This window comes from Thunnus albacares, chromosome 18 (assembly GCF_914725855.1).
Source record: "Thunnus albacares chromosome 18, fThuAlb1.1, whole genome shotgun sequence".
NCBI classification, from domain to species: Eukaryota; Metazoa; Chordata; class Actinopteri; order Scombriformes; family Scombridae; genus Thunnus; species Thunnus albacares.
Genome location: NC_058123.1, coordinates 27,745,381 through 27,817,469, shown reverse-complemented (window position 1 = coordinate 27,817,469; position 72,089 = coordinate 27,745,381). Strand labels below are relative to the sequence as shown.

General features: G+C 39.3%; 4 protein-coding genes across 4 annotated transcripts in view; 2 read left to right on the top strand and 2 right to left on the bottom strand.

Annotated features, from left to right (window-relative positions):
• The window catches only part of LOC122968687 (LIM domain transcription factor LMO4.1-like), an 18,645-nt gene extending 5,844 nt beyond the window's left edge, over nucleotides 1-12,801 (bottom strand). Inside the window, exons 1-2 of the mRNA XM_044334089.1 lie at nucleotides 12,480-12,801; nucleotides 4,398-4,645 (exon numbers count right to left, since the gene is read on the bottom strand). Coding sequence (XP_044190024.1) covers nucleotides 4,398-4,639 — 242 coding nt within the window. The 5' untranslated portion in view covers nucleotides 4,640-4,645; nucleotides 12,480-12,801. The remainder of the gene's footprint in view (nucleotides 1-4,397; nucleotides 4,646-12,479) is intronic.
• Nucleotides 12,802-16,957: 4,156 nt separating this feature from the next.
• On the top strand, nucleotides 16,958-37,531 carry lrsam1 (leucine rich repeat and sterile alpha motif containing 1). Its single transcript, XM_044333896.1, has 25 exons — nucleotides 16,958-17,316; nucleotides 20,721-20,919; nucleotides 21,144-21,200; nucleotides 21,732-21,776; nucleotides 21,940-22,017; nucleotides 23,173-23,241; nucleotides 23,337-23,421; nucleotides 23,520-23,641; nucleotides 23,745-23,835; nucleotides 25,647-25,756; nucleotides 25,907-25,936; nucleotides 26,990-27,112; nucleotides 27,681-27,820; nucleotides 27,941-27,985; nucleotides 28,825-28,895; nucleotides 29,162-29,261; nucleotides 29,400-29,487; nucleotides 29,591-29,665; nucleotides 30,954-31,034; nucleotides 31,943-32,038; nucleotides 33,057-33,155; nucleotides 33,240-33,371; nucleotides 33,945-34,011; nucleotides 34,711-34,907; nucleotides 35,495-37,531. The coding sequence occupies exons 2-25, from the start codon at nucleotides 20,848-20,850 to the stop codon at nucleotides 35,615-35,617; spliced, it is 2,196 nt and encodes a 731-aa protein (XP_044189831.1). The 5' UTR covers nucleotides 16,958-17,316; nucleotides 20,721-20,847; the 3' UTR covers nucleotides 35,618-37,531.
• Nucleotides 37,532-39,462: 1,931 nt separating this feature from the next.
• Nucleotides 39,463-51,230, top strand: ndor1 (NADPH dependent diflavin oxidoreductase 1). The gene is made up of 16 exons (XM_044333456.1): nucleotides 39,463-39,705; nucleotides 39,827-39,975; nucleotides 40,954-41,093; nucleotides 41,184-41,261; nucleotides 41,425-41,522; nucleotides 41,620-41,718; nucleotides 43,095-43,196; nucleotides 43,333-43,536; nucleotides 44,001-44,128; nucleotides 45,239-45,450; nucleotides 45,695-45,802; nucleotides 45,961-46,075; nucleotides 47,187-47,333; nucleotides 47,449-47,567; nucleotides 47,828-47,922; nucleotides 48,972-51,230. The coding sequence occupies exons 3-16, from the start codon at nucleotides 40,959-40,961 to the stop codon at nucleotides 49,114-49,116; spliced, it is 1,785 nt and encodes a 594-aa protein (XP_044189391.1). The 5' UTR covers nucleotides 39,463-39,705; nucleotides 39,827-39,975; nucleotides 40,954-40,958; the 3' UTR covers nucleotides 49,117-51,230.
• A 1,677-nt stretch (nucleotides 51,231-52,907) lies between these two features.
• On the bottom strand, nucleotides 52,908-59,177 carry ntmt1 (N-terminal Xaa-Pro-Lys N-methyltransferase 1). The gene is made up of 4 exons (XM_044333457.1): nucleotides 59,056-59,177; nucleotides 56,777-56,936; nucleotides 55,421-55,673; nucleotides 52,908-53,755 (listed from the first exon to the last, which is right to left on the bottom strand). The coding sequence occupies exons 2-4, from the start codon at nucleotides 56,933-56,935 to the stop codon at nucleotides 53,499-53,501; spliced, it is 669 nt and encodes a 222-aa protein (XP_044189392.1). The 5' UTR covers nucleotide 56,936; nucleotides 59,056-59,177; the 3' UTR covers nucleotides 52,908-53,498.
• Nucleotides 59,178-72,089: the final 12,912 nt, after the last annotated feature.

The following is a 72,089-nucleotide window of genomic DNA, read 5'->3' as shown; positions in this document are numbered from 1 at the left end:
TATCCAATTAAAGATATAAATCTACAACGTTTTCTTCTTAGTCCAGCGGCCCATACCTTCAGCATTTCTTGCTGCAATAACCGAGTACACGTCTCACTCTGTAAATGCTCAGTTTTTGTAAGAGGAGCTTCTAATTTAAGCTAGACATATATTGGTGGAATCTGCCTCTGGCTGATCAGTTCTCTAAATTTGATTATCTGCTTTGGCACAAAGCCAGACTGGTTTCAGAATCAAGTCATTTTGTGCTCAGCTGATGAAAGAGAGCTCAGTCTCCTGATAGTGAGTGTTAAGTAGCTGTACAGGTGGAGATGCTGAGTTCTTCTGGTGTCTGTCCCCTTGCAGGTAACCTAACCAAAAGAAAGACTAAGGGACTAGACTAGAGAAGACTAAAGGCACCATCTCCCAAACTCTAGATGACAAGTGTTGCTGTTACTGCAGCCCCATGCACACCACTTCAACATGTGGAGAAATCCAAAGCTTGATTGGAGTGCTGTGTTTATTTACAGTTCCTAAGCTATGATTGGAAAACTGCTGTTTGGGGGAGGGGTTCACTGTCTTTTTATACTACTATGAGGGACACCAAGGTCAAGTTTTTTTTAAAAGTTTGACCCACAGTGGGGTTTTATTTTAAACACTACTTCATGCTTTGAATAAAAAAAACCAAACCAAACATTGTAACACTCTTTGCTTGGTGTGCACTTTGTGGTGACGGGTTAGGGTCAGGGTCAGGGTCAGGGTCAGGGTCAGGGTTAGGGTCAGGGTTAGGGTCAGGGTTAAGGGTAAGGGTTAGGGTTAAGGGTAAGGGTTAGGGTTAGGGCGGACATCATCATTGCATGAAAGAACACAGCTCCCACATTCATTTCAATGGGCCCACTACAAAAAGAAATGCAGGGTTGTCTGGCAAAAAGTTGAACCTGGCTCAGTTTTCCTGCAACACTGACCGCTCAAGCACATGTTCCTGGTAGATGAGTTTGTAATGTAAACAGCATTGAGCCTTCGGCATAAACTAACTTGGCATTGGTTTCTTGTTGGGTTGAAAGTTGCAAAGCTTTTCTATTGTATTATGTGTTGTTCCAAAAGCTCATCATTTCTGTGGGATTTTAATTTCACCGCTGTAAGCCATGGTTCATGTGTTGCCATAGCAACCTCAGCCACAAAGGATTTGTTGTTGTGTGGCACCTTGAAGTCATGTGTATTATTTACATGGTCCTCATTTCATTTGCATCTATCAGAAAACGCTCTGACCGTTCTGGCATCTGGATTTTGGTGATGAAAGTCAAAATAAACTCTGTTAATTTTTAAGTCATTAATGTTGTTGCTTATTTCCTGATGTTTTGTCCGGTGCATCATACAGTATGGAGAAAAAAAAAAAGCACATTTCTTGATCAAATTTCCTGGAGTTTCAAGCAACAGCCCCGAACCAAAGAGAAGTTTAACAAATGCTGACAAAAAAAAAAAAGTCAGAACACAAGCAGTCTGCTATGCGTTGTTTGAATATAGCAGCACATGGCAGCAGTCAGTCCTTCTCTATCAGGGCTGGAAACATGTCAGCACCTGACCTGCAGCAGGTTGAAGTCATCATTACAACCTCTTGTGAAACTGATGCACTGTGACACTTACTTGACCAGTTTGGGTACTCTCTCACTCTTTCTCTCTCTCTCTCTTTCTCTCTTTCAATGACTGCACTGAGTAATGAATTTTTTATCTTAATCCAAACAGTCATTTAATGAGTACGCCTGAGAGGATCCCTGTTCTCCTTAATTAACCCACACACACACACACGCACACACACCTCCCCGGGCTCAGTTACATCTCATCCTGCTTTACTGGCATGAAGGGTGACAACCTGAAGACCTGACAAGAACCAGGCCTTAGGGCAGCACTTCGTAGTTCACCTCAGTTCAGGATGGTGTTCCCACCTATTTTCCTATGAGAGTGTCTGTGCAAAAATTTGATTGATTGTCTCTATCAGTCTGTCAGGTCCAAAGAACGCTCGGATAATAAACGAGTGTTGTGTTTTCAGCATGTCAGAGGCTGTGCCTGTAACTTTGATTTTGTCCAGGAGGCAGCCGTGCTGGCTACTAAGCAGGGATGCCACGGTGAGGTAATTTTTCCACCACTTAATAAACTCTTAACAACACCGCTGAAACTGGTTACACCAGACATTTTACAAGATAAGATATATACGTTGATGACACTCAATATCTGTAGAGTGCTTACTTTGATCTTTAACGTTAGATCTTTTGATCTTCACCTTACATACTGAGGACAGGCTCAACCAGCGGGTAACACTGACTATAACCCTACTACATAGCTCACTATAGGCCTTTCTATACACATTTATGAGCTCTGTATTTGCAATACTGCCATATAAATGAATAAATCAATGCTAAGTGAGAAACCCTGGGCTGCTGTAATGCTTAAGTGAACTGCCCTTTGGAAGTTCTGCATGCATCCGTTTAGCTTCAGTTCATTTAAATGAGATGTTTTCCTCTGCTGGTTTGAGGCTGCATAAAGTAATAATTACAAGACCTTAATCATTGATCATCAGAAGTGAAGCCTCTGTACGTTCTTCAGCATACACAGTTCCAGTATTTTGTAGTAGCTGTGCTGACAGTTTTTGTGTTTTTCAGCATATTGAAAACCTGTTTGCAGCTCATTTATGATCACTGTGGTAACAGATACTCTGCAGCTGCATGCAGTTCTTATTTTGTATCTTTATACCCCAAATGTGTATTAGCAGAAGTAAAACTGTCGTAGCATCCCGTCTCCTGCTTCAGACATCAGAAATATTTCTATATCTATGAAGAGACAAAGTGAGTAAGAGATGAAATGCATCGTTAAACATTATTTTCGTGTCTATTCAATCGTAAATGAGCTGCAAATGTGTTTTTCATATGCATGTAAGACAAAACAAAAAAAAAACTAGACTGTGGCAGAGCGATTGCATACAAAATCAATGGAAAAACATCGGATTGACATGAAGATGAAGATGCATCCGCGTGAGTTGAAAATGTGTCAACTTAAGCTAAATTTGCGCATATCCTGGAGCTTAATGAATCTGCTTCATAAACATACAGAGATGAAAGGAAAAACTTGAGAGACTGGAGGGAAATAACAGAAAGACAAGAGTCTCTGGGGAGTTGTGAGTTCAGTCAGCGGCTGAGCCAAACACAAAGACACAGGTACTCCTACAGACCTGGTCAGTGCGTCCGTTGCTAGCTAGCTTATAGCTAACACTGTTTGGGCCAAATGACGTGAAGTAAAAAAATTTGCTTGGCTTTCTGGCTGAACATTGGAAATGTGTGTGCGGAAGAACAAACTGCTTAAAAACACTCTGCTTATGAAATGATTCCAGGACACTCAAACTGAGTTATATCCGGTGGACATGAGTGGGGAAAGATGGCAGACAGGAGAAAAGGGTCATTTGAGAGATGCTCCGCTTATGTATCAGTTGGACATTAACACACTGCCTACACTGGAAACTGATGGTCTTCAACAGCCATGACGGAGCCAGAACACATGGCAACCACATCCAGTGCACACTGAGGTCCAACCAGTTTTTCTGGACTATAGCGTTTTTTGGCTTTCCTGAGAATTTCCTCAGGGTCCTTTCAGAGCCAGATTTTTATCATGTCTGATTGTTCCTGGTCATTTTCGGTTTGGATGAGAAGCTAAACTTCTGGGTATATCACAAGTACAACAGAACACTGCAATAGCACATGATTATTAATCAGAAGCATTTTGATACGCACCTGAATAAACATCATTTTACTGGTGGACTAAATGTGGAATTTATTCAATACATGGCATGACTATGCTGTGTATCTTATTGCAGATCGCAGTGTAATTTGAGTGTACAGTAAGAGCTTTATTTATTTCATGAGAGAGGTCTTGAAAGCCACTGTATTATTACTGGCCTGATATACAAAGTCTGCTGTGTCTCACTTCCTCCTCAGCAGGCCTTGAGCTGTGGCTTTCCACATCCAGCCCTGTGTTTGCCCCGGAGACGTGGGCACCCACAAAATCCCCATCTGTGTTACAACCAATCCGCCTCACAGACACTAACACACTGGAACACTGTCTACAAAGAGCGAAACACAGGCACGAGCTCACACACAAATATATTTGTATTCTCTATAGCATTTTTAGCACGACCTTCATACTTTTACTCTCCCGATGATGCATTCATTTTTGATTCTCTCCTCCCCTGCTCTGTTTGTCCTTGTCAGACGACTAAAAAAAATGATTTCACAAGAAAAAAAAAAGTTCCTCAACTTCACTATGTGTTTGATGTGCCTCCATCAAGAGAGAGTGTATCATGAGTGTGTCTCATGTTGAGGCAGATTGTGCTCTAGTTGTCAGTGCCATCTGATCAGTCCATCAGCTGGGCTCACCTGATGTAATCGTTCTTGCAGAGGATCATGCCTCCTTTGCTGTAGCAGGTGCTGCTGTACTCGCCCAGCTGAGCGTGGCAGCAGGAGCATTTGAGGCAGCGCGTGTGCCAGTACTGTTCCATAGAGAAGAGCAGGAAGCGGTCTGCAATCCGACCTCCACATCCTGCACACGACCTGCCCGCTGTCCCCCCGCCACTGCCCATCACTGCCACTGTGGGCGCTTCCACCCTGCTGTTCACCATAGCAACCTGAGGACAGAGCAAGAGGTAGAGGAGACATAAGAGCGCTGGTGAATGACCGATGATTGAGGCAGGACAGTGGAAATGTTCAGGAAAATATTTAGTGCAAACGGTTAAATAGGTGGCGTCCTATCAGAGGCTAATTACCTGCTGTACATTTCAACTTACACTAGTTCTGCTCAAGCACTCATAGCTCTCTCCTTTTTTAGTGACTTTCTCACTAATCCCACAGTTGTTTACATCCTTTTCAGATCTGCTAGTTACTCTACCTTAGCAGTTTAGCTTAGCAGTTAGCGATGGCTTCTCTCACTTCCTCTCACTCTCCTGCTCTCTCTTGCTCAGTGTGTCTTATATTTAGCTGTTCCTCTGCCTCCTTTAGTGATAATGGTACATGTAATAAATGTAGTTTATATGCCATGTTGGACGCAAAGTGCAGCTCTGCACCATGGAAACCCAGTCGTTAGCTGCTGTAGTTGGCTAGCCCCCGGTAGCTGTAGCGAGCCGACCCAGTGTAGACCTGCTAGTTACTTAGCTTAGCAGTTACCGATGGCTTCTCTCTCTCCCTCTCAGCTTAATTATATCAAACATTTGTTACATTTCTATTTAGGATAATTATATCCAGATAATTATTGTTATTGTTATATCGTCCAGACCTATGATAATGTAAAGCAGAGAAAAGCAGTAAATCTTCTCTTTGAAGAAAGTGGAACCAAAGAGTGTTTGACATGTTTTTCTTGAGAATGGGAAAAAGTTATTTATTTATTTAGATGATTTAGATCAGGGTGAGAAAAAACAATCAAGAGGCCTTCAGCGAATCAAAACTCTTAAACAGAGACAGGACCTACAGCCAATCAAATCATTTAAAACAAAATGACAAGAACCATTATGTCTCATACCACATATAGAGATTTATTCTCACCGTAATGATGGCTGTGATTGTCTAATCACCATCAGATGTGTTAGTAGGGTGTGGCCTTCATAACATACCAGTTCCTGTGTCTTACTATTATTGTTGATCTTGAAGAAGGCCCGAGGGCCGAAACGTCATCTAAATAAAGGAGAAATGCATGTGGAGCCAGACTGACACTTTTTTCCTCCTCTCAGGTCTACTTCCAGTGATCAGCACCTCACTACAACCCTCGGTGTGTGTTACTTTTCCACTATATGATGTGTTTTGCTAACACTTCAATGTGAATAGATTTCTTTCAGGAAACACTTTAGAAGGGAACTTTATATTTAATCCAACAGTTAATCAAAGTTTATCCTCAGTAAATCCGTTCCAAGCGGTACAACAGAGTCGCTGTTTTACACCGAATAAGTTCAAAGACGTGTCCGGCTCCAACAAAACCACACACAATCTTTTAACATGATAACATGTCCCGAGAGGAAGTGAAATAGTAGAAGTAAAGCCGCTGTAGCTATTGGTGGAAATGTTACACATGTGCCATCAGACAACATCTACTGTATTTCTCCTGTTCTCATTTTTCCATTACAAAACTGAACTGATTTCATGCACAGCTGGGAATAATATTGCTTTGAATCACACTACAGCCATAGCAGTGTGTGCTACTCAGCAATGAGTCAGCAACACTGCCTCTTCAGCCGCTTCCATGATTTATAATTAGCGCCAACAACAACATAAAATAATTGCAGGGCTAGATTTCATTTTCCAAATGAGCAACAGCAGCACAGTTTGTCCTCTAGAGCGTCTAATTTCAGCAAGGGCATGTTTAGCTTTACAACTACCCTTCCCACAAGATTATTTGAGTTTGCAGCAGCTGGTCCTCTGCAGTGGAGCAGGCTGCCCTCAATACCCTCATTTTCTAGAGTAGACACCTGGCTCTAATCAGCCAGAGGAACACCATGTTAAGAAGCCCAAGGCTACATTCAAAACCACAAAACAGCCTCATGCACTGGGACCAAACCTTCCTATTAGTGACGGCTTATTCATGAATGAGCCGCTCTTTTGAAAGCCCATTCATTTAATTCATAAGTAAAACTTTAAAATTTGACCACTTTAATCCTCATTAGCCTTCAATTCTCTTTTTAGAGGCTGCAAATAACTTTATGGTGCCCTTTCCAACTTTTACAGTGCTTATATACAACACCACAGAGATCTAGTTATTCCTTTACATAGTATCCAGCTTTCTGATAGTGAATCTTTTTCTTTATTATTATTCCTAGTATGATGTAGTGCTACATGTCTCCACTGTTTTTGTCTTTCCTGACCTCAGTGGGTCTTTAATAAATGAATGAATCTTTTAATCGTTGAAATGTGTCCAACTTTTGCAGAACATTGTCAAGATCCATGTGTGCCTTTGAATTTTTTGACATCCCAATAACTCAGTGTCCTTTTTGTAGCGACTGAATTGCCTCAGCTGTTAGAAGTGAACCCAGTTTAGATCATTTACTGCTATGCTCCATTTGCTTCTGTCATCTGATCATCAGTAATGGAAGATTGGAACGACAGTAAAATTAACCCGCTGCGATACTGAAGTCAGACTTTCACTTTTATTTCACCTGATAGATGATCCATTTATCATCATATTTTTTGTTTTCCTGACTATAAATATACCATGGTGTGCTGTTTTTTTTGTTGTTTTTTTTTTATCAGAGCACTCCAGCCTTAAAACATAAAACAGGACACCCTAAAAACTCAATCATAACAAGATACTAATGTTAGAGCCAGACAGATAAATCAGCCAGGCCAATATTGGTGTATGTGTCGGCTAATCAGTGTCAAGAAACTGGAGTACAGACACACCTAATTAAGTTTAAGGTTATTTAGAAACACTGTCTGTATTTTAAGTTTGTCCACAGAGATAACTGACAAGTATTTCAACTGTAAAATTCTTTAAAAAAATAATTTAATTGATCATTTACATTTTACTGACAGCCAATATATTATCAGATTTTTTAAAACTCCAAAAAAATCTATCAGCATCAGTCTGAAAAATCTGTTTTCATGTACACACAGGTCATGTCCACTATGCAAACGCCTATGAAATCCACTTCAGACATGAATTTTCCAATTACATGAGTCGACACTAACTATGTGAAGACACCATAAACTACTGACCAGAGCATTTTGGAAAATTGAGGGCTACAAAGGATAACCATGTCCCCCAAAATTCATGCAAAATGGCAGAACTTTTTGACTGTATTTGAATGACCTTTTAAAATGGGACAACCTTGTCACCCTGTTGGGAATAGAAGTGTGAACCCAATGTGCTTCAAGTTGGGAACCACCAGTTGATTCAGTGACACTTAGTCAAATCTGTGTATCCATTAAAAAACAACATGTGATCATTTTATAGGAAGATATGAAAGAACATTACAAGTAACATAACTACTTCCAACAACTAATGATTAGGCTGATCCACTGATCCAATCTACTGAATCAGTATCTGCACTGATACGTGAGTTTATTAAGTGGATTAAGTGCGAGCCAGACGTCACTGAACCACTTTAAATACAGTTTGCTTGTTTTGTGTCAGTGTCATTATAAAGTTCTTTGGTCGAGTTGATGTCTAACCCAGGTCAGGAGGATATGGTAAAGATTTAACTGAAGCTGATGCATCACAACAATACAAACTCAGTGTCATGTTAGCTTATGATCCCAGTAAGTTCCCTGCAGTGAGGTTTACAGATTAGCTACTTGGCATCAGCAGCACATGAGTTTAGGTATCGGAATTAGGACATAAACAGCTGGATCGGTGCGTCCCTGATGGATTGAAATGGAAGAGAACGTGACTTGACGTATCAGTGATGGATTGCTGGACTCAGATAGTCACACTCAGTACCAGCATATTCATTACATTTAATTGTTGCAATTGGGAGTTAAACACTGCACCAGTTGCTGAATTGATCTAAAGTCTCAACCTGCCGTTGCCAACAAAATTTTAAGCAATTAATGTAAGTGTTTATAACGTAGCATGAATGTAAGACTTTACTAGATTCAGACTGAGAACACAGGATGTCTATGTGACCCTGTGTCTCAATGGACTTGCTGTTTTTTCCTCCTTCTATTTCCTGTCTTCAGTGCCAGATTCCTCTGGGCGGCACATCACCAGCCGTGAAATCAATTAGCGGGCCGAGTCTGCATAATACAAAAGCTTCCACCCTGTGAAATAGTGAGAGCAAATAAAACAGCTCAGGCACCAAAATGACGACCTCTTCTACCTTGCAGTTTGTCATATGGTTTACTTATTACCAGTGTCTACATGAATACAAACACTTGCTCTGGATATTCTGCAGCTGATCGCTGGTGGAACCAGGCAGACTGCCCCATGCCTAAACACATCATGACAAAGTGCATAAGGTTCGGCCAAAGAGGATAAGACGTTCAGTAAATGAATCTTCAATCTTTTAAACGTAAACACGACTTCACTAACAGTAAAATCTCAAACATTTCCTAACCCGTCGTCCAAGTTGAACATTCCTGGCCAACACCTGCGTTAGTTCAAGAAGTTTCAAGACCTGCCAAACGGCTCTCTGATACAGTTCTGAACTTCTGATCTGATCAAAATGCAAATCCTGCATTTATTCATCTTCTGTAAGCAGCGCACGCTGGTAGCCTACTGGTTCACACACATGAAACTTAATCACAACACCTGCAGTGAACCTTTATTGCATGTTGTTCCCCATACCCTCATTTCCTGTTACTTCTCGACTGTTGCTAAAATAAAAGCATAAAAAATATATTTATAAAAACCTTGTAGTTAGTACATCAGCTGCCCCTCTTATGGAATATTGCTGTTTTCTTTACACATCTCACATCTTTTTGAATAAAAAGTTCTATTAATCATTCATCACTTTATACCTTTACTTCTCTACATTTCAGAGTCAAATAGTTTTCTTTTTATTGATGCACTGTACCAGATTAAACTACCCAACACTGTACGGAGTGTTTATAATTAAATCTGCATCAACCACTTTGTCAATCTTTGAAATGCTGCTTACACATTACTGCATCAGTAATAATACAACATACAAACTAATATACTAGTATGAAGGGGGTCATTCTGTATAATGAGTACTTTTGATACTTTTTGATGATAACACTGACTGCTGTCTTTAATCATACACTAATTATTTACTCCAATGTCATGAGAGGACCATAAAGCTTCTTGTTGGGTTGTTTAACAGCAGCAGACATTGGGGCGACTGTGTCCAACAGTTTTGCAACTTTCCAAACAGACAATCTAACAATCTCGCCCACTTTGTGCACTTATTGGCCAAGTGTGTGGATGTCAGAAAGTATGCGGGGTTTGAACTTTTCTCCCTAGCTCTCTGTTTTCTTTCTTACACTTCAGTCACTTTTGGTGACACTGTTACCACCATTTGTATGATTCATCACGTTTCTCTCCTCTCTATGATGGCAGGCTTGTCGTCCTGCCTTTGAGTGTGGAACACTGAGTGTGTTTTGAAGCACATTGAGACCTTTAGGGATGAATCTGTCACTCGTGGGCACATCAGTCATATTGTCAAACTCAATGCAGTCTACGCCATTAGGTCATCTTTAGCCGCAGTAAATTTCCACTTGTTTCATGTTCTTTCTCCACACACGCATGAATCCGCCATCCTCCCAAATGTTTGCTTTACTGTCACGCTGCCCTGCTCTACTCCACAGTGTGTATATGTTTACACTAAAAGAGGCAAGACTTCCTGTGGACTATAATGACAAACAACAATAATGAAAAACTTTTTTCCCCCCCTCTGTTTCTCACAAACACTGAAAAGTTATCATGCCATATATAGCTCACCTGTTAGTGTGGTCCGTGCACCGCTCACTTCTCTTATTTACTACTTCATCATATTTTGGGAAACTAACAAAGTTTGTTCTATCTTTATAAGATGATCCTCCCTGTCCAAAACAAAGGCTGGCGAATGAACAACTACTTGTGGTCTGCCCTGGTAATAAACTGATTGATGAAGCCGTCCATGAAAGCAGGAACTAATGAAGAGAAACACAGTTACGCTGCAGTCTCCACAGACTGATGAACTGCATGCAATTTCAGCTTGACAGGGCCAATAATGGCTCATTTTCCCCACCCTGAATGGAACTGACTGACGTCTCTCTTACTGTAAGCTCTCATACAGGAAACACTCTGTATTCTTGGACAACAAGAGTATCTTAATTAGTATAAAAGGGAAGGGTTTAACAGCATAAGATGTCATCTGTTTCCATTAAGAAGGTTGCATCTGGGCAAAGGCAGCTGTGTAGGATTAGAGGTTGTATCAAGTATGAATGATGCTGTGCAATTGAGTAAATAATGATAAGACTAAATAATGATAGTATCTTTGACCATTTGAGCATGTAGGGGTTTATATGTGTTTTCAAGGATGATGATTGGTCAGTGACTTGAAATAGAAAATAGAGTTTTATACAAATATAAGGATTAGGGCTGAAAAAGATTTGCTGATTAAGTTGACAGAAACTGCAACTGCAACATTTTTACAAGCGATTAAAGCTATTTATCAAGCAAACATTCTGTGGTTCCAGCTTCTCAAATGTGATGATTTGTTGCTCTTCTCTGTTTTGTATCATTGTAAATTAAACATCCTCATGGTTTGGACTGTTGGTCGCACAATACAAGCAATATGAAGATTTCCTCTTGGGCTGTGGGAAATTGCAACACATTGGCATTCATTTTTTTTACTGTTTTTTAACTACAACTGGTTGGTGTCTTTGGATGGACGCAGAGGTATAATAAAAGCATGCTTAGAACTGTTTTCTTTTGGTAATTTGCTGGACCGATAAATCTTCCCACCAGACACTGGCCCACTTTGTTTCCCTAACATTTGGGCTGGAATTTTAGGCATAATTTAGTGTCAATTTACGAGCTAATTTACAGCCAATTATATGTAGAGCTGTGGAAGACTGTGGACTGACTCCATTGCATTTACACGTTTCCTTCTTTCCATACACTAATTAAATCATGAATTCCCCACCCAACCCAACACACACACACACACACACTGCTGATATGAGGTATTATACAGGAATCAACTCATACAAGTCAGAGGAAAGCTAGAAAGTAGAGGCACCACTGTGTCCAGCAGTACAGAGTCTAACGGTCACTGAGGCAGATTCAGTTTCCTTCTCTTGAGAGAGACATGCTGTTTCATTAAAACGGCTCTTTTTAATTAACACCAAGGGCACGAGTAGAAGCCTAATACATTTGCACTAATTAGAAAGATGTGCTTTCAGTGCTGTAGACCCATGAAAAGCAGGCTGCACACACAGCAAAATGTATTCAAATCTCAGATATGAACAGGGGTTGTCAACAAGCTTGCAAATCTGCAGTCACATGTTTGATAAGATGAGAAGAGCAACCGTAGAGATAACTTATTTCACTATAATTTAATTGAATCTCATTCTCCTCCTCCTCCTGCTGCTATCACTATAAATCAAAACTATTAACAATATTATCATTACTCAGGAAAATGTCGTGTAAATTTAGGAGCGGATGACCATGTGGACTCAATCAGCGACGTAGTATTATTACTGTAGCCTAGCTTAAAATATATATAAGATATGCGAAACCATGGCAAAATATCATAAACCGTATCGTTATCACCAAAAACTGTTCTTTTTAAAAAAAGGAAAAACAACTTGAGATTTTTTTTCTAACTAATTAGTTAACCGAAAGTACAAATTCGTCGTGACATGTAACTTTATTCATATTTATGTGTAGCTAACGTTATGGAAACTTGTGCTTTTTTAAAGATAAAGGCTTTATTACTACATTATACGAAGTGAGGAAAAACTTAGCAGTAAGAAGCATGTTGGTTTATTCACACCTGACTAAAGGTAACTGTAGTGATGTATTAAACTCACCTTACTGTTGTGAAGTTGGAGTGAACGATTGTCAAGTATTTTTGCTTCTCTTGCCCTCAGCTAGTTAAAGAAACCCAGGAGAGCGCCAGATGTTGCAAAAAGAGACGTAAACTTTTCAGTTCATATATTTTCCACGAGCCGGTTTGTCTGTGCGGTGAAAACCCGAAAAATGTTCAGCAATTATTCTTCTCTTTCCCCATTTACAAAGCTCTCTGTCTATGGAGGGAGTCCGACAGCCAGTCACTTCGTTCACTGGTCGATTCCTGCCTTCGTTCCCGTACAGATCTGTGCTCCCGCGGACAGAAAGCAGAGGTTTCCTCGGTCATATAAATGTATTGTAACTCACTCCCCCTCTGACGTAGCACAGGGGGTGTGGCTTCTGCCGCCTGTAACGGAAGGCGTTATTTTTTTCCACCCGCATTCTGCAAAGACCCGCCCCTACTCTGCCTCTGATTGGCTCTGATTATAATATTCTTACCCTTACCCCATCTCATACCTAAATCTAACCAATCCAACCAACGAAGGCAACGAGTACTAGCCAATCAGAGGCAGAGTAGGGCGGGTCTTCACGGAATACGGGTGGAGAAAAAATAAGGCTAATGGATGGTTGCTGAGGGACAGTTTTGCCTACTTTTACTATGTACATAAGTCATAATTCTCCTGCTTGTTGCTGCAAGCATTTTAATGGTAAAGAGCACACATATCACAGAAATAACATTGCTTACAGAAATATATAGGAAACTATTGTGATACCCTGCTTATTACCAGTGGTGGAAGAAGTATTCAGAGTAGCAATTAAAGCTGCAACAATTAATCGATTAATCAATTGCCAACTAACTATTAAATTAATCGCCAACTATTTTGATAATCAATTGATTGTTTTGATCCATTTTTCAAAATGAAAGTTTACAAATTCTCTGATTCTACCTTCTCAAATGCGAATATTTTCTGTTTTCTTTATTCATCTCTGACAGTAAACTGAATATCTTTGGGTAGTGGACTGTTGATCGGGACAAAATAAGACGTTTGAAGATGTCATCTTGGTCTTTGGGAAACAGTGATCAAAATTTTTTACTATTTTCTGACATTCTACAGACCAAACAACAAAACGACTAGTTGAGAAAATAATCAACAGATTAATTGACAATGAAAATAATCGTTAGTTGCAGGCCTAGTAGCAATTCTACATGAATAAGTGTACATTATCATTTCCAACTAAATGTACTTTTTAAAAAAAGAAAAGTACTCATTATGCAGAATAGCATAATGAGAAAAAAAGATCATATTTTCTTATCTTATCTGCACAAGATAATAATTTGCATGTGTAAGTTTTTTTGTCTATTGTGTTTTGCTTTTTCTCTTCGCTCTTTTGTTTTTCTGTTTTAAATGTGTGTGTGTGTGTGTGTGTATGTGTGTGTGTGTGTGTGTGTGTGTGTGTGTGTGTGTGTGTGTGTGAATTATTATGCCAGAGGCCTGTACCCAATAAAATACAAGTATGTAATATCTGTATTTTTATATGATGTCAAAATGTTAAAACGAATAAAATCTTAAATCACAAAAAAGTTACAGCTCTTGTAATTCTTATTAGCACATGGTAACCTCATGTAAATTTACCTCCAACATGAGTCGGTCTAATCAGCCACATAACTGACAACACCTGTGCAGGTATGCAGGGCAGCATCATATTGTATGGGCTGATAATATGTTTTGTATATAAAACCAAAGTAACCAGTTTAGCTATTAGATAAATGTTGTATGGTAAAAAAAATTACAATATTTGAAGTAGTGGAGTTTAAGTAGCATAAATTGGAAATATTCAAATGAAGTACCTCAATTATACTTAAACAAAGTACTTGAGTAAATGTACTTAGTTACTTTCCACCACTGCTTATCACCTTAGAACATATACTATTCTCACCACAACACTGTAACACACTAACAGTGCATAACAGTCAACAGACGGTTGACGGACTGGAATTGTCATCCATGTTCTAATTAACGCTGCACCAATGAATATTTTTACATTAACAATGGATGTATGTGGATGTAAAAGGTGTCGCTTGTCACTGACTCTGCAGCTCTGTTGAGCTTTTTAGTGTCTTTCAGCTCATTGTTTTGTTTTTTCCTCATTGTTTGGTTTTGTTTTGGAAAGATTTCTGCTCTGGTTCTGTCTCACTGCTTGAAACATCAACTGTTTTCAGCAAGAAAGCTCTGATAAACACACTATGTGTGTACCATACCTGCCCAGCACCAAGCAACTAGCTGGTTAACATGGAACATTGAGCAGCTAAAAATGTTTTTCTCATTTGCCATATCAACTTTATAAGGTGATAATACGTCGTTGTTGTGTTTACAGGTTGTTGTGCTGTGTTTGTAGCCAAGTCTTCAAGTCTGTGAGTCTCAATAGCAATGCATGAATACTCTGATGATGCCATATGAGATTAAAATTAAAGGTTACTATGAGCTCTCTAAGCCTACATCTACGTAGCTTCTGAGGGGACCACTGGGGTTTTTAGGGTTGCAGTGCAGTGAGACTTTTTTAACCAAAGGGGGGCTCAGGGAAAAGCTGTTCTAACCACAATGTCAGTTCCCTGTCAACGCCTTTAATTATGTGGTTATTTATAGTCCGCCCCGTATGCCTCTTGCCTATAGCCTGAACCACAGTCATACATCACACCTGCAGAGGTCTGTAATAAACACAGCAGAGTAGGGATAGTACTGCTCAGGGATCTAGAGTCTCAGAGGTTATCTGGTTATGTTAATAGTCTTATTAACCAAAATGGGCTTATATGTGAAGACATTAGGGAACCAGTCTGTTTAGTTAATGGGCAGGAATAATAAAGCACAGGTGAAACTGACTGTGTTATTTGTTCCAACTGCAAACAGCTGAGGTGACTATAAAACATTCAGATGTGGTGTGGTTTAAAACCACATCCAAACATATTTGTCTGTATTAGTTCACTTAGCTGTGAAAGGGTGGAGGCTACTTACATTTTCCTTTGACATGTTGGAGCTCAGTCACTAAAGGAAAAAAAAGAAGAAAAACTAAGATTTTAATCATTACCATATGCAGACATATTGTATGTTTCTTACCTTGCACTCTGTGACTGCAACAAAAATTTGTAGAGTGTGACCTCTAGTGGACAAACTGCTTACATGCAGGGTTGAATGCCAGACACAACTAGTAGTTAAAGTCCCCCTCCACCCAAAAATGTGGTTTTCTTCTTATTCCTTCGGTTGGATGTTTGAGCTTCACTGTGCAGAATGATGTATATGCAGAGTTTGACACTACAAGGCTGTTTTCACATTCATCTGATGAGAGTGAAAATTTTCTCTGAGCTCATTAAAATTTCATTTTAAGGGAGAAGACCTATGAGCATATTTAATTTACATGAGTGTGATGTGGAAACTTGAAGCCCCCAGTGCACAAACACTGAGCATGGGCTTTACAGTGAAGTAGGAGACATCTTGTGTCCAGCAGATGAACAATATTTGCATATTTATAGATTCTGGAATTTTTAATGAGGGAGAAGACATATATGTGGTAATTAAAAAAAACAAACACATTATTATTCCGTTGAGTATTTTTATATGACTTAATACATATCTGGAAGGGATCTTTAACTGTATGAGTGATTTATTTTAACGCATTATATAGTGATCTCATCTTTTTTTTCCCCCAGGAAGTAACAATTTACCAGGAAGTTCACAGTTCATGTGTCCATATCATGTTGTCTTAAACCTGATTCAGCGGGCTTTCTGAACACAGATGCATGTTCACTCAACTCATAATTATGAGATACTATCTAATAATGAGTTAAGATAGGAAGTCATAATTACGAGACAGTTTCTCATAATTATTACACATTATCTAAAAAAATTCACATTAAAAAAATGAAAAACCCTTTTTTCAAGTGGCTGAAATTGATTTCAATAATTTTCCTTGGAACCAGTATCAACCTGTGTAGTCTTTTCAAGGAAATGTCCTATGGATACATTTACATCTTTAACAGTTATATATATGAGCCGTAAAATAAAGAGTTAGCTTTATTAATATAAAACAACCAGGAATATGTGTGGACTGATGCTGACGGTAGACGGCAAACCGGATATCATTTTAGTGGACGAGAGCAGGACGGTACAATTAGGTGAGGCAGTGCCGTCAAATGTTAAAATATTTTAACTTCTTGCAGTCCTCCGCGAAACATGGGCGATCTGGACAACGACAAGCTAACAATACCCGGAATTATAGATCAGAGCTTGAAATCCTACCAAGGATTTAGGGGAAGGTTTAAAGGGAATTTAACATGAAATTTTAAATTGTTCAATAGAATATTAAGAGAAAGCTGCATTGTAATGCTTCATGCATTACTAGAATAATTACATAAAATAGAGCCTAAAGGACACGAAATAATTTAATATATTTTATTCCACAATACGACATTACCATAGCAACATATCGTCCGTAACGCTACATATTGCATCACCTCAATACATTGAAGGTCATGATACTGCACGCTCCGTGCTGTAGAGGGCGATATACAATTCATTACTAGCTGTAATCCGTTAATAATCAAAAGAAGAAGATAACTTGCATTTGTTATGATTTCATTAGAGCAGCCCTCGTATGGAAATCGGCTGGACAGGGATCATATCGGGAATATTGCTCATCTTTTTGAGTCGGGAGAGTAACGTGGGGGATAGTTTTAGTCTCTTTCCTGCTTTTGACGAGTGACTCGATCAATCACTAAGACTTGACATAAGCAAACATCGGAAGTCCCCCTTTAACCAGCTACCCAGCAGCGTGAGGAGCAGCGGTACAGCATCATCACAGCCTGTGAGTATGACACCCAGCGTTAGTTTAGCCTTGTTTCTCAGACAAACATCGGGTTGTGATAGCTGATGGCTTCCTGCTGACATGCTAGCGTTGTTAGCTTATCGTTGCTATACGTAGCCAGAGTGACAAGTTGTCAAGGGGAAGCTGACATTATCTATCAGCCTAATCTGTGGGATAAAACATACTACGACCTAATATATATATATACCTGCACCTATTATGAGGATAGTCATCGAGAGTTATAACGGTTGTTATAAGGCGCAACGTATGTTAGCTACAGTCGTAACCTTGTGCTATGCTATGTAACTTAGCTACGTAAATTACGGGAACCCCACACCCACACCGACAACATTACACATACATGGACATGGGCAGACTAATTGTGTTCTGCTCGCTGCCATTATATATGTTACGGGGACATATATATATACAAATAGAACTGCTAGGACAGGGTGTACAGATGACTGGCTGGTGTCAGTGGCTGAGACAGTGTGGATGAAATTGGGTCAGATTTGGGACAGAGGAGTTGAGGTGGGCGTGGCCTCCAGGACATTACGTTCAGAATCAACCAACTGTAAAACATGTGAAAGTCAAAACTCAACGCTTTGACAACGCTATATAACGTATTATTTCTGTTCCGTTCATGAAGTCAATTGTCTGTCATTAGGAAAACGAAACACATTAACTGTGTTGTATGTGACTGTGTGTAAATCATTATCTGTTACATAAAATTTATGTTATTTTATTCGTTTCATCAGTGCGGTGTCTCTCACATCTGTGTGTCAGATCCATGGCTGCCTGCAGCTACACTTCCCCTGTCCTCGCGACTGCAACTTCTGTTTCATTTTTTTAAAAAGAACAAATTCACAACAGGATTACAAGTATTATATATTTCAAGAATAACTGCATATTGTATCTAGAGCAGCAATAATGTTTACCTCAGACAGTCATTATATAAGCTCAATAATACCTCACTGGAAACTAATTCCTGAGTTCAGTTGACTCATGTTTATATCTGGTTCACTTCAATTTTACAGCAGTTACATTTTCTTGTTGAAACAACTGAACCAATGATTCAAACAGGTGGATTAATTTTTGAATGTCAGAAGGATTAAAATGTATAGAATAACTCAGAGTGACATCAGACTCTAACTCTAATCATTTGTTATTAATATTATGAAGATCAGTTTGTACAGATGGATAAAATGGAGAGATAGATGGGTGGCTCTGAAGATGAGATGAAGTGCAGTGTCAGTGCAGTAGACAAGTCCTGACAAACAGGACATTTTTTAATAACTAAAAGAAGGAATTATAGCCTATACAAGTGATTGGATCAGAAGATTTTCACAGATTTCAGAGAGTAAAAAAAACAACTATTGAGCCAATAATTCATGTAGACTGATAATTTGATGAAAGGCTTCTCTCATTTGAATTTAGGGTCCTCCACATGTTAATCTGGTGACAGCAGCAGCTTGTTATGTTATTAATTATTCATGACAATCTGGCAGCTTCAAAGGACACAATAGTTCAGTGCAGTATTTCTCAATATTAGTGTGTCACTAAATCAGGACTCCTCAGCATTTTTGCCTTCAAGCCTCAAGTCAAGCTGAGTCTCACAGCTCTCATTTTAGCGTGTTCATATTATCTATTACCATTATTTTAATGGTTAATTTTCAGGACAAAAAGGATAAGGAGTCCAAATTTGACAGAACAGCTCTGAACTTGGGACTGTCCCACATTTTTTCGTCTGGTTACCCTGCTGAGACATCTGCTGTCAATCAAGCAAACAACATACTTTTAAAGATCCCCTCTAGACATTTAAAAATACTCCGCTTGGAATAATAACGTTGGTTGGTTTTTCCACTAAAAAAAACTTTATCCTACTTCACTTTAAAGTCCATTCTCAGTGTTTGTGCACTGGAGGCTTCAAGTTTCAACATCATACTTGAATATTGGACCACAAACCTCTCCTAAAAATCATTCCGCTGTGATGGTTGCCTATTGCATGGGAGCTGTAATGGATGTTCATTTCTGTTTTATAATATAAAGATAATATCACATTTAGAACGAGCACATTCTGAAGCCTCTTTTAACGAAAACCTTCAACTGGTTCAAGGGCATCTCTGTTGTGGGTTTTTATTCTTGCACTGGATGGAGTCCAGCACCAACTATTTGATTTGCTGCGCCGGCTTTTAGTCCTGAATGGAGGCTATTAGCTGTGTCAGTGGTAAAAACCTTTTACAAGTAGATAATGTCACCACACAGTTTGTGCTGCTTTGTGAAACGCTTCTGCTTGGTTCATTCTGCATTTTGAAGAGGAAGAGTTCAACAGTGTTGTGTTACACACCCTGCCTGCGAGGGCTGTTTTTTGAGGTGGTTTGTTGCTGTACAATACAGATAATACTAATTCATATGCTGAGCTGCCGGATGTGTTGACTACCACGAACAGCATAGCCACAAAGGACAAACTCTGCACTCAATAAAAGCTGGCCTATATGTAGGTTGCATGTTATATATATTACCACTCCTGTTTTCAGTAAAGCAAGTTGAACCATAGTGAAATATTCAGCTTCAGAGAGCAGGGAGAGCAGTAAAACACTGTGGAAAAGCCTCAAAGCAATTCTTCTACAGAGACCCTTGTCTCTGCTGCAACTATAGCTCATGCATTATAGACACACCCTTCTATTATCATATTAGAGAGATGGAAGATGCTGCATGAGGAAGAGAAACAAGATGATTTAAAGATGGTAGAGCTGAGCAAAAAGAAAATAAAGACAGCCAGTAAATAATAAATGAGAGAGTTAGGTACATTAATATATCATGTGAACAATTAACAGTTTTGGACGTAAATTGAATAATTGAGTTTAATTTGTTTTTTAAAATACATTTAAAGCTACACTAATCAATAAGTTATTTAAAGCTACACTAATCAATACTTTTTTATATTTAAACAATGACTCACTTGTATTGACACTTGTATAAGACACCAACTTATCACCAACTATGTTTCCCTCAGCTCTGATAAAGCCACTCCACACTATCTGCCCTGCACTGAACAGCAGACAGACAATGTTAGCCGCTAGCTGGAGATTAGCAGAGTTACTGGAGACCAAAACAGCTAAAAGCAGACTGATTATTGGTCTTGCATTCATCAGGTGGCCAGAGATTCAATTCTATATACATTAATGCTAATGTCACTATATAATTATAATGCTGTATGTCAGTGTTGTGTTTTCAGCTTGTTCCACTGTTCCCAAGTGGCCAAAAAATCAATTAAATCTGCTTCTAACTGTATAGTCCCTGGATTTAGTTATTGTTTTGACTCATACAGCAATATTACAATATGAGCTCAACTCACATCTGATTAATATCACAATTAATATCTCACTTTCCATGTTTTTCAGAGTGCAGGCAGTGTCTTGAGTGTTTTCCAACCTGTCCATCGGGCCTCTGGAGCAGCTATTGTTTGACTTTGCGGGGCGGGAGGGAAACCCAGCAGGCAGAGAGACAGCAGGACAGGCAGGACGCAGAATGCCTCTGTTCTTCAGAAGGAGGAAACCCAGCGATGACTCCCAGAAGAGACTGGAGTATCAGCTGTGCCGGGTATGTATGTTACAGTGCGTACCAGCTAACCTCCAGCCACCACCTCACAGCTTGGAAAAAAGCCTTACTGCTGGTGCTGAAGGTCACAACAACAACAACAACCTGTTTGATATTGCTGAGACAACCTGTAGCCATTTTTATGGGATTATGATCATGCGTCATTTCTGTTCTAAAAGAGAGAATATCTTTCCCGTACAATTTTTTGACTGTCTCTTGTTCTTCAGTCTAAGGAGGCAGGTGCTGATGACACCCTGGACATCTCAGCATGTGAGCTCTCAGAGGTGAGAAAGTTACTTTGAACAGATGTGAGGGAAGCTTCACTGATGCCTAGTTGTGAAATTAGATCTATTACTTGTATAATAGATTTTTGAAATCATTCACTCTGTTTTAGAACAGGTTTAGTTCCACCAAAGTGTACTATTAAGTTAAGTTAATAATTAAACAAATCTGGAGGTGTGGAGTTAGAAAGAAGTGAGGTTACCAGACCTCTGTAAAAAAACACAATATCTCTGGTTCTGCTACCTCAATTTTTACCCTTTTTAAAAAGGGTTTATCAGTAATCTGTGTTCTCTTTTAAAGGGATAGTTCAAAATTTTGGGAAATTTGTGTATTCTCTTTTTTTCTGTCAGTGAGAGACGATCAAACTCATGTTTCTTTTTCTGGATTTGGTTAGCGTAGCTTAGCATAATGACTAGGAGCAAGGGCAGTCAGGGGAAACAATTGTTTGAAAAAACAGCTAGTAACTAACTAGTAAGTATTGTATGGGTAGTAATGTAGATGCTGAAGCTTTGGTCTGATCTGTTATGCCGCAGGTTCCCTCGAGTGTCTTTTCCATTTGCAAGGTGCTACAGAAGAAGGTAAGAATGCAGCATGAAGCTGAATAGTGAATAAAGCATATTCAAATTCAGTGTGTGTAATAAATACTGTATTAGCAATACTTGTAGAACTCACTAGTATCAGCATGTCCTTGCTTGCACAGTCAGCAGTTAGACAGCAGTGTTGTCTGTGTCTCTCCTACAGGTCTTTATCCTCCATAACAATGAGCTGAAGTCACTGCTGCCAAAAGGATGTGACATCAGCTCTCTCGCCACTTTAAAGGTAAAGTAAAACAGACTTTACTGGGCTCACTGAATGGTTTAATGAGTATGAAAATAATGAGAATCATATGTCACAGCCTTCAGTTTCCAGATCTCAACCTCACCGAACACCTTCTGGAGAATGTGTTAGACAGCGTTCTCCACCTCCATCATCAAAACACCAAATTAGAGAATAATTTTTGAAAGAAAAGTGTTCATCCCTGCAGTAGAGTAGAGACTTTGAGAATCTATGCCAAGAAGCATTGAAGCTGTTCTGGAGACTCATGGTAGAACCACACCTTACTTGGAACAGTTCATGTTGGGTTTTACTTTCATTTATCAAAGAAGGTTATAGAGGTCATTATGAGGTGCTAGTGGTAACTGAAGAGGAACTAGTGGTCCTTTAGAAGGCTCTAGAGGTCTGTTGGGTGGTTCTGGTGGTCCTAGTGGAGGTTCTAGATTTCCATTCAGTGGTTCTAGTGGCCTTTTGGGAGGTTCTAGATGACCATTCGGTGGTTCTAGTGGTCATTTAGGAGGTTCTAGTGATCTAGCGAAGTTCTAGAGGTCTGTTAGGTGGGTCTAGTGGTCATTGAGGGGTTGTTTAGGTGGTACAATTGGCCCTACAGGAGGTTCTAGAGGTCCATTAGATGGTAATTGTAGTCACTGAGGAGGTTCTAGTGATCTAGTGAGGGACAAAGGGAGCCCTCCTATCTTATAGTTGACCTGTGATTTACAAGCACTCCCCTCTGTTGATAATAATTGACACTGGCTCAAAGCACCATATTTAACATTAGTTGAATTGTGTACTAGTTTTATTTTGTTTCTGTCTTTTTAGCACCAACAGTTATCTAACCCACAAACCTCGTTAGTGTTAGTTCCATGCTACATTTGACCACACAGCTGCCAATATAAGTTTAAAATCATCTTTCCCCTCATGTTTTGCTCTCAGTTGTCACTACATGTAGCAAAAGCTCAAACTATCAGTCAGTCCCAGAGAGAGCTAAAAGAGGCTAAAGGGTTTCTCCTCAGTGTTTAAGACAGAATAACTTGAATTCAAACCTGTGAAAGAGCTGAAAGAAGGAATTGTCTCTGATAATATTGCCTCTTGAAGCCTGCATACATATTTGAACTCTCACATCACTCAAATAAGCATGACTGAGCCTGTCTGACTCCTTAGGTTTTGGATCTGCATGAGAATAAGCTCACCTCACTCCCAGAAGACATTGGGAAGCTGGCGTCACTGCAGGTAATGCTATTCTGAACTCGACTCCTGGTACAGAGGAAATGAGTGTGAATTGATTTAACTCATCATCCATGTGTGGCCATGTTGTGTCCTGTCAGATTCTGAATGTGGAGAAGAACCGTTTGAAGGACCTGCCAGACTCCATCGGGGATCTGCGGCTTCTGCAAACACTCAATTTGAAGGGTACGCTGCTTACTGCCTGCTCGCCGGTGAGTGAGAGGACATGAACAAGTCAAACTGAATTAACTGTCTTTTTTTCCTCATCACTGTGTGTCTAATAGGTAACTGTCTCAGCGAGCTACCATCCTCAGTCGGCTCTTTGAGCAGCTTGCGCACCCTGGACCTGAGTGACAACAACATCGTCCAGCTTCCTAAAAATATAGCCTACGTCCGCACCCTGGAGGTGTGTGTGTGTGTGTTTTGGGTTTAAAATTTACAGTACAGCTAAAACCCTAAGATATGATATGACAGAAACCCTGTCTATGTGTGTGTTTGTGCTGTGACAGAGCTTTACACTCGATGCCGCCACAATGTCCTATCCACCTGCATCTGTGTGTGCAGAAGGAACAGAGAGCATCCAACGCTTCTTATGCACCGGTGAGGGTTTACTCAATGACTCACATGTATCTCCTCCACTCATACCCATCTGTTTCTGTGCACTTTTTTGGCTTAAAATAGTTTTCCATGTAGGTATTTTATTTGTCTTCTATGTATCTGTAATTGATTTGATTGAATTCAGCAGCTGATAACAGGATTATAATCTGTTTCTCCGAGTTAACAACTGCACAGGAGCAAGTTTTCAACTTTATCAACAGAGTTTTATATGGTTTGATATCACTGGGACTGAGTTGCATCAACAGAGTTTAGAGATAATAGATTTTTTTCTTAATTCAAGATAATAATAATAATAATAATGTTTTGCACAATTCAATCTGATTAACAAACCTAAGAGTACTTATTTAATTTATAATAATTCATGTCATTTTGTCACCATATTGAATTATAAGATTAGATCAGATCTGTGCAGACTGGAGTCAAAAAAAAGTTATGATATAATATAATTATTATAGTAAAGATGTTGGAAATTTGAAACCCACAATCTGATGAATTCCATGCAGCTGATTCATATAATGTTAATGGCTAAGTCTGGTGTTATATAATCCTATTAACCACAAATCTCATGAAAGGACCAAAACCTGCGCTGAGATGTATCTTTATAATAAATACTCGGGTTAGTCACAGGCTGATATTTGTCTGATAGGACTATTATCATTAAAACACACTAAAAATACTGACACTGACCTCTACTGATGTACTGAGTGACATTTTCCTTCATTGCATTGAATACGGTCGACCACTGCAGTTTAAAAAAGAAGAAGACACTGTGTCTGTGAGCATGCTCAGTAATGTCTGCACCACACAGATTTTGTTCTAAAGATTGAAAAGGGAGTTGTGTGGAGTTTCAGAAAAAATACGCTAGATGTGATCATAGGAATTGTGAAAATGTTGCTTCTCTGGCTTTTCATTCGGCCCTGTTCCCAACATTACTAGTGTTTTTGTTATAAATCGCAAATTTCAGTCCAATGTTTCTGTTCATTTATCATGTTACACAAACAATGGAATATGGCTTTCAGTTGAGTAGCACAAAGTTATATTTTGTTAAAGGGCTTCAGTCTGGTTCTGTCTGAGAGTGGTGATGGTCGGGAAGATCATCTGCTCAATCAGTGACTACGTTTACACGCACAAAATATTCCAGTTTTTGCCCTTATTCCGAAAAAGTGCAATATTCCTACTAAACTGCTTACATGACTAATGAAAATGAATATTCCAGTCATATTCCCGTTTACACGCAGAGGTTTTTCAGGGTTTCTCTCTGCACCAGTGGGAACAGGAATCACAAGATCTCTGCAGGCAGTGAAGTAAACCAGCGAGGGATTCACAGGAAATGATGGAGGCATGTTTTGGATGTGATACAGAAAACAGAACCCACTGCTCCTCTTTAGGCTTCTTTAATAAACCGATGTGAAGCGATGAATCTCCTCAGCCTGCCGTGTGTTTGGTTGCACTCTATAAACAGCTGTTCTTCTTCTGTGGCTGATAAATGTGTCATCTTGAATGGAACTGGCACCTGTATTAATAGATCACAGTTGGTGCATCAGTACTGAAATCTTAAGGGTTATAACTTAAATCCAGGTTTACAGCTGTGTGCAACAGGTTTTAGGAAATAATAATCCTTGTTGGTACGACCCAGCCTCAAGAGTTGTAGGATTTCACACAGACTGTGAAGTGGCATGTAATCCTTCAGTGGAAGTGAGAAAATGAAAATCAGGGTGTGAGGTATTCACATGACATCATATCAGACTGTGTATGAGGACATTGTTGGACTCTTTGGATGATCTGGTTTTCAGAGCTGGGAGAGGAGTACTGCCCTCCGTCCCAGTACCTCTTGCCAGTGCTGGAGAGTGACTGTGGCAAACAGAACTCAGACTGTATGGATGGCTTAGAGGAGGCCTGGCAGGTAGGTGACACACAAACACACATACAGTAATAGAAATCTGCACATGTATACAGTATGTAGCGCTGTTTACTTGTTAATTTACTTGTATTTACCGGTTTCTGTCAATGATGCTGGAAGCCTCATTCAGTCTTTCCTCACTTTTTCTTGCAGAACAAATTCAGCGACTACGAGAAGAGAAAGGTGCGTTACTCCAGCCGACACAATCGCTGTCAGATCCAGCCTCGTCTACTGTGGCACATTTTACTTTACTCAAAACATCCACAGTTTTTTAATTCAACTCATGACGCACTTCAGTAGGTTTACTTGTGGCCTCACAGTCACTTGGGAAGTAGGTTTTAGAATAAATGTAACGGGTGAATCTGTACTGAATTACATGGGGCATAAAACTACTGCAGAATGATAAAAAAAGACACACATGATGATGACCCTTATGTTGTATTTCTCTTTTTTGTATGTGATTTGTCATTTGTAGTTGTTTCTTGTTGTGGAGTGCACTTCTGTTAATGCTGTTAATTGCTTTTCTATATGTTTGGTCCTTAAAGGCCACCATACCAGACCCAATCAGTGATGTCACAGCAGGTATTCTTCCTTTGACCAGCTGACAGATAACACCTGCAGTGACGTCACTGATTGGAGTGAAACTCAAGAGTAAAACATTGTTGAATGTAATTTTCAGTCAAAGCATGTGATAATCCAGACTGATGCTGAACACTCTTCTGTCAGTGATGTCACTTCCTGACTCAGATTCCCATGAAGACGGTTAATGCTAATGCTAACAGCATTTGTCAGCTCACAACATTAATAGTGATGATGATGCATGATGATACTGAAATTGAGACTAAGCTGATTTACTGTCCTTAAAAACATTTGACAGGTTTCTTAGTGTAAAGCTTGTCGCTTATTGCGTTCTCGTACGAACACAAGCACAGATGCTGCACAGTTTAACAGTGCGAGGACAGACAGTTCTTGTCAGAGGGTTGTGGTTGTGTGTGAATCTGCAGAAAGGGTATGAAGCCATAAAGAGAATTTGCTCAGAGGCATTGGCTTATTTTACTTCCTATTGGTTAATTTCTATTCACAGATTTTTAGTTTTTTTTTATTTTACTAGCTGAAACTTTTGATGTGGCAGCTGCAGGAAAGGCTCATGTTATTCTAAACACAGACATACTGTACAGTATTCACATGTACACACACACACATTTAAACTTGCCCCTTCACCCCCTCCTACCTCAGATGAAGAAGCAGGAGGAGAAGCTGGCCTTCGAGCGGCACCTGGAGGAGAAGCAGAGGGAGCACGCGCAGCTTCTATTCATGAACACCTCCCGCAAGGAAAAAATCCTCAACTCAGTCCGTGAGGTACACAACTCCCTGATTTTCTCACGTGATTTTTGCTGACTTTTGTAAGTTTGAAAGGCGGCTCTGAAATGTTTGTAGCTTGCTCCTTCATCTTTAGACAGCAGCTGTTGGATTCACAGCCATTACAGTGGATTCTTACAACAGATTCACAGCAAGAAGTAAATATCAACAACAACACCCACGCAAACTTCTTAAAGCACTCCTGCAGAATAATCCAGTTGTTGTCTGTTGATCTGTATGTTCAGTGTGTTCCAAACATGCATCGTTTCTCCACAACGGAGCTAAATAGACTGTCTCTGTATCACCTTTTCATAGCACTGAAGCTCGCCTGTTGTATTTAGCTTGGAACTTACTGAACATCCAGATCAACAGCAGAGAGATGGATGATGCTGCAGGAGCGACATGAGAGGTTTCTGTGGATGTTAAGCCCGCTAAGTTATCAGAAATAGGGTTCAAAATTTAAAGTTTTGAAATTGGAAATTTGAATTCCTCACTCCTCTTATCCGTGTATTTTATAAGCTACTTCTAGATGTGTTAAAGTTTTGATCTGTGTGCACTGATTATTTAGGAGCAGGAGCGTGTGGAGCTGGGGCTCTCCCAGCAGCAGAGGGCCCTGGAGGCTGAGAGGCTGATGGTGCTGGAGAGAGTGAGACTCGCTGAAGACGGCATCAGCAGTCGCATCAGCAACATGCTGATGGACAATAAGAGGTAGGACCTGAAAGGGACAGGCTGTCTGTGGTGGTGAAGAGTTGTTGGTGTTGGTCTGTGTCACAGATTAGATGCTTGACCCCCGCTAAAAGCAGCATATTTATTTTTTTATCTCTCCAGGAAGAAAAAGAGCGCAGAATTTCTCCAATCCATGGAGGAAGATCGGTGAGTGACATAACAGATCTGTTACAGCAAAGAGATATGAGGCACTCAACACATGGCCACACTTATCTGGTTGTTCTCCACTTACCAGACTGAGGCTATTTATAGAACACTTTCCAACTAAATGCTTCCCAGAGGAAGGACAATAAAAACACAAGAACAGGACATAGAAGGCTTTACTACAATTTGTGCATCTTTTTAGTGTATAAGTTCCTCTTTTATCATTGAAGATGAGATATTAAAACAGAGCTGGTGCTAGTCAGCATGATCTCTAAGTGGAAGGCTGTACCAGAGATGCAGCGCCACCATTAGCTTTAAAGGATAGGTTAGGTTTTTTCAAGTCTTTCTGAATAAAATAGGGTAAATAGAAAAGGTCCCAAGATTGATCCTTGTGGTACTCCATGTTTAGCCTCAGCAGTTTGTGAGGTTAATTCACCAACAGAAACAAAAAAGATCCTGTTGGCTAAATAAGAGGAAAACCAGTCCAGAGCAGTTCCAGTAGTACATGCCCACTGTTTTAGCCTGTTTATAAGGACGGAATGGTCGATGGTATTAAATGCTGCACTGAGGTTAACCAATAGTAACACAGAACATGCACTAGAGTCTGCAGCCATCAGTAAATCATTTGTAACTCTGGGAAGAGCAGTTTCAGTGCTGTGTAGCTTACAGTGAAGTGATTGTAGTTTACAGTATATAAACTGAACTGAATTATATGACAATTTTGACATTTTTCCAGGTTTTTATATTTTACCATGCATTTCAGCTGTCTGGCAATATGGTTACTGTTTAATGTCAGACATGACTATCAAAATATTGTTGTTAACAGTTTATTTCCCCAACAGGATCCGTATGGAGCATCTGACCGCCATCACACAGGAAGAAGCCAATTCACTGAGGAAGAGGGAGGTGGCCGGTAAGCAGCTCAGCTGATACTTAAACTTTACTTGCTTTATTAAAGCAGTGGTTGTTGTCCATACACCGAAACATCTTTATTGTTACAGATGTGATAGGAATATATTTTTCCTTCTCTAATTTGATTTCTTTACCAAAGTATCAAATGCCAAAGATATGTTTGTGTCTCCAGATTTTTGTGCTTCTCTACTCCCCCTGCTTGTGGACTTAAAATGATATTTCCTTGTTGTCTTCATCACATTTTTTTCCTCCTCTGTGTGTTTGTAGCGGCCATGCAGAAGATGCTGTCAGACAGCTGTGCTGTGAGCCTCCTGCAGGAGGCCAGTGACTTTCGCAGACAGAGCCTGGTCTCTGAGACCTGCAGAAGGTTCAACATACACACACACACACAAACAACCAGACACCACATCTGAAAGGAAGGATGTTAATGTTGCAAATGTGTTTTTAGTAGCCAATCGACACTGTATAAAACTTTATGTGGTCTCTCTTCCCTGTTGTTGAACAGTATGGAGAATTTGGACAGGCAGTTTGATAAGATGATGTCCCTCCAAGTCTTGGACAAATCTAAAGCCATCGCCCACATCTTACAGGAGGTTTGTGTTCTGTGTCTAAAGCGTTTCTCCTTGACCTCACTGTACTCATTTAAAAAGAAATCTATCTCAGTGATCAGTCATTTCCTCTGATTGTATTCTGCAGGAGGAGATGCAGAAAGCAGCGTTCCAGGCCCTGCAGCTGCAGAAGGATGCTGTACACGGATACATCCGCAACCAGGTCTGTGTGGACCGGTGGAGATGGGTTGGATGAAGGTCAAACCCGTCACTGATCTCTGTTTTTCATGACACTGGTAAAAAGCTGCATAGTAGAAGATGTGGACTGGTGTTCAGACTAAAGCCAGTTGAACAGCCTTCACATGAAAAACATTTCAGTTTAGCTTTTATATGATACTTAGTTTATTTTCCATAAATTAAATGGCTAAGAAAAGATCTAGAAGGAATGAAAGTACCTAATCAGATTTTTCTGTTTTCCTGGGAGATTCAAAAATATTAGTGAACATGACACTGGTGAAAGAGGTATTTAAATAAAGCATCACCAGAGCCATGCTCATCACTTATCACTAGCCTTCCAGTCCTCAATTTAATGTTCTGTATGGCTCATGTTACAAGAACCTTCTCAGTTTGAAGTCCTTTTAAAAACATCAGTGAACAGCTGTCAGCATGATAAGACTGGTTGGCTTCTGTGTGTGTGTGTGTGTGTGTGTGTGTGTGTGTGTGTGTGTGTGTGTGTGTGTGTGTGCGTGTGCCAGAGTTCACAGTGTATCATGTGTGAGGTGTCAGGCAGAACAGGAACTGACCTGTTACCTGCAATAATCGCTGAATAAATTCTTGATTAGTTCATGTTAGACCTGTGACTAGACCTGTAATCAAATAGGCTCAGAGCTTTTTACTAACATAAACAGTATAGTGTAGGGACACACAGTGGCCCAGAGAAATAAACTAGGCATCAGCTAAAAAAAAATTAAATAAATTCAAGAAGCTACACGGTGATTCAGAGCAGAGGCAGAAGCACCCACCTTGCTGTCAGTGGATTATTTCCACTCCAAATCACATGTAATGTACACACAGACAGCAGGATTTAACAGAAACTGTGATTTTCTTCACACCGGTGAGCTGTTCCAAAAGATTCCAAGTTGAGATAATGAGTTTATTTAGAGTATAGCAGTGGCTTTTTTACTTGAGATGACATTTGGGATTGATACAATAAAACTGTTGAAGATAAAATTAGAAAGACTGCAACACCAGACATTATTATCTTTTCTTTTTTTTTTTTCTTTTTAAAAAATGTTTTACTTAACCCGCTGCCTGCCCATATCTAATAAATATTTACCCATGGGTACCTGACCTGGTGCTGGACTCACCTGACTCCTGTACCCTGTGTAATATAACCCACAGTCAGAAAATCATTTCATCAAATCATCACGAATATTTTCATCCTGACATTGCGTTCAGCCGCATGTGCCTTCTCCCTGCTAGCTTCATGTTTGCTTCTCCACTGTTCCCAGATCAAGCTCATAGAGGGTGAATTAATGCAGCTGACTAGACTGGAGATTAAAAGACGCAATCTGGATGCTGAGAACCTGCAGGTGGGTGTCACCCCCTTCTTTCTTTGCCGTCCCTCATTTAACTTAATTCTTTCTTTCCTCCTGTTGATTACCATCGTTTCTTTTGGTTATTTTTCATGCCATTGCACCACCAATAATTTAACATTCCACACTCTGAGGTTCAAGAAAAAAATCTGAAGTAAAGCAATATTTAATTCATGACTTCAATAGAGTGATAAAAAAAATAATTATAATAGGTATCATGGTGTATGTTTGAACTTTGGACTGAGCCAAGCTAACTGTTTCCCTGTTCTAGTATTTATGCTAAGCTAGGCTAACCACGTCCTGACTTCAGCTTCCAACACACAAACATGAGAATGATATCAATCGTCTCTTCTCACACTTGGAAAGCATATAAATGAATTTCCTGAAAATATTGAACTGTTCCTTTAAAGCCACTATTTGTAGTTTTTTTTAAAGTTTGTTGTGATTCTTCTCTTTGAAAGAAAAATGTAAAGTTCCTGGTGAAAATTGCTGCAGTCTCATAGCTCTCATAGTTCATCATAGCTGTCTGCTGCAGTGTCTCAGTGCTACCACCAGGGGGCTTAACGTCACATGTTTTCAAATTCTATACATAGTGGCTTTAAATTTAAGTAAAGATGTGTTTTTGCAGTAGTTAACTAAATATTTAAATAGATTCTTGTACCTTAGTTCATATCAATGTTCAGATTTCAGAAGGAAGTCTATTGATGGTTTATATATTTAAAATGTAACAGGTGGACTTTAAACTGCTTTCATACAGGAAAGTACATCAAAGATGATGATTTTCCCCCCCTATCATTGAACTGTGCTGGAGATGTCTCTTTACTTCTTAACTCTTTTGTTTTATTTTCTGGTAATTTACTGATGAGTGTGCATTGTACCTTTTATATGATGGTGTGTGTGTGCAGGAGGTTCTGGTGGAGCAGCGCACGGCTCTCAGTGATTTGTTGCAGCAGCTGCTGAAGCAGAAGGTGCAGAGAGAGCAGGAGCTGCAGCAGGTTCTGGTGAGGAAACTAAAAACACATATATGGTTGTTGGAATGCTATTAGCCTAAAATCACTTTTAAGTTCAGTGCAGATTATGGTGGATGGAATCTCTTTCTTTTTTTACTGAGACACTGAGTATATTTGATGAGTCTGAATTTTACAAGTAGTCAACAGCTCAGCCGTGGTAACTGACTTATTTAGACTTCTAGTAGCTAGTTAGTGTCATTTTCACCTCAGACTATGAATTAAATTATTTCAATTAGGAGAATGCATCACTACATGTAATCATATTTGCTCTCACACTGCTGCTCTGCTGTCACAGCAATACTTCTCCTGTGTGAAGTCTTTGTCCTGCACATGCTCACATCTAAAAAGCCAGTTAGAAGTCAGAACTCCAACACAATACAACACAAAACCAGCCAGGGGAAATCAGGCTACTCTAATCTCCTACCCCAGTGTTAGAAAGTGGATTTCCCATCTACATTACATTAAGTTTAGGAACAGACCTACCTCCCTCAAAATCGTGCTTGTCTCATTTCTAGAACAAGCTACAACGAGTTATTGTAGTCACATCCATCAATTGTTCCATTGCTCTCTTTTGATCTGAGCTCAGCGGACTGTACAAATGTGAGTGTCCCTGGCTGACTGAAGGTTTGGAATGATCATGGAATGTATTCCTGAATACATGACAAGTGATATGGATATAACAAGATCTGAATATTTATCAAGAGAAAGACAGATAGAAGAGAAGAGAGGTTATACTTAACACCTTCACTGTCCCATTGTGTCTTTCCTGACACGTATTTCATTGTGTCATTCCGCGTCAGGCAATGCCTCATGCTGTCTTCTGTTACATGTCATCATAATAATCCCTCTCTAGAGGCAGAGATTGCTGACATTTGCTTTCTGTTATGTGCTCACACATCTATTAGTGGTCATTTGAACTGTAAGGCTCACCATCTTTCCTCCACCACCGTCTTTCTCATTCTTGGGTCAAGTGTTAAACGAGAGCAGTAATCACTTTGTTGTTTTCCAGGCGGAGATGGAGCTGAAGTCAGAGTCCAACCAGCAGAACTACTGGATGATCCAGTACCAGAGACTGCTGGATACTAAACCACTGGCACTGCGCATGCAGGTACACTACAGAGCAGAGCAGGAAGGACACACAGAAGCATCTGAAAACCAACTGTGCAGATGAATAACTGTAATCTTATTGCAGGAAGCAGGTGTGGAGAAAGAGTTGGTCAATCTGTTGTGCAGACTGTCGGCTCAGCACTACCTGCCCATCCTGGCTCACCATCGAGTGACAACAGCGGCTCTTTGCCACATGAACTCCTCTGACCTCAAGAAGGTCTGTGGTCTCACTAACGCTCGGTTTCAACATCCGCCGTCTTATTGGTCACATATAAAGTCCTTCTCTCATCATGTCTGCTGCACACTAGTTGAGTTCAGTCAGGTGTTCAAGCATAGACAGTGTGAAAAGAATCAAAAAAGAGATATTAGTTTTTAAGTTGGTCCACATTTTTTACCCATCTCTAATTATCTCAGTCTCTTGATATTTCTACTGTTTCATTTCATTTTGGTAATGTCTATCACAACACTGGTTATGTCTAGTTAGCTTTCACATAGCAATGTGTGCCTCTGTTTTTGATTAAATGAGCTACTATAAGCTAATGTTAAGTACAGTATGTATGTGCAGGAAGAGAGAAAACTGTTATGGTCAGTCTCGTGGCTCAACAAGTATGGCTCCATATCTGCTTTCAATGTCGTGAATGTTAAAATGCTGGCAGATTGCACTGAATTTTAGGCTGTGGACTTTGAAGGACAGCCTTAATTTTTTATGTCTGTATGACAGAGAAAGAACTGTTAACTATCTGTGAATGTGCACAGTCATCAGCGTTATTCCTCTTTTCTCTGTTTTCAGCTCGGCATTAATGAAATAGGCATCCAGAAAGCTCTTCTGAACTGGGCTCGGGATCACCAGCCTGAAGGTACACCTATGTCCTATATGACTATATATTATCCAGATTCTTATACTGTACACACTGCATGTTGGCAGTCTGCAGGCTGATGTGTGAGTCTTCAATTCAGTATGAGAAATCATCTGTTCCCAAACTGTCAGTGCAGCAAACAGAAAAAATCAAATCCTGGTGACTGACAGCAGCTCATGCAGTGTTACTGAATTGAATGTGTTTACCTTCTGTAGAGTCACAAACATATAATTGATCATGAACATGGTGACCTCAAACATATCTATAGCTTTTCTGAACTTATCGACTGACATATACAGATACATCTGTGATAATATCAGCCATGCTAATATATTGGCAAGGCTGTATTTATATATATTTATATGTAATTATGGCCTAAATATCCCCAGTAATAGTGTAAAATGCTTTGTTTCAATACAGAACACTATAAAAAATAGAAACAGAAAGGATATTTACTATGCAAGTTCCCACTGATTGTGGAAGTTTGAGAAATCCAAGAAGGAAAAGTGAGGGCTTTTATTAGATTCTCAAAGGGATAATGTTTAGATAGCAAAATATATTTTTCGGCCTATTTGAAGGATGAAAGAGGGTGTTTAGGTTTGAAAGCACATGCAAAGTCAATGAAAAGCTGTCCAGTTTTACAGCATGTGCAACACTGCAGCCTGTTCGCTGTCCTCTGATCGTCTCCTTCTCCACTAGGAGCTTGTAAGGCCGTGCAGCAGGACGAGGAAGAAGAAACCGTTGCCACTGCTCCGCCCCCTTCATCCCCACAGTTGCCCCCCATCATCCAGATGCCCAGCCCACCACTCACTCCAGGGACCCCTGTCACCCCATCTGCCCCCAGCCCTCTGGAGGGACCAGGGAGCTCAGAGTGTGTGGTCTGCATGGAAACTGGAGTAAGAAAAACACTTTAGTTATTGTTGTGTCTGCTAGATTAACATGTGAAAAGCCGCTTTTTATATCAAGGATGAGGCATAATATCCTGATTACTCAAAATGTCTACAGCCCTCATCTTTAGATGTGATGCTAACATGTGTACTACATGTAAGCAGTGCCTTAACTTTACACCAGGAGCGAGACATCAGTGCTGCGTATATGAATTAGCTACAGTCCTTATCTTGTGGTGTGCCCCAAGGTTCTTTACTGGGTCCTCTATTGTTTGTATGCTATTAAGATAAACTTTTGCTGTGCTTTATTCACTTTCAGCAACACTTACAACAGCCATTTTTTCAAGTAGGCTACATCATAAATATACAGAAAGAATGCAGGTGTTTTATATTTATTGGTTACTGGTTTTGGAAAGGTAAAAAAAAAAGATACCACCCTCCAAACTCTTTAAATGCAGAGTATTACTCTTAAATGACACCAGAAAAATTCCCCCTGAAAATATTTGCAGTGATGACCTGCGAACATATAAACTTTAGCACACATGTACACACACACTCTTCCAGATGACTGATTGAGTGTCTTTTCCTCTTTCCAGGCTCAGGTCATCTTCCTGCCGTGCGGTCATGTGTGCTGTTGTCAGGTGTGCAGCGATGCTCTGCAGAACTGCCCTCTGTGCCGCAGCAGCATATCACAGCGCATACGCCTCTACCACGGCTAGAGCCGACGGCACCGTGCTGCTCCTTCGTCTTCGTTTGTGCATGATCGTAAAGCTGCTGCGAGCTGACCTTGTCATGTATAGAAAAGCTTTTAGCGGGTTTTCAAAGAGCTGGCTGAGCCACTTTCCTCTACTAACCAAATAATCCTTTATTGTATATGCAGAACCATGTTTGAATACAACACTTTTGAAAGGTTTTGTGTTTTTTTTTGATTGTTTGTTTGTTTTTGTGTTTTTCACTGGCACCCATTCCTGTTGTATTTTGTTGTTCTTTTTTAATTCTAAAATGTTTAATTTGTATTATAGATACACTATATTAAGAGCCTAGTGGATTACACCACTCACTGTTTTCTTTAAATGGACTGTTCTTTGCCTTATATACCTTTTCAATTGATGTGTGCCTTTTTCTGGAAACCTTTTTTTAAACAATACTGTTTATCTGTGTTGTCAACCAAAGTAACACCTGTCTAACATTTATTATTGTTATATTAACATAATCTATTGATTTCTATTGCTTTTAGTTATCATAGCTGGTTGTGATTGTTTCACTAATGCAATCTCATGTTGTTGTTGCACTTCAGTCCATTTCAGACACTTTGTTTTTGCCCTAACTGCCAGAGGCTTCTGTCCTTTCTCATCTAGGCCCCTCAATGCCAGGTGGAATCATTATCTAGTGTTAATATGGGTCAGTTATATTCTACACGGATGCATATGAAGACAGCTTGGAGAAAAACACATTTCTTAAGATGTTTGTCCTCCATTTATTCTGTTCTTGACATCCACCTCACCATGCCTGGATTAAGCTGCTAGGGAGCCTCGGGGCAAAAAAGCTGCTGGGCTCCTATAAACATCCACAGTTCCTTCCATTCTCTATATTATATTACTATAATACTAATACTATAGTACTGCCCCCAGGTTTACTGCGTAAGAAGATGATAAACATGCACCATGTGAGCACAATCACAGCTGAAATAATGAGGATTCTGAAAGAACTTCAACAGTTTTAACACATCAAGTTTAGTTTTAGATGAAATTACTACTCAGCCTGTAAAACAGTTGTATCATATTTTCTATGGCTCTGATGGGAGTCTTGGAAAACAACTGTAATGATGTCATCTGGGTTATATTATCTCCATTTAGAGGCTAGAATTTTTTTTAACAGAAAGCCTAAAATATAGAATGAGTGTATTTAATTTGAAAGTTGTGGTTGGGATCCAGACAGGCAGGATCTAATTTAAGACGCTATTGAGTTGCATTATGGGAATTGTAGGAGCATGACCTGTACTAGTGACTAAAAGTCAATATATATATCAGCCTCTGTTGCATCAGTTTTGATAATTTTTTGAAAATCTTCCTCTCGCAGGTTTATCAACTTCTGAATGTACGATACAAAATCACTGGAGTTCTACTTTAAAACTAGATCCTCTTTATGACAGGGCCTCAGATGATAAAGCAGGACCCACCTTAAGAACCTTATTATGCTACTTGATACGGTGCGTCAGTGGTGCATGTATTCATATTCTCCCAAACAAAGCTTCAGTCAATCAAATTACCACCAACCAACTGCCAAACAGTGCTGCTTACCAGGGAGATAATCCAACCTTGGACCTCACTTTAGTTTCTTGTCCACTTGTCTCTGACATCTTTTCATCCCACTTATTCAAATTGCTATACATTATATGGTGCATATGTATGAACTAACAACACATCGCCTGTTTGTAGCCATCACTATTGCTACTCTTTCAAGTGCTCTTAACTTTAACATCTCTGCATGTTTCAGGAATTAATCTTTGCTTACTGTGTATGAATCTCTTAAGTGTAGTGTGTAAAAGATTCCACCTCTATATATGTCTGACATTTCATGTCAACAGTCAGTATGATATAAAATATATATATGTGTCATTTTCCTGTACTCGATTTGTGGTCAGTGTCAAAGTTTTGTGTTTCTGAGGAGATATACTGCTCCTACACAGGCAGCAACACCGAGAAATGTAATGAAATACACATTTTGAGAATTGCACCTGGAATCAGAGAGATGTTGTTGAGTCTGAACACAAATATACACATACAGTATATTAATATTGTTGGACACTCGCTGTCATTTGATATACTGTATTACCTTAAAGGTACCCACAGCTGTGTCGCTCAACTGTAATATTCATATCTATCAAAGGCAAAGCACTGTGTAGTGCATACAATTCACACTTCAGATAGAAATAAAATGATAAAAAGTAAATATAATGGAGTGCACTAGGTAACCAATTAGTAATGTCTGAACCAGTGATGTTTTTTTTCTTTTTGGGGTTGAACTGAACCTTAATGTTTTGAACATGCTGATAGTATACCGCAATGGAAACTTTTTAAGTTAGTCAGCAGGAAGATGTAGTATCAGCATTGTTGCATCCTTCTCTTAAGTAAATGTACAAGTACAAAAATGTACAAATACATCATTACAAGTATAGGTCAAAACCCTTCTGAAGTCAAAGTATCAAAAGTAAGTGGTTCCATAGAAAATTGTTGTGACTAATATATAATAATGTAACATATTACATTGCATTGTTAACCCTGATGCATTTTTACTGTTGTAGCTGCTCTAGGTGGAGCTAATTTTAACTACTTTATATACAGTTTGGCAGTTTAGTCCATTGGTTCCCAACCCAGGTGTGGTGTTCCCTCCAAAGGCTCACAAGATAAATCTGAGAGGTGAGATGTGGTGGGAAAGAAGGAAAAAAAAAGTTCTGATACACAAATTTGTATTCACTTTTTGGACTTTAATCTTTGCTTTTTATGAAATATTGGACACCTCTTTGGGCCTCAGACACTTATTTAAATAAAACCATGTGAGAAGGTTAGAGGGGAAATACATATTTGGAGGAACTGCTAAAAATTAATAGACATCTGAAACCTGACAAGGGGCCCCAACCAGACAATGCTTTTTTTAAGTGGCTGCAAACCAAATAGGTTTGAACCACTAGTTTAATCTTTAGCAATGCATTGTATTTTATAAGATTATCATATGTTTTTTTTTAAAATGTCTATCTGTAAAGTAACTAGCAATTAGGGGTGTGTCTGAATACAAATATGTTATTTGGTTAAGCACAAATAGTGTATATTTGTTTCATACAAATATTTTAAAAATTATTTGTTTTCAGGAAGAAAAAAAACCAAACATGTCAAATACCAGCGCACAGGTGGGTTACATCGCTATCTCAGTCTCTCTCCTCTGCTCCGCTGTTACATCTATCAGCAGGTCTCAATGAGTCACATCCACCTGCTACATGACGCACATTTCCCTATTTGGACATCACTCCTGGATTTGGGATGCTCCCCGGAGATAAAGCTGAGCTACTGACACAAGCGAAGTGCTCCTAAGGGACTCTCCATAACCTGTTGTTCCCCTTCTCCTTTCCACAAAGTCAGGTTGTAAAAAATAGGCAATACATGAAAAGTGCAAAGCAATAATCGCCTTTGAAGTTCTTTCCTTTATTTGAATACAAATACAAATAATTTTTCTGCTTCAACAAAAACAGATACAAATACTGGGCCCTTTTCATATTCCTGCCAGCAAGAACATCTGTCAGATAAATGTAGTAGTGAAAAGTACAATATGTCCCTCTGAAATGTGGAGTACAAGTATAAAGTTATAAAATGGAAATACTCACATTTTTGATTTTGCATCTCAAAATGATGGCACAAAAAGTAAGTATGCCATGCTTGTGACTTAGTGAGTGAAATTCAAATCAAGCATGTCATCAGACACTTGTCACACTTTGTCCTAACGTTGCATCGTTTTTTCTGGCAGAAATGGGCTTCCGTAGACATGTGATTCACTTGTGAAATACATGCAGCATTTGGTAGCAGCTTACAGCACTTACTGTGGACACTAAACGAATTAGACACGAGCTTAGTAACCAGTTATATTTGAGTGTATTTAAATAGTACAAATTAGAAACCAATACCCATTTTGGCCCAATGGACCCAAAAGACGAGCTGTAAAACAGGACAGAAAACATATACAACCTCCTTTTACACCCAGTAAATGACTAGTTACCCGCAACTCAACATAGTACTCCTCTGATATAAAAATTGTTGTACGTATGATTATTTACTGTATTTCTGACAGTATTTCACAGACGGTGATTTTGTGTTGGAAAGTATTTTCAAGTAATGTTCCCGAAATCTCCGATCTTTCTTTTGCGGCTTTGAATGTAGCGTCAGGGCACGAACCAATCAAAACGCGAAATGAGACTGCCGTAAAGCGTGACGTTGATGTTGAGAATGAGGAGCTGCTTGATTCACTCAGAACACTTATCTGTCTCTTTTACTATCGTTTAAGGCCACTGTTGACGAAGACAGCGGCGGTAAGTATTTTGCCTCACTGGTATGTGGTGACATATGTGATTTATAGCGAAGAAAAAACAAATATGAAGAAATAATTGACCATATTTCCTATCCAGCTAACTAGCCTGCTAGCCGCAGTAATGTCATGTTAATTACAGAGAAAAATCATCAACTAAGATAAGAAGCTAACTCACTGCTATTTAAGACAGTCACTCTTATTAAGGTAACGTAATATTTACCGTAGAAGAAATTTAAGTATTTACTGGTAGAGGTCAAGGTGACTTTTATTGAATTTCTGTATAGAAGACAGACATGTCAGTATTAAAAAACTATGTAAAGCACACTTGCGAACACTAGCCTGAACTTACGTAAAGTAGCCTGATTGTTAAAACTATCCTGCAGTTATCTGCAATACCTGCATGTAAAGTAAAGGTCATGAATTACCATAATACTATTCACAATGCATGACATCTACTTTTACAACCTTTGGAAACAGATGTCCCTGAATATCGATCCCTGCTCCCATTCACACATGACCCCATGCAGGAAATGTTCCTGAACATTTCAGGGATAGACTGCACGTGTGAAAGGGCTTAAAAAGTCTAAAAACAAAAGGAGAAGGGGGGATGTCACTGCCATTGTCCTGATAATGTGTATTTGAGTTGAGTATTATTTTTTACTAGTCTTATCTCTCAGTATGGGGGTAGGAGTACAGTATTACATTGTCAGACACGGAGTGGGACAAAATAGTGCAAAGTGTGAGAGAAGACCTTCAGAGGACTCCAAAGCAAACTTACAATTAAAGCAAGTTTAATTTGAACAGTTTTGCAGGTATTGACTTTATTCAACGCAGGTGTAGTGCTAAATTAAGAGAAAACACAGTGCCCCACAATGATTCTATGCTCACCCATTCACACACTTGTTTAGTATTTCTTTCACTACTCCTTGTCCTCGTCCTTCTAAAATAAATCGGCATTTTATAATTTTGTTTCTTTCAGTCATAATGTCAAACCCGGCTGTGCTCGTCCTGTATGGCAGCCAGACTGGGACGGCTCAGGACACGGCTCAGAGGATTGCCCGGCAGGCGCAGAGAAGGCGGCTGCAGGTTCAAGTGTTGCCTCTGGATGACTACAATGTGGTGAGTGTGTTTTTATGAAGTAGAGGAGGGAGAGTGGATTATAAGTCTATAGAAATCACATTAAAATGTGTGTTTCCTCTCATCAAACAGGCCAACTTGATCTCAGAGTCTCTGGTGGTTTTTGTGTGCTCCACCACTGGCCAAGGAGACCCTCCTGACAATATGAAGGTAAAAACATAAGAAAAGGTAACAAAACAGGACATATGGTGGGAGGAAGAATAGAAAAAAAAAGTGGAATACTTACTCCCCTTTCACCTCTGCTGCACCCACAACTATACATAAGTTTGACCCCGTTCACGTATGTTTTTCTGTCTGACTTCTTTCTCCAAAGAACTTCTGGAGGTTTCTCTTCAGAAGGTCTTTACCTGTCGGATCTCTGTGTCGGCTGGACTGTGCCATACTGGGTCTGGGGGACTCCTCCTATCCAAAGTCAGTGTTTTTCAGGGTTCACAGTTCTCACGTTACACATTCAGAATGATCTTTGTCATTGTTCTTTGTAAAAAGCATCGACTGCTTTTGTCTGTAGGTTCAATTTTGTGGCCAAAAAGCTTCATAAGCGGCTGGTGCAGCTGGGTGCCAGTGTGCTGCTGCCTGTTGGGCTGGCAGACGACCAGCATGACCTGGGGTAAGTGGGTGAATCATGGGGTACTTCGTCAGCTGGGGAGGAAAAGCGAAACTCAAAATGCATTTTCATGTTAAATATTTTATTCTATTTTATTATTCTTTTGATATCTGGTATAAAATATTACTGATTTAGTCACAGTGTTATGGATGATTTAGTACCTGTGTACTGTCAGGTTTGGTTCATATATTATGTTTCTCTTAACTGAGGTTTCTAAGCAGTAAAATGTGAAAGAGAATTATATGCTGAGCAAAAGCAGGCTCAGGTTATAAAAACAATATCACATAATATTTCATAACTGCTAGTTATAATGAGCTATTGAGGCCACTAAAGTAGGAAATAAATTTAGTTAATGGAAAGAAATATTGTTCATAAAACAGTTTAATTGCAGGAGGAAACTGATCTAATTGCTCCATCTCTGAATTTTTTTAAAATATATTTTTATTGAATAATTTTCTTTTTACCTCTTTATCTCAGAACTACATCACAGATTTGAGTAAGTCTCAGTGTTTACTTTGGCTCTGGGCCATGTAAGAACTGAGAGAACTGATTAGTGTTTGGTGCAAAGCTGACTCAATAGCACCACAACGTGGCCTTTAATAAAAATCTACATTATGGCTCAGAACTCACAACTTGAAGCATGTGGTGTGAAAGCAGTATTTTTTGTCTACCTGGATTTTTTGGTTGAGGACAAATCTGTTTCCAACTATACAAATTGAACGCCTTTGAATTTAAAAAAAAAAAAAATCCTAAAAATCATCCAGTATTCACCAAGTTTGCTTCATAATATATTTGGAGGCAGAAAATGTCCATTATTCACTCCTATTTATTTGCTTATTTGACACAATTTTTCATATTGTTTTACTGAAGGTTGCATAATTCTTGTATGTAGGTGTGTCCTATTGGACAAAACCTTGCCTGCAACCACAGTTACTGTTTTAGAGTTGAATACACAGTACAGAGCAACATAGAGCTCCTATAAAATGACAGCATTTGGACCATAGGTGTCACTACAACAACATGATGACATAACTGTTAAAAAACAGCATTTTATTCTCCAAAATCATAAGGATTCTCTATCCTCTCTACTAGCTCCAGATCCAGATTCTTATTTGAAATGAAGAATTTGATTCATGGGCAGCATTAAATAAGTAAGCCTTGGTAAAACACTGAGGGGGGGGGGGGGGGGGGGGGGGGGGCAGCTACTGTTTGAGACTGTAACAAATTTAGGATTGTGCAAGTAGATGAATCCTCATATGTTCTTTGTCTTCTATGTATTGACAATCGTTATTAATTAGTTATTATTATACCAAAATCTAGGTGTTTTGAATCATTATTTTTTAAATGTTTAAAAGGTTTTTAAAATGTGTTTTAAACAGGTCAGATGCTGTGATTGACCCGTGGCTCAAATCATTCTGGGAGAAAGTGTTTGCTTTGTACCCGTCTCTGGCAGATGTGACCCCACTGAGGGAGGATGAGCCGTGAGTATCAACTTTTTCTGCTGTTACATATTTGACTTGGAGTGTGTTACGTGTCCTATAAAACCCTGTTTGGGTTTTATGTTGAAGCATTCAAATGATTCCTATTCAGATTTTTCTTGTTTGTTTCTTGGTTCAGGCTCCCTCCAAAGTACACTTTCCACTTCCTGGAGGATGTGAAGGAGATGACAGATGACAGGCTGAGGATTCCCTCAGAGCAAACCGTCCCCTCCCAGTCACATCCCTTTCCCGCCAGACTGGTGTCCAATAAGAGAGTGACGGACCCGTCTCACTTTCAGGACGTGAGGCACATCGAGTTTGACATCACTGGATCCAACATTCAGTAAGTAACCTTGGAGTGAAACACCATGCAAAGGATTTGAGCTCCATTAGTGTCCATTAGTTCACATTAGTGAAGGATGAGCGAATCAACCAGCCAATCACACACAAGTGGAGTCATTGCTCAGAGTCTGTCTTAACACCCACACTTGCAGTGTTTGAGAGTAGTCAAGTCCCTTCCTGTGTGACATACTTCCAGTAGCTTCCACTGAGCCCAAGTGTCTGTTAGGACAGCATCATGAGGAGGTTTATCAGACCTCACTGGTACTGGGACGGATCCTTAGTTTCCGTCTCAATCAACCCACAGCATGAATAGAAATGAACAATACCCCGATTTCCTAGTTTTTATTTTCTAAATTTCAGTCTTAAAATGTAGAAGAAGAAAACAAACTTTTTTTTGAATGCAAAATGAAAGTGAAAAGCGTCGCACAGACTTGACACATCATTAGTTGTGGTGTTGCTGTGTAGGTTTGCTGCGGGCGACGTGGTGATGATGTATCCTTGTAACGCACCAGAAGACGTACAGCAGTTCTGTCAACTGCTGAGATTAGATCCAGAGGCTACATTCACTCTCACGCCCACAGACAACACTGCAGGTAAGTGTGTGTTTGTGTGTTTAACTGTACACATTAGCCAATAAAATCTGTTAATAAAGAAGCTACAACTGGCTTTAAATGTAAGAACACACAAATTTCAGTTCTTGATGTGATAATGTCTACTCTGATGATCCCATTAATCCCTACATCTGATCATCTCATTTAAATGAATGAATTTGAATGAATGAATTTCAATGAATGAGTGAATTTGAATGAATTTCAGCTGCTGTGTCAAACAGCCAAGTATTACCTTGATATATAAACATCACTGTCACCGGCTATTGACAGCCATGAGCCTTTATTATATGGAGTGTTCTATATTATATAAATAGATATTATGAAATAAATGCTGTAAAATAAATGAACCAGTAAATTGTGAAAGAATTAAAGAAAGTACGTTAATTAGTAAATTAGTAATTAAAGAAAATGTGAAATATATATTTAAAGATGCATATATATACATTTATATATATGTATATATAATAATATGTCACCATTGTTTTTTTCATAATAATGGATTTCTGTTTTATTTCAAAATGCCCTTTTTCAAAAAATTTCATAATGACACTTTTTATAATGTCACTTTTTTCCATAATATTACTTTTCATTTTAGTGTAATCAGTCCCCGCCTCCTTACCATTCAGCCAATCACATGCCACCAGCCGACGAGCCTCTCTTCAGCAAGCAAGCTACCAAATTTAGCCAACATTAACTTTCAGTTGGAGTCGTATATCTGACCACCTGATGAATGTAAAACTCTCCATTTAGCTGAGTTTTGGTCTCCACCTGAGAAAAATATCTAGCAGCTAAATGCTCCACTGTGTTCACCAGATAGTTGCTGAGCAAGTAGTGTACAGTGGGTTTATTAGCACTTTTTCACTGAAAACAGCTGCCTGCTGAGGTTGATGAAAGCGATGAGACTCAATTAAAATAGTAAAGCTGTGGGCTGTTAAACTAAAACAATGTGCTAAAAGAGGCTACAGCAGAGCTACATGTTGTCATTTTACCCATTGTTCATATAAACATATTGACTAGTGCAGCTTTAAAGCAGAATAGTCACTGTAAAAGACATGTGACTGCTGAGACATGACCATTTCTCTGTGTATTCAGTCCCAGCCAGGCTTCCTCAGCCCTGCACTGTGCGCCACCTGGTGGAGAGCTACCTGGACATTGCCGCTGTGCCTCGCCGCTCCTTCTTTGAGCTGCTCTCTACCTTTTCCACCAACGAGCTGGAGCAGGAGAAGCTGGTGGAGTTCAGCTCAGCGGCAGGCCAGGACGAGCTGCACAGCTACTGCAACCGGCCTCGACGCACCGCACTGGAGGTTAGACTCAGTTTAAACCTAATATATTCACAACTGTAAATCACTCCATCGATAACTCTGCTTTTGTTTTAGCTTTTGATTATTTTAAAGGCCCTATTTGTAGGATTTTCATTATTATTTTGAAAGTATTTTACATTTTTGTTTGTATCTTTTTGCTTCTGTCAGACATTTTCAAGTCCTGCATATCTTTAAATATATGAACCTGTCCTTTATCTGCTTACTGAGCGTGTTGTTACTGCTGCAGGTCTTGACAGATTTCCCTCATACGACAGCAGAACTCAAAGTGGACTACCTCCTGGATCTCTTCCCTGAGATCCAGCCTCGCTCATTCTCCATCGCCTCCTCTCTCCAGGTAGCTCATCCGTCACAACTATGTAATTGCTATTGAAAAATGAGTTTTGTTTCACCCGGTTGCCTTAAGCATACCTGTAAATGAAGTAAGTTGATTGAACAGTAAAGACAGAAACAGATGTTACAGATGTATTTTAGAGAAGCCTTCTCTCTACACAGGCTCACCCACACAGGCTTCAGGTCCTGGTAGCTGTGGTCCGTTATAAAACCAGGATGCATCAACCACGGAGAGGCCTCTGCTCCACCTGGTTAGCCTCCCTGGACCCCGCACAAGGTCTTTCACCACACTGTATAACACTCAAATTAATTGTGCCTCAGCCTCAGAGAATATTCAGCTCTGATTGGTTGGAATGTGTGGCTTAATTTCCACAACAGCTATCGGATGGGTTGCAATGAAAGTTTTTTACAGACACTCATGGTTCGCAGAGGATGAATCCCAATGACTTTGGTGATCCTCTGACTTTTCCTCTTGTGCGACCATGACGTTTACGTGGTTTTGTGTGAAATGTGCTATCAGATGAGTTGTCATGAAATTTGATAACAACATTCATGTTCCCTTCAGAATGATTTGTAAAAACGTTGATGATCTCTTGATTTTTCATTTATTGCCATCATTGGGACAAAATTTTAATTTGTCCAATACTTTGGTTTATGAGCAAATACCTTTAAAATTAATTACATTCATCAGCCTCTGCATCAGCCTCTTAGTACCAATTAGAAAATGTTAGCATGCTAACACACTAAACTAAGATGGTGAACATGAACATTATACCTGCTAAACATCAGCATGTTAGCATTGATATTGCGAGCATATTAGCATGATGATGTTAGCATTTAGCTCAAAGTACTGCTGTGTTTAAGCACAGCCTCACAGAGCTGCTAGCATGACTGTAGACTCTTAGTCTTGTCCACAATAAGCACTGATAAATCGTTACGTATGATTATGAGGTCATTTAAATTTAAATTGATGTATGTTACTAAATGTGGGTAAAACCTAGGTAATAATGTAACATTTGACAGTCACTGGATCCACTGTAGAAATTGTCAATAGTTGTTAGTAGCTAGCTTAGCTTCACAGAAAATACTGACTACATTGTTAAGAAAGCCAGAAAGAGAGTGTATCTACTTAGGAAGCTAAATGGTTTTAATGTTGGTAGACAAACTCTGGAAATGGTGGATACAAATCTGGTGAAAGTATTTTACTCTTCAGTATGGTCATGTAGTGTGGAATCTGAATGTTAGGAACTGAAACTGCAGAGAATAGTAAACATAGCTAGCAAAATTATACATAAGTTTGTTCTCATCATTGTCCAGTATTGTCAATTATCTTGTATTCCACAACGTGAACAATAAAGTTCCTGACTAACTAAGTGTTGTTGTTGTAGGGGAGGTGTACGTGCCTCTGTGGGTGAAGAAGGGAACTCTGAAGTTCCCCACAGAAAAGGACACCCCTGTGATACTGGTTGGACCTGGAACAGGAGTGGCACCCTTCAGGTCGGCTTTACAAGAGAGGACTGCTGAGGGAAAAACCGGTGAGATCTTTTACCTCTCTGACTTTGTCTCTCACGTTCCCTGAATGAGTGACCTCACTTCACATCATCACAGCTCTGACATGAAACACCTCCTCTTCGTCTCCCTTCTTTTCAGCCAACGTCTTGTTCTTCGGCTGTCGATCGGAGTCCAAAGACTTCTACTTCAGGTCGGAGTGGGAGGACATGATGAAGGCTGGACAGCTGACCCTCTTCACTGCCTTCTCACGAGACCAGGTCAGACCTGCTGTTATTTACCTTACTATTATTCCAAATTGATACATGGAGTTTTGTGACATCACATATTCCCAACCATGGCTCCACTTTACGTCAACCTGACAGGAGAAATTGAAAACACCTGTGAGTGTGCAGGGCCAGAAGTAAAGCCAGAACAGTTTTCAACCTTTCCTACAATACCCAGGATTCATTGCTAACAGTGCCTCTGTGTATCTGATATCCTCTGGTGATACTGATGAAATGTGTGTGTGTGTGTTCAGGAGGACAAGGTGTACGTGCAGCAGCGTGTGAGGGAGAACGCTGAGCTCCTGTGGGACCTGATTACAAATAAAGGTGCCTGCTTCTACATCGCTGGGTGAGTCCAAACCTCTGTTTTGTTCACATCTATGTATTTATTATGTATGTATTTTTAACTATATTTATGCTGATTAATGTGTGGAGAAAATTATTCTGATAATCCCATTATTGCTACATCGAATCATTTTATTTAAATGAAGGTGTTTTCAGTTCTTGTTATGTTTTCTGATTTTCCCCTCTTATAATGACAGTAGTTAACCCAAACACCTGTAGCAGTGCTGCAGTGGGTTTTGAAGAGGTGTGGGAGTGCATTAAAAAATCCAAAGCTGAGCAGCTGTTGTTTAACTCTTCAAAAGACTGAGATGTAACACAAATTGGGACAGACTGAATAGTAGGCTGACAGTGAGGAGTGGGTGGTGGGGTAACGACTGGTCTGTGTGCACGTTAAGATACCACGATCTTAACAAAAATGAGACACTGAGACTTGAGTCTGACTCTGCAGGGACACCAGGCCTCTGTGGAGACTGATAAGGAAGACGGAGCCTTTGAGAATTTTATTTTCAGTTTGAGATTTCGATTTTTTTTCCTATTAAGAGGTGAGGAAGTGCCACTCCTCATGCCTCCCCCCCTTCACACCGCTCTAGTCTGGTGTTATTCTATATTTCTCATATTGTCAACAAATCCCATTAAAAGATTAAAGCTAACTATGTCTCTTTTCTAAATACTTTCTGACTTCCCTACAGTGTCTGTGGCTCTCAGCACCAAGCCCATTGGCTCCTGCTTGAAGACATAAATCTTTAAAAACAACTCGCAAATATATAATTTCATTTTTTTTAAAAAGACACTGTAGTTCTTATCAAATGTTACTCAAACAGGAGGAAATAGTGCATTTGTTGGGTACTATTTTCAGTTGCAGATTAATACATATTTGCTGCTCTAGTGAGTATTTCTGGAAGCAGGATGCTGTGTGTGGGATTGGTTAAAAAAAACTGAAATAAATCTACCACCTTTTTTTTTTTTTTTTGGCATGTAGCAGCAGTCCTGTTGAAAGCAGACAGTACAAACACTAAAGCAGCTGTGAATATTCTCGTTTTTTTCTCTACGCAGCAACGCTAAACAGATGCCAGCCAGCGTACGTGACGCACTGAAAGAGGTGTTTCAGAGGGAGGGAGACGTATCCGCTGAGGACGCCGAGCAGATGCTGGAAGCCATGGAGAGGACGGGCCGTCTCCAGAGTGAGACCTGGTCCTGATCACATGACCTGAGCCACACTACTCCTTACATTCAGCTGCTGCAGTGTTGAACACAAAACAATCCCTGCTGTCATCAAAATGTATTCATTCATATCAGTAGCAGCATATCTGAGTTTGGATCATTTGAACTTTGGCAAAGCATGTGTGATAAAAATAATTTAAACTCAAAGCTTCACTTACTAGCTTTTTCTGAGCTTTTAACTGCATCTCACCGTCCTTAGCAAATGGAACTTTGGTCACATGGTAACAAGTAGATAGTCAGAGAAAGTTCCCACCATGCCAGACAAACTGCAGGAACAAAAGAAGCACCAAACTCAGAGTAAAATATAGTCATATTAGTTTTAGTAAACATCACTGGGATTTATGGACATGGATTTCATGCAGGGACATGCTACCATTTCTCAGCATATAAACACATGAGCAGAGACAGAACAGGTGTCAGGATAATGTATTTCCTGTATTTCACTGTGTGAGACAAGTGGTCGGACCCATTCAATGACTGATAACAATGAATATAACTGCTTCCCATTGTTCTAAATGGCGCTCAGCACTAGACGGCAATGCCACTGCAGGATGTCAGTATGGTGATGAGATATTCAAGGATAGTCACAACACAGTACACGGACCTTTGAGCTTATATTATTTTGTTACATCAGCATAGTTTTGTTCATGGATACATAAGTGTACAATTTTAAATATTGCCTTATCTTAACAGATTCTCATGAACCAGTGTGACTTACTGATAATAAACTATCATGTATTCATGCCTGCCACTCTGCCATATCCCAGTAAGACTCCTGTATTCACTGCTTATAATCATTTATCATGATAGTTAGATCTTATTTAGTGGTTTTGAGAAATGTTTCCTCTTAAAAATGTTGGATTTAGTTTTTTCCCTTGCAAACAAAGCTCCATCAATCTCTTCACATGATACTGTGTAGTGTATTTCACCTTCGTGGAGACGTACGCTGAGCTACTGAAAGAATCCTGAAATCAGTGAACCGACTCAGTAATATGTAAAGTTAGCTAACTGAGATGACAGAAGGGGCTTTACCTGTTCACTGGTGTTATTGGTGCCAAAACTTTTTCCTTAAGAACAAAACACTATTGTTCTGATTGACCCTAAAATCAATTTGTCTCTTGTGAGATCCGCTGATGTGTCCAAAGGTGAGTTTATAAAAGCAGTGGAGGCAGCAAGTTAGGCTGTTTCCATGTAATGTGTGCATTATGCATGAAGCAGCACAACAAGCAGGAGTACATGCTGGGACTGTTTCATGAAGGACAAACAGGACAGTTACTGGAGGTTAAGACCTGATTTGAGCTCATTTTTCAAGTAAGGAAATGAAACATTCTTCATAAAAAACATATGAATTATACATTTCCTAAAACAAATGATTCAATATTCAGTCCTGCACCTGCAGTTTGCCTCTAAATGTGTCTCTAACAAAGCTGCAGTGAGGATTTGAAGATTTATTCTGAATGACAAAGTCACTTCTGTTAAAGCTGTGTGCACTCTCTTCAGGAATCACAGTAGAATTTTACATTGTAGCATCAAAAGACTGATGATGAGGAAGACCAGTGAAAAGTTCTTTGCATTAGTCTGTCCTGCTTGATTTAAAGGATGAATTAGCTTTCCAGTAGCTTGCTAGCTTGGGACCCTGACTGAAAATGTGAACTTGTGTTTTGTGCTCACTGCTGGGAACAAAAATGAATAGGATGATATTGAAAAATCCATTTAATTTTAAAAATTCTCATGAATAAATAACCCATTTGCAATGTGTTTTCAATTTATTCCGAATATTTATAGGAGCATTTTCATTCTTATTGAACAGTTGTAATTATGTATTGCTGAGCGTAACAGACACAAACAATCTATGTGATCGACTTCAAAATGCCAGACTGCCAAATAGAAGATGAAAATGTAAAATGAGTACCTAAAAGCTCTGTGTGTGTGAGAGAGAGTGAGTGTGAATCCTAACTACAGGAATGTGTAAACTATAAACTTGACTGGCTGATATACAGTATAATGGACCAATGGCTCAGCAGTGTGTGGATAATTGTGACAGATTGTATAAAATATGTCATAATAAAGCATCATAATCTGAAAACTACACTTGTTTGGCTTTTCGTCTCAGTTCTACAGTAGTTTACTGAAAATGAACATTGATCAGAATAGGATCCATTTATTTATTGTAAAGATTTGTGTTTTTTGAGGAGTCGTTCAGATTCTGTCAGTTAATGTGCTTTAGTGTCAAACAGTGGAGACGTCTCACTGTGTTTCAGAGGCCTCAGTACAGACTGAGCTTCATCCTCTCAACATGCTGCAGTCCATAATAAAACTCACTCACATAAACTGAGTAGACTGAACATTAGCTACACACACACACACACACACACACACACACACAGCTGTGTGAGGATTGTGCCCCCTGCAGATGCTGCTAATTTGGTAGCAAAGCAAAACTTCCAATTAGCTACTCAGTACAAAAATCAGTGGAGAACAATATTGAAATGAAACACTGAATAGAAATTTAATTTTCCATTTGTGTGTGCATAAAGTATGACAACATGAACATTTTAATTTTCATGTTTTAAGTGTTTTTGGAGGAGGTGATTTATATCCTCATTTGAACTTGTTCCTGGATGAACAAGTCCCAAGCTGCTCATATGAAATTATAGTCAACTACTAAGATGACCATTAAAAGGGACTTTTACATTTAAATTTCAAAAGAAACAAGCAAAAATTTAAGACATTCAGTCAAACATTCACAAATATTCAGTCCATTTTTCATGTTTGGGCTGCACACACACACAAGTATTTTCACCATCATCATGTCAGTGCTGTTTAGTTTTCATTGTTTAGTTTATTATGACTGTAACTGCCCTTTTTCAAGCATGAACATTGGATATAAAATATGTTTTATTTTAATGTCTTCATACAAACTGTGCACACAAATGGAAAATGAATTTTACATTTGATTCATTGATTTCATCTCAATATTGACAGCCATTCAAAAGAGAAACCTGTCTTTAAATGCAGGCTGAAAGTTGAGGAAGTGTGTATTCAATGATACACAAGAATCTAGAATATCTTCATCTGAAGCGGTGCAGCCGCACGCCTGTTTGATTTCCTGACCGCACACACTGATCATACAGCTTCACTGAAGAGCTGGAACTGATTTTCTAAATGTGATGTGTCTGACCCTGTTCACACGCTGTGGAAGTGTGCCTTGAAAAGTGAACCGGAGAGAAGGAACACACACACACAACATTGTCTCAATTTCCTAATTTGTTTTTCTTTATCTCTGAGCTTCCCTGAGGTAAATGAGTTGCTGCAGTCACTGTGACTCTGCGTCACGTCGCCGCTCCTGCAGGTGATCTGCTGGGCCAAAGTCAACCAGATGACTCGCTGCTCTTCTCTGCACTCTGCTGCCTGTAAGCACCAGCTCTATTTTCACTGGAGCAGCTCATGTCTCTGAAGCATCACTTCACAATGTATAAAAAATGTCTTATTGTCAGTGGACATGAATTCCATGTCAAGGGAAGGACTTCTACGGATAAGGGCTGCAACTAAACTATCCTCTCAATTAACTGCTTTGTTGTTTTGTCTATAAAATGTCAGAAATCCCAGCTTCCCAGAGTCCAAGGTGATGTCTTCAAATGTCAAACAGTCCAAATATATATCAGTTTACACTGATATTAAACCGAAGAGCAGAACATCCTCACATGTGAGAAGCTGGAACGAGCAAAAGTTTGGCCTTTGTGCTTGAAAAATGACTCAAACAATGAATTGATTATCAAGATAGTTGCAGGTTATTTTTCTGTTGTCTAATCAATTAATTGATCATTTCAGCTTTTCGCTAATATACACCGTTCAGGAAATACAGATAGAAACACAGTAATTAAAATCACAGCCACAAAATGATCCACATCGATCAGACATGAGCTGCGAACTCTAAACTATATTAAAAAGATTCATTTGATGCAGCTGCATCCAGTGGATATCCAACATAAGGTACAGTCACATTATCCTTATGTTCAATCACACTGAAAATCATATGATGTTGAGCTTCCAACATGTGTAAAAAAATAAATATTGAGCCGAGCGATCATAAGCTGTAAACTGTCTGTAGGAGTGATGCTGCAGTTTGTAGTCTGGTAGAGTTACAGTATGTAAGGCCAGGAAGTCCAGATGAGATGAGCCGACAGTAAGCACAGAGCAGAACACTGATGCTTGAAATGAACAACACACACACACACACACACACTCCACAAACACGTCAAACTGCAGATTGCTTCTAAACAGATAATAAATGGACTGCTGACTAGAAAAAACATCCTTTCCATATTAGAAATACTTTGTATACAAGGAGGAGCAGTTCTATCTGAGAGCCAGTGTGTGGACTTGGTAGATCTCCTTTGGGAAGTTGACTTGCTGCTCCTCGTGGTGGATGCGCAGACCTGCTCTGCCCACCAGACTGCGAACTATCTCCAGGTCGCGGCAGACGCTGCTGTCCACCTCGTCCGGCACCACGCCCTCGTACGACACATTGTCCTTGATGACGATGAGGCCATTGGGCCGCAGGGCTTTATGGCAGCGGCGCAGGAACTCCACCAGGTGGTCGTCTGTCAGGTGGCCTGAGGGGGGGCAGAAGAGAGGAGGGATGGTCAGTGTAGAAGAGACAGTAGAGTAGACAGTAGCTTTTATAAAGAACCTCTGGCTGGTGTTACTGTATGATTCTAGTTTTTATCTAGTAAATACAGTTTACCAGTACGCTGCAGCCCACACACTTTCATTAGAAATAAGAAGGCGATCAAGCACCATTTTGCTTCCCAATGTTGACAAAATTCCTGAACTTTTCCTTTGGACACAGTTTGGAAATTGACCAGAGGATGCTGACTTCATATAGCTGATGATCACAGATGATTATAGTAAATAGTCTCCTGTTAGATCTAAACACCTCGTTTCAGAGGACGTTGTGTACACACAGCTTGGATTGCAGGAGTAATCCCCCAGTAAGACTACATCTGCTAAACCTGGTGTTTGTATGATTATAAATGTAAAATGTGCATTCTGATGGTTGACGCTTAGAGAGAAGTATCTTGTGTAAAACTTTACCTTTGGCCAGTTTAAAGTTGTGTATTTACTAGGGATGTGCAGAGAGTCCAGTATTTGTATTTGTATCTGTATTTGTTGAGGCAGCAAAATTATTTGTATTTGTATTCGAATAAAAATGGAAAGGTTTAAAAAAAATTTTTGTTTTTATTACGCTTTTCATTTTAGAAAATTAAAGTGTTACAATAAGTGTTCATGAAGTGTTCTCTTAGGAGCACTTCACTTGTGTCAGTAGCTCAGCTTTATCTCTGGGGAACACCCACAACTCCGAGAGTGATGTACAAATAAGGAAATGTGCGTCATGTAGCAGGTGGATGTGACTCCCCTCATTGAGACCTGCTGATAGACGTAACAGTGGAGCAGAGGAGAGAGACTGATATAGTGATGTAACCAACGTGTGCACTGATATATAACGTTTTTTTTTTTCTTCCTGAAAACAAATAATTTTTAAAATATTTGTATGAAACAAATATTCGTAAAAAAACCACACTATTTGTGCTTTGCTGAATAACGTATTTGTATTCGGGCTACACCAAATGACACAAGACACTTGCACATCGTCTCACTACTTCTGCTATAGAATCACTGGACCTCATTTGCCCTTTATATTTACATTTATGAAAGTGTTTTGATCACCTCCACTGTGTCTACAATCCCTGAACTCATCTGATGCATCTATAAACATTGAAGCAATGAATCATACATGAGGATAACAGCACACAACTTCAGACTGTCTTCAAAATAAAAGCAGTTTCACTCAGTTGTTCAAGTGAAAAAAATGATGTATTGAAAAATGTCACACAAATAGAGTATTTGTGTGAAGAATGAAAAAAAGAGAGCTTGAGAGAGAAGTTTCAGGTACAAGATATGTGGGCTGTAGCCCCACCAATTCAAAAGAGACAATCTGACACTTCATATGATGCATACTGAGGCCTTTAAAAGGAAAAGTGACACATTTATTGTTTTAAGCAAGACAAAAACAATTTCAAAAGTGATTCTCAAACACTCTCTTAAACACTGTGTTCATATTTTGTGAACTCCAGATGGATTTAAACCAAACTTTTACCAGCTTTTATTGGCTGAATTACTTCTACTAGCAATAATACTTCTACAGCTACATCTAAATGAAGCCTGATTAATTAAACTAACTAACTATTATCTGATGGCGACCAATGAGTCAGACTCACCGATGACCCACTGGATCCAGATGACATCATAGCGTCCGTCCTCTGGTACAAACTCCTGCAGGCCGCTGCAGAAGTAATTGCCCACTCTCTTGCCGTCCTCTCCCAGGTACGTCTTGGCTTGGTCCAGGAACTCCTGCGTCACGTCCACCAGATCCACCGTTTTGAACAGAGGCAGCAGTAAGCGCTTGGTGATCCTGCCGATGCCGGCTCCACAGTCCAGAGCGCAGCCTGAACCCGTCTTCCCCTCCCCTTCCTTCAGCCGGACAAACACACAAGACGTCACCGGTGAGTCAAAGCTGCCGAATAAATCCTGTGTTTTCCTGGAGTCTCATAATCTTATTATTATATAAGAATATCTTTCCAATATTGATATATAATACAGTTTATTATGATATGTTACCTACACCATCATGGGACTGAAGCCCATCCCAGCATGCACTGGGCAAAAAGTATATAAAATAATCAGTTTATAGATTCTACATTGTAACCTTAATGTAATCCAAAGTATCTGCGTGCTTATTGGATTGAAATGTCATTATTTTAAACATCTCTACAGAATACAGTTTTTCTTAAATATTCAGCAACATTCTGTACATCTTGGTTAGAGACATCCTGCAGCTGACAGAACAGTTGTAACATCTATACACGCAGCAGAAGACTCAACGTACAGTGTGACTCAATGGGGAGGTTTAAATAGCTGTTTCCTGTCATATCCTCTCTGAGAATCCACAGCTCTTTGCACATCAGAGGTGAGACAAGGTTTATTGTTTTGCAAGTCACAAGTAAGCCTGAAATCTTGCCGATGGAAGTCATGAGTCAAGTCTCGAGACCAGCAAGTCTCAAGTCAAGTCCAAGTCTTGTGTTTTGAGTCCTAAACAAATGATTATGTGCCCTTTATGCAATTTAACATGACTTTACGTTTTTAAAGTTAGTAAATGTACAGGAATGATTAAATTCTGTATATTTAACTTTGACAATCATCTATAATTTCCGTCTCTTTTTGTCGAGTCCCATCCTTTCCTTCTGTTCATGCAATGTGATTGGCTGCTGTCTGACTGGACGTATATCTGTTGTCAGGAAAATGTGAAGTTGTTTCACTGCACATATTTTTATAATTTTCCAAAAGACTAAAGTCCTCTAATCACAAGTTATTGGCGTTAAGTCGAGTGACAAGTCTTTTTTGATCTTGTCAAATCTAAAGTCATAAGATTTATGATTCCAGTCTGACCCAAGACCAAGTCATGTGACTGGAAGCCACACCTCTGGATCACAGCCTAGTTAACATGCCTTAACCCCATAGGTCAGACACAGCCTGACACATGTACTGTATCCCAACATCTTAAAGGAGTTCCTTACACCGAGGAACTTCTGCAGGAAAGCTTTGGATCCATTGATATCGATGTTGGAGATGCTGCCGTAGCCTCCCAGCATGCCATCCACCGTGGGGGGAACCTCCCTCCAGTAGTCCTCAGCATTAGAGTAGAAGGTGGCCTCATTCCTTGCTATGTCACCCATCCTGTCAACAGTCCACAGAGCATACGATTCAATCACAGGAGGATGGACCCGAACTACAATTCTCCACTTCATGATGATAATACAAGACAGCAGCTGCAGGCAGTAACAGCAGAGTTTCCATGAATCAAAACCTTCCTGATTAAGAAATGCGATGCCTTCATGGTTTGTCAATATAGTTTTTCTAATGAGGTGAACAGTCTGGTGTCCCACCTAATAGTGAGCCAGGCTGGGATGTAACTCAACAGCTGTGGTGAACAGATCATTAACGTCATTTTACCAGAATGCTTCTCTAACCACTCCTGGAGGATACTGGTCCTCTAACTGGAAGCATTAGAGGCACATGATGTCCATGATGAACCAGGGCAGGTTTCCCAAAAGCATCTTCAGGCAAAGATCATAAAAAAATGCATCTAATAAGCTTCTTAAACTTAAGAGGTGTTTTCTAAAAGCATCATAGCTTTAGACAGTCTTAGAAATGATAACCATGAGTGATTTCTATTCACTCGTAGAGCACTAAAAGAGTCAAAAGAAGCTCCAGAACCTGCAGGAGGAGCCGGAAAAACAAGTTTCAGAAGACATTTTGATTGGTTTTATTCATTGAATTGCATTTATAAGCCTACACTTGCTCTTTGTTAAAGGTGCCCTGCAGAGTTTTCTTGATGTTGTTGTTGAACTATGTTTCTTGAAGCTTTACCGCCACCAACTGTCAATCGGCAGAACACCATGCAGAGTTCAGCAGGATGTGCACCAGCGTGCTAACGAGTGCATGTGTGTCATTGTGTGTGTGTGTGTGTGTGATACAAACTAAATAGGGACCCAGTTGCAAAAACATTGTTTTACATTGCTGCTAGTGGTCAAAACCTCCACAGCAAACCTTTAAATGTTGTTTGATGTAAAATGAGTGATGATACTTTAATTAGGAAATAGGCCTTACCTAACCTAATGAAAACTAATGACTTGAACAATTATCGATTTACACCAAACTGGCCACTTGTCATGTATCCACTGACTGATTTACATCTGCCAGTTTCTGTCTTCAAGGCTACTTATTGTAGGTGTGAGCTGTCATCCACCTGCTCTGCAAACTGCCTTCAACTATGTAATTAAAGGCCATTCATCCGTATTCATTCAAGTCTGTAGAGGCTGTATCTAAGAATCAAACTTCATACTTCAGCAATGTTGGACGGAGACTGGACGCCTATCACTTGCTCAGCTGTGCGTGCACACATACACACACACACACAAACACACACACACACACACACACACACACACACACTGCAGCCAAATCTGGCTACACTTGGCAGTAGTTCAGCTGTCAGCACCCATCTTGTAACCAGGGCAGAGGGCATACATTTCCTGTGAGACTCTGACCAACATCACAGTGAGATCAGGCAGAATGAATGAAACTAAAACACTTTTAAAAAGTTGCTGCATACTTGCTGTCTTTAATGACAACAATTTCAAAGATCTCTTATTCATAATTAACTGGCGAGGTACACAGCTGCTGATAATCAACTTGATTAGGAAGTCTAAACATCACACAACTAAAGGACTTCTCAAAACAATAAGCCATCCCCATATTAACACAATAATTATTGATAAGTATTAATATTAATGTAATTATTATGAGATAACTAATGCATATACACACATATACATTATGTATACTACAGATAGACAACACAGTGTTGAAGTGGCCTTTATAGGACGTCAGAAGCTGTTAAATGTGTATTAACAGTAGAAGACGTTTAAAGCCACACACTGATAGAAATAACCTCACTCAATGAACAGCCTACGTCATGACCACTTCATGCACGTGGAAAAAGTTGGACAGTTGTAAATTTTACAAAACATTTTAAATTATGACACATGTAGCTTTCTCATTTCATTTCCAACATGAACACTTCTTAACACATGACTGTAGGGACCAGACTTTTATGTCGTCGTGACGACAACAGTTAGTAAATTCATACAATTCATTTCTTTGCATGCGCCAAGTTAGATGTTGTAGTTTTATCCAACAAGCTAGTTAGCCGCCGACAGCTCTGTTTCAGGCTCAAATACTAACTCTGTGATATCTAAACTTCATGAAAGCGATACTTAATATTGACACATACCTCAGTTACAGTCCGCTTCAGGCCCCACACCCTCCTCTACACCTCGTAAACCCCGTCCCGGTTTCTGGGCTTCAGTTTTCTCTGCGGGACCATCGCAGCACATGCAGCACGTCATTTCCTTATTTGGTTCCTGGCAACAGCAGCGACAACAGCGCCCCTGCTGGCTGCCTGCACGCATGTCCTCACACACACACACACACACACACACACACACACACACACACACACACACAGTCATACTCACTTTAAAAATGATCTTCATAAAGAATCACGTAGGAGTAAAATGTCTTCATACATATTCACTTTTAAAAGTATTAGTGTGGATAGATTGAAACATTTTCCAAAATACTGAAAATGAGGAGAAATCAAACTAACAAACAGGGAACTGACATGATACATGCTGATACAGTACAAGGCTCACTTCTTGTTTATTAATTTGACTGATTTTATTTCATTCCTAGTTTGGGGAGGAGGCGTCACAATGAAGATCACAGTGAAAACACAAACACAGAGCTGTAGTCAGGATTCAGTCACATTTAAGACTCATTCAAATCTCCAGCCACAGTTGTATTATGAAGAACAACTCTTTTTCATCTCTCTGTCATGTTTGTGGTCTTCATCAGGGTCATCATTGTCATCATCATACAACACTTTACAAAGAACATGATGATCCTAATGACGGCCCCAAGCTGCTCTCTCTTCTCATGCACCTTCCAAGCAGCTAAAGAGCACATGAGCTCCGTGTGCTCAATGGTAGCGATGGTTTACATACAGTACTTGCTCACTGATGCAACACTGACACTTTGTAAGAGTCTGTATTTTCTGACTGCAAACCGCCACTGCTCTTAATGCATTAACTTGAAACAGCAGAGCTCAAGTCCCAAATCCTCTGTATGACTCAACATATGGCTGCAAGTCTAACATTATTATTGAAAAAGCCACCATTACAAATGCTTTTTACTAAAAAGATGTGCTTGTTAAAATACACAGATGAGATCAAATATAAGCAAACTGGAACATTCACGTGTCACCATCCACCTTGGCTGTTACTGTAACCTTTACTAATTCATTAACTCTCAGTGACAGTATGAGGCTGGCTGTATGGAGCAGCTCTCAGGTGTGAATGTGTGTAACTCTGTGAGTGTGAGGAATGTTAAATGCTCTGGGATACTGACCAACTGCTTGTTTAAAGTCCTGATGCTTTCTGCACACAACAGGCGCTGTCGTCATTACAAAGAGGTGCAGCTGCATGATGGAGATTCTTTCACTGGAGCTGCAGTGTAGTAAATGAACCACAGGAGGGCAGTGCAGTATAGAGGAATTAATGATCAGATTCTTTCCTGTCTTGGTTTGTGAAATCTTTGTCAGATTAGCTTTGTGTCAGTCTCGCTCACCATATTCCCCTACTGACATCTGACATAAGATGAATGTTCATATTTTATTAGTCTTAACTAGTACTCCAAGAGCAAGGCCTCCACGATAAAAGATGGTATAATATCATGTGAATATTTGACTTTTAGTTATCCAGGCCTGCAAACACAACACCACTATCATTTAAAAGGCTGATGTGCTTCTGAACACCAGCTCCACTCCTTCACCAGCACATGGTGAATGTAATGAAAGGCTTCTTGTGATATAGATGCAGTTTTGTCATTGGATTAATTATAGTAAGTGTGTGTCATTTTCAGCAAGGGACTGTGAATGTATAATGTCATTCTGTTCACAATTGTAGTGTAAGTTTATACAGTGGATCTGTTTTATGTGCTATGTAATAGAGGTGGAAATTATGATTCAGTCCGCTGAGAACAGTCATTTCAGTACAAATACTTCCAGTCACTGACTGTGTTTCCATGACGACTAAGCAAATTCTATTCTGTCTGATGAAGACTGTGAGATGCAGTTGAAAGCTCCAGAAAAAGAAAGCGAGTACATGGACTGCAAGTTACCATAATTTTGTCTAACTAACTATGTAGTTACAGTAATGCATCTTTTAAAGCCACTATGTGTAGAACTGCTGTTTGCCACAGTGTTGTTTGAACTACCACTGGGGGGCACAAAAAATTTGAAATGTTCAAATTCTACACACACAGGCTTATCTCTGAAATCCAAGTCTTTTGCGTGTCTTTGAGTCTTGACTGATCGCACAAATGGGGATAATGGTGCACACTTTTTCTCGAAAAGTGACAGAAACGTGAAGAATGGAAGAAGAGAGCTTGAGAAGTTCAAATCCTGCCTTTCTGTTTCAGAAAGCTACAAAAATTCTCAGATGCAGTCCCTGTTGAGTTCACTATCAGAAAGGGAAGTTCACACATTGTTAGATGATCCAAGAAGTGCTTGGTTAGAACCATACTGAGGCCTTAAGATGCTGCGATTCTGACAGTCTTCAGTTTAGTATTGGATTCTAATCAAGTTCAGTACAAAACTAGGACTATATAAGCACTTTTTTAAGGTTAAGAACTCAGCAACCCCTTATCTGCACCTGACTTCTTGCTCAATTGTTTCTGCAGTGTTTGCAGCCTTTTAACTAGTAAGTAACACACTTATTGAGCTCAGCTGAATGTCAGCACCTTCAGTCACCAGTGAGGGGAGCTCTAGTGCAAAAAAACTACTTTTTTTGATTTTGACACTGGTGGTTCAGTATACTCAGTTCAGTTTGAGGATTTGGTGTTAAAGATCTGATAATTTCTGCACTGAACACAAAATTTATATACAGATGGGTGACAAATTAAAGGATAAACCAATATAAAGTGTCTTAGGAAGGTGTTGGGTCACCATGTGCTGCCAGAACAGCTTCAATGTGCCTTGGCATTGATTCTACAGTCTCTGAACTCTACTGGAGGGATGAACACCATTCTTCCAAAAGATATTCCCTCATCTGGTGTTTTGATGATGGTGGTGGAGAGCACTGTCTAACACATCGGTCCAAAATCTACCATAGATGGGTTGAGATCTGGTGACTGTTAAGGCCATAACATATGATTCACATCATTTTCATACTCTTCAAACCATTCCGTGGGGGGTTACAGGCATTGTCATCCTGGAAGAGACCACTCCCATCAGGATAGAAATGTTTCATCATAGGATAAAGGTGATGACTCAGAACAACTTTGTGTTGATTTGCAGTGATCCTTCCCTCTAAGGGGACAAGTGGACCCAAACCATGCCAGCAAAATGCCCCCCACAGCATAACAGAGCCACCAGGTCCCCTCACTGTAGGGGTCAAGCATTCAGGCCTGGACCATTGTCTTGTCATGGTCTATGCCACACATGCACTCGTCCACTTTTAGAGAATATGGTGAAGGATGACTCATCTGACCATATCACTTTTCCATATCTCTGTAAACCAGTACCTATGGTTTTTGCACCACTGAACTCTCAAATGTGCATTCATCTTTCTAATGAGGGGTTTATGCGCTGCAACCTACTATAATATCTCTCTCTATGTAATTGTCGACGGACTGTTCTTGCAGACAGTCTGATCACATCCTGCATTGACATTCTCAGTCACCTGAGGAAGAGTTTCTCTTCTGTTTTTCCTTACATATCGCACTAATGCACGAGCATCACGGTCATTGAATTCACGCTGTCGACGACGATTTCCGTCCCTATCTACTGATGTCTTTCCCATAAATGTAAATGCGGATGTTACTTTACTCACTGTTCCTATTGAAACACCAGCCAGTTGAACAGTCTGTGACTGAAGCTGCTGCCTCTGTGCCCCAACAATGAACCCTCTTTCAAAGTCACTTAGATTTTTTCCTCTTGCCATCTTGATACAAAATCAGAATCAACTGAGTCTGCTCAGTATCTTTAAACCTGCCACAGAGCATGATTGGATGTTAATTGCTTAATTGTACCATGCAGTGCACCTGTGTGGAAGCATCTGCATTCGTTATGGTTCTCCTCTCATTTTTTCAGGTTTTTCCTTTGTCACCTGTCTGTATATAAGGAGATATCAAATAAACATGTGAAATCTGCTATAGGCTTTATGAGCATATTATGCATGCTTGTATGTGCAGTATATAAATGAAGATGTGTGGGTTCATAAAAGAAAGATATACACACAGTATGTGAAAAATATCACAGATGAAGATGAGAGATAATACTGTACATAAAAACAGCAGGAAGTAGTGGGGATTGTCATTCCGGTAGGTTAAGTATGCGATACAGACAGATACAAAGATTAAAGCTGTGTCCCAATGTCATACTACGTACTAATAATATACAGTATGTTTTCTACACTGATTATTGTGGTATACTACTTTTGCAGTTAGTATACAAGAAATCAACAATATTCACTGTTTTGTACTAACAGGGAATGATGCATTTCCAAAGATTTAATACCTACTTTTTGAGATCTTCCTGGAGATATCTCACCACCACCCACAACTGATGTAGATGTTTTATAGCTGTGTTTAGCTCCTCAATGTTTGTGCATTGCCTTGTGGGATAACAACAGCACACTCAAAATGAAGTGAATTTAGTATATATACAGACATTTTTATGCATACTTACATTTGTCACTTTTCCAGTGTGAACACACATGCTTGTGCTCTAAATCTGTAAGGTATTTTAAACCGTAAGTAACCATAGCAACAATACTCATGTTTCACAGTAAATTACCAGTTAACTCACTGTTGATGCTACTGTAACCTGACTATGGGTTAAACTGCACTCTTTAAAACAATGGGTTATGGTTTGGGAACAGTCTGTCTTGTACTATTTTGGTAAGTAGCCGTGGTAAGAACATGATCATGTATTATATCATGGTGGAATGTTAAATGTGTAAGAGATGCTCTGGTTTTGGAACAGACCTGTAAACATGTCTGCAGGGCTGTGTAGCTGCCATTGAAGACACTGAAGTCATGTCTTCCTCATTATTTCAGGGAATTTGAGGGTTTTAATGACCAGAGGAGGGCTTTTTGAGGGCTGATTCAGACAGTCCCGACCAAGTATCTTGGCCACTTGGGGGCAGCAGAATCATTCTGTGAACACAATACTAATATACTGTATTATTGTCTTTTAAGTTGACATGGTGAACTTCTTAGTAAACAGTTGCCTATTTGCACATCTAGCAGGTAACTAGCAACATTAGCATTCATTTAGTCATGTTTCTGTCCAATATTCATTCTCCTTCTAGCTCTGTTTTGGTCTCCACCAGCGTTTGAAAGAAATATCTGGCTATTTAGCTGCAAAATGTTCCACAAAGTTTACCAACTGGTTGCTAACTTTGTCTTTCTGCTGTTTGGTGCTGAGCAGGGAGCAAACAGTTACATAAGTGTTTAAGCTGTTTTTAGAACTTTTTTTTTTTTTTTTACAGAAAACAGTTGCTTGCTGTGAATGAAAATGATGCTATGATAGCACTGAGACTGAACCAAAAGAGTGAACTTGCAGCTCAGTAGAGCTGAGGGGAACAACAGAGTCAGGTGATAATTCTCTGTAGGTTCATCACTAAGAGCCACCACTTTCACATACAAGAAGCCATGTGATACCTTGTTAATAGAAAAATATTGATTACATTTGCTTTAAATTAAAATATAACAAAGGTCTTTAGTATTTCTCCACCACATTAGGGATGTGAATTCTTTATTCTGTATGCTTTTGAATGATTCATTTATTTTCATATTCGTGGTGCTAAAATTGTTCCTTATGTACATGGACTGATCCAACATTGTAAATAGTGGAATTCAACCAAAGGACCAAAAGTCAAAGATCTTGGACTCAGGTACACTAAGGTTGGGTTTAATGGTCTCCCTGTAGAGGAAAGGCTGTGTGTGTTATAGGAAGGGAACCTTTTATGTGGCAGATTTTATTTTTAGAGGCTGAGAGAGGAGACAATGTTCTTTGTTTTCAATGTGATGTTATATGTAAGAACAAAGAAGTGGAATTTTGGTGTCTTACAAGTCCATGTGGGTTGGGAACACTCAATAAACAACTATTAAACAAGTTATATGTAAATGCTGCTGCTAATAGATAAGGTCCTATCAAAACTCTTACATAATTAAGAGTGTGACACGGAGGGATTAAGCAACTGATGAAAGGTTCCTATTATTGAGAAGCAAACATTTTGAAAATAGTAAGAAAAAATGTAGACAAAAAAGATACAAAAAACCACATTCACATAACAAACTGACAGAAAGTTGAGAAAGGACGCTTCAGGGAGGGGAGAGATAAGCAAAGAGAGACAGAGAAAGAGAACTAAAGCCTCACAGTTGTGGCTGCTGCACAGGTGCATTGGTGCATTTTCTCATAAATATTTCAGGGAGGTAAACTCCCCCTCAACACCTCAATCCTGCACTCACTGCCGTGTTTTGGACTGCAGAGAGAGAGAGACAGAGAAAATAAATTGACCTGACCATTACCTCAGCCCTGACATGATTTTTAAATAACAACAGTTTCTGCAGAGGAGTGGAAAACCACCCCACTTTCCACTATTCATAGCATGCTAAACTACTTCAGGGGTTTTTGGGGGATCCATAGCATTTCTGGCTGTATGTTTAGGCTATTCAGGCAACTTCAAAGTAACCTCAGTCATTTCCCAAAACAGCTGGGCACTGTAGATTTCATTAAACATTACTCAAACAGGCGGAAATTGTGTTTTTGTTGGGGACTATTTTCAGCAGCGGATTAATACATATTTATTACTCAAGTGAGTATTCCTGGCAGCAGGACGGTGTATGTGCATTGTGTATCTTTGATACACACAATACTCCAATTTATTGCTGGTTTTGGTCTTTTCATGGGATTTGAAGTCAAATTGAAAAATACAGAATACCAGTAGTAAACATATTTCTATTTACAGCAACATATTACATCACATTAGGGATGTTCAAGATCTAAAGTAAAGCCAGAAAATGTAGCACAAGTTAGCTAACAGAAAATCATAATTGATCAGACACATTTTTTCTTTAGTTCTTAATACTTTTATTTAGTATTAAGGGGGGGGGGGGGGGGCACCTCTAAGTAACCCTGTTCCAGCTGCTTTCTGTGAATTGCATACAGTTTTTCTGCACCCTAATTTTCTGTGTGCTCATTTCGTTAAACACATTAATTTAGAAAATTGTACTACTTAGCTTGCTGAAACAGTTGTATAATGTCAACTGTGGCTCTTGAAAGGCTTTCAAAAGTGAGAAAATATCCCCGATGATGTCATAGTGATGTCATTGGGATTATCTCGGTTTGGCCTTGGAGACTACAAATTTACAACAGAAACCATGTGTTCCAAACTTGGAGCATGGAGTTTCAAAGATGTCGGCGTTTCCCAGGCAGAGGGCGGCTAATTAAAAGATGCTATTAGTGGCATTATGGGAAATGTAGGATCCAGTGTTTTGGAGCTTGACCCATACTAGGGACAGATACTGAACCCCAAAGTGCTCCTGGTGGCTGCACTGTCGGTGCGTGAGTGTGTGTGTGGGTGGGCGGGTGAGCATTTGAAATATTGTAATGTGCTTTGGATAAAAAGCGCTGTATCGTTCCTGATGAGCAGGTTGACACCTTGAATGGCAGCTTCTGCCATCACTGTATGAATGTGTGTGAATGGGTGAATGTTGGCATGTGTTGTAGAGCGCTTTGAGTGGTTGGTAGACTACAAAAGTGCTATATAAATGCATTCCATTTACCAATTACTAGGAACTAAAAGTCATTATATCTCAGGCTCTGCTGCTTCAATTTTGAACATTCTTCAGTCTCTTGTGAGTCCCCTTACTTTATGGAAGTGCAGTACTAAACCACTAGAGTACCCCTTTTAGGTCCTTATCTTGTCAGTTCATATTGTGCTTTGGTGACACATATTCCCAAACAAATGTTCAATTAATTTAGCACAAACCAGTTGACACACAGTAAGCCTGGAGCTTTTGGGGGTCATAGTTTTGGATCCTGTGATCTACCCAGTTGGTAATCCAGACTTGTTAATTAATGGAACTAGATCTCTAGTGGTGATGCAACCACATTTACTGATATTAACACTGGTTAGGAGTACACTAGGTGTTACTCGCTCTTTAGAAATGACTTCACCTCTTGGCTTAGCAGTGACCCTAATAGCTGGTGTAAGTCAGTCCAAGCCTCCACAGGCTTCCATTAGCAGTGGACACAGAGACAGATGGAGGTGTGGACCACCCATGAGGCTACAGAAAGGAAGACAGGCGGAGGGGAAAAAAAGACAAAGAGACAGCGAGAGATGCACAATGAGACAGACAGAGATACACTGCTATTCAAACTTTGCTATTCTATCCCAGCCTTATTGGAAAACCGTCCACAGTGAGCTCAGCACTGAAATTAGATATTGATCCTTCCATCTCCTCCCCAGCATCCCCCCTCTTTCCACCTCTCCCTTTCTAGCTCTGGGACTGCACGCCTCCCCTTCTGGTGATTCCTTCTCTTTCATTTAGTCCTCGCTCTCTTCCTCTTTCTCTCTGTCACTCTTGGGATTCTTCTCATTTATGTATCCTTGCTTCCATCACTTGCATCCTCCCATTTAGGACATGAGGAGAGATACAAGGATGAGATGTGAGAATAGAAGAATCGATGCAACACATATGTCCTGAACAGTGTTGGGCAAGTTACTTGAAAAATGTCACTTACACATTACAAATGACTCATAAAATGTAATTACATTACTTAATAATCAACAACAAAAGTAATTAGCTACATTACTCGTTACTTTACATTTGTTACTTAGCAGCTCTGTCAAAGGTTCTTTTAAACAACTTCAAAGCCTCCGTAATCACATGTTCCATCTTCTGTGTTTAACACGTGTAGAAAAAGAAAATGAGATGTTGTGTTAACAAGCAGCTAGCTGACAGATGGGAGGTATTTGCTGACCATCAACAGCTAGCTTAGCATTAGCTGCATTGTTCTCATATCCTCCTACTCTGAATTAAACCAGCTGATTCAACTTTGGAGTTACCTGAAATCACATTTCTTTTTTCTTTGGTGGCGGCTAACCACGTCCCTGCACAAAGCTATTAGGTTACATATGGGACCAGTTTGTCCACTGAACGTACAGAGACCAAAATGATATCAACTCTCCATCAAACTACACGTAACACAACTAACAAGTCGACTCCCAAATCGTCAAAGTAACGGCGCATTGCTGGGATTAGTAACTGTAATGTAATGTAATTACTGAATTTCAAATTTGAATCCTCTATATTGCACATTACTGAAAAAAGCAATCACATTACTGTAACACATTGCTGTTACTGTCCAACACTGGTCCCCAATGGAACATTTTTAGATGTCAATTACTTATGAAATACACTCTAAAAAGTTTAGATTTTATTCATTTCCTTCTACAGAACTTATGTAAACATAAAATATTAAATATTATGTAAACTAAGCATGAAAGTTCATTCTTAACCATGGAAATTGCAGTTTGACAAAAAAAAAATCCAAACAAAAAAACTGTATAGCTTTTTATTAAAGATAGATAAAGGTTAATATAATATTTCCCATAGAGGTGCCCTACGTAGTTTGGATAAGAACTTAAAGGGAAATTTCGGTATTTTTCAACCTGGACTCTATTTTCCCATCTTTTTGTGTCTAGGTGACTAATGGTGACAACTATTTTTGAAATTGGTCCAGTATTGAGCGAGAGCGTTTAGGCCATAAGCTGCAAAACGGCCTGCAGCGTAATCTGATGGGACAATAGCGCCCTGTCAATGTATGTCACTTAAAAGTGCTTGTTTTTGCCACTGACAGGCTCAGATTGTTATTATAAGTGTCTGACAACATTATGGAAAGGACCATACAGAGAAATATTTTTTTCTTTATCTTTCACTTGATCTGTCTGTTTGTTATTGTGTCTGTTGTTATTGAAATCAGCAAAATATTCAGTCATGACTTGGAAAATCTTTTCGATACCACTAAGTTATGCTTTCTGTATTCCAACACAACAAACTCCTCCTGGCACTCCTCTCTCCAACTCTGTCATGGCTGAATATTTAGCTGATTACAGTTTTGCATAGTGGTAGGAAGTGGAGAGACGTCATCCATATTTATAGACAGTCAATGGTCTTGATGCTTCTCTATGCTCTCTACACAGTAACTAATGTGATCTAATGCTGATCTATGGCGTGTTGCTGCCCCCTACCAACAAAAATACAAACTGCTGTTATTTAAATAACAATAATGCTGTAATATCCAAAAACACACGTTAGCACATCTTTTTTGTTTTTAAAAATGTTTTTAATGATGACAATATAAAAATATGAAATCATATAAATCTAATTGTTTGGTATAAATGTGGGCTATAGTTTATCGTAAAGATTCTGTCAATGCCTAGCTTTCATCTAATCCAGAATCTGCCTGGCTAACTATAGCCCACTTTTAGACCAATCAATTAATTAATTCATATATGTGTATCTCTGGACATTAAAAGTTGTTTAGGTGATACTAGATATGTAATAATGTTTGGGCTAAAAGTGGGCTATATCTAACCTTGACATAGCCGGACAGATTCAGAACCATGGAGAAATGACAATTCAAATTATTTAAACTCAATATATGGACTTCAGTTGTGCATCAACACTACAGTTGTTAGTGTGATATATAAATATGTAATAAATGAGTTAAACTGCTTGGGCTAAAAGTGTGCTACATTTAGCTGGACATATTTTGGGCTATATGAGAGCTACGACATATGCTGTAACCTCTCTAATGAATAAGAATAAATAAAAACAAAACAAAACAATAAAAGAAAACAGTAAACACTAGTAGTTCCTTAGTATTCCTGGTCATGTATGTACAAATAAATATACAAACAGGTTATCATGATATTTCAACCAGGAGGATCAGGAGAGTTCATGGTTGTATTTTAACTATCACTGAGAACACTGAGGTCATGTCCAGTAGTGGCTGCAGTGTACCAGTTGACTACATCCACTTGTATTTTGAAATACATATTCTGTGATGTATATGGCCTTATATAACCATAATATATCCAAGTTCTTTTTTAATTTGTGGTTCTGGTTGAAAGAAAATGGTCACAGATGGTATACTAGCTATATTTACTGTAAATTTTACCGTGTATTGTTTGTTTTCAGGAGCATGCTCTATTTGTTTACATGCTTATATTTTTTGTAAAAAACTTTTTGCCACATTTTAGGAAATGATTCTAGAAATCATAGTGTAACTGAGCATACTGGGTTTGCCTAACTGTGCAGAATTAATAAGAAAACAATAAAAGGGACATGGAGACATAGTAGCATGTGCAGCAGCAACCGCTACTTTATTTTCTCTATCATGCTTAAAGCAGAAATCCCCCAACAACTGCTGCCCTACGGTAACACAGTCTGTTATAGCAGTATGACTGCAAGCCTACCTCTTAGTCATGTTTTAATCAAACAAGGCGATAAAAAACATGTCTATTCTAAAAAGACTCATGACCTCACAATTTAAAATAACCTGTCACATCATGAAAATCATTGTGCCAAGTAAATACAGAAGAAAAAAACTTTGCAGGATGCAACAACGTGCCTCAAAACAACAGATACATTCAGTGCAGGTGGGCAGTGCGAATGAGAAATGTTCATTGTAAAAGTTATAGTTGCAAACATACAGCTTTGGGTAATAGTTTGATTTTTATGCTTTCTTGCAGAGAGATTAAATGATTTGGCTGGTGATTTTCTATATTTTTGTTATTGTCAACAAATCTCATGTGCAGAGCCAAACCAACAGTAAACTCACCCCATAAACAAGTATTGTGTATGTATCCAAAGCCTGATGTAACTTATTCCTCTGTGCTGTAGAGCTCTGTTGTTTTCCAGAAACTATTAAAAACACATCAGTGAGTCACATCACTGCACTGGGTGACATGTTCCTTCATCCATGAAAAGTTTGGCCACTGTAGCTTCCAGTCCAGAGGTTGTGATACCGTGTTCCTGCACATGCACAGTGGAATGTTACTATCTTATCACTGTTTTTACTATATGGAGCCTTTTCTAAACAAATTACGGTAACCAAACTCTTCATGGACGTGGTCCCCAAAGGATGTTTCCTAATGACTCTGGTGTCATGAACTAACCCTGATTAACCCATGAACTATAATTATTTAGCAATCCCTGGACTTTTCCTGTAGCCCCACCAGCAGGTCAGAGTCTTCACTTGTTTTGTTTTTTCCTCTAACATCACAGTGAGGTTGACATTTTTTGGTTTTTAGTAAGATATCTCAGCAACTATTGGGTGGATTGGTACAAACATTCATGTCCTCCTCAGGATGAATTGTAATTGTAACTTTAGTGATCCTCTAACTTTTCATCTGGGTCAAAATTTTAATTTATCCTCTTGTAGAATGTGTTGTCATGGTTACTTAGTGACTTCATGGGGGAATTCACTTCTGGAAATAACTACAGGAAGTCAGAAAGAGTAAATAGGATGTGTGAGGTTGAGGCTAATTAAGAGAGCTGCAGCAAGTTCAGCAAATGGTGTCCTGTCGGATTTACTACACACATTTACACCAATACTGGTGTAAATGGTTTATGACCAAGTACCTGCAAAACTAATGACCATCAACCACATTCCCATCAGCTTCAGCTGTACTTTGTGTAGGGGACTGCCAATTGGTCCAATGGCCCATTATACCAAAACTCCAATAGTCTGAAAAATGTCCCATTGGACTGAAAGCCCATTAGTATGACAACCTGTTATTCTGAAAACAAATGCCCATTAATGTGAAAATACACACTGTGGAGTTGTTGGAGCTCAGTGACTGCTGGCCTCACTACTTTCCAGTCCCTGTTAACATATTGCCTAATTTAACAGATCTGGGTTCTCTGTAACACAGATAATACTCCTAAATCATAACATATGACTTTGTATGACTCCTAAAGAAAAACCTTTCATTTCAGCTGATATTTAACTTTAACGGCTCTTCTGTGAACTAAGTTAAACAAACTAAAGATAGATGTGTAAAGTTACTCTTTGCCATCGTGAAACACCGTTAGTCAGCACGTCCACACAATTTTTATAACGTGATTTCATTAAATCAGAGTTCTGCTTTGTGAAACATGACGCCGAATTTATCAGAAGAACTGAGT

Coding starts and splice junctions, on each gene's coding strand:
- lrsam1 (XM_044333896.1), top strand. CDS start 20,848: ATGCCTCTGTTCTTCAGAAGGAGGAAACCCAGCGATGACTCCCAGAAG. Junction 23,422..23,519: donor GCAAACACTCAATTTGAAGG/GTACGCTGCTTA, acceptor TGTGTCTAATAG/GTAACTGTCTCAGCGAGCTA. Junction 32,039..33,056: donor AGGAGCTGCAGCAGGTTCTG/GTGAGGAAACTA, acceptor GTTGTTTTCCAG/GCGGAGATGGAGCTGAAGTC.
- ndor1 (XM_044333456.1), top strand. CDS start 40,959: ATGTCAAACCCGGCTGTGCTCGTCCTGTATGGCAGCCAGACTGGGACG. Junction 41,094..41,183: donor CTCTGGATGACTACAATGTG/GTGAGTGTGTTT, acceptor CTCATCAAACAG/GCCAACTTGATCTCAGAGTC. Junction 41,523..41,619: donor GGGGACTCCTCCTATCCAAA/GTCAGTGTTTTT, acceptor TTTTGTCTGTAG/GTTCAATTTTGTGGCCAAAA.
- ntmt1 (XM_044333457.1), bottom strand. CDS start 56,935: ATGGGTGACATAGCAAGGAATGAGGCCACCTTCTACTCTAATGCTGAG. Junction 55,674..56,776: donor TCCTGCAGAAGTTCCTCGGT/GTAAGGAACTCC, acceptor GTCCGGCTGAAG/GAAGGGGAGGGGAAGACGGG. Junction 53,756..55,420: donor CTGGATCCAGTGGGTCATCG/GTGAGTCTGACT, acceptor GCCCCCCCTCAG/GCCACCTGACAGACGACCAC.